This window comes from Elgaria multicarinata, chromosome 5, assembly GCF_023053635.1.
Source record: "Elgaria multicarinata webbii isolate HBS135686 ecotype San Diego chromosome 5, rElgMul1.1.pri, whole genome shotgun sequence".
NCBI lineage: Eukaryota > Metazoa > Chordata > Lepidosauria > Squamata > Anguidae > Elgaria > Elgaria multicarinata.
Window position 1 is genome coordinate 76,792,426 of NC_086175.1, and position 72,089 is coordinate 76,864,514.

Sequence of the window (72,089 nt, forward strand, 5' to 3'; positions counted from 1 at the left end):
CACAGTGTTCTCCACATAAATCAGACTGCCAGAAAGAAAGAAAGAAAGAAAGAAAGAAAGAAAGAAAGAAAGAAAGAAAGAAAGAAAGAAAGACTACTAGGTTATCTTCTACTTCTGCTGCTATCCTTTCACTAAAAGCCTGATCCGGAAAGTATCAGAGCCAGCAAACAAGAGCACAGTGTCACAATTGGAACCAAGTTATTATCAAACTTTTTATTTTCTCAGTATTTTAACACCTAATTTAACTTAAATTTAAACTTTGCTGTTTTAATCTCATATTTTAACCTATATTAATTTTTGCTGTGTGGTTTTTTATTCTGGTTGTGCTTTTTATATTGTATTTTGTATTTGTGTTTTAAATTTGTTGGTTGTTTTTATGCTCTTCATGGTTTAAATTTTTGTGAACCGCCCAGAGAGCTTCGGCTATAAATTACCGATGTAATTTTTATATTACATGTAAAAATGTAATAAATAAAATAAATTAAATTAAATAAATAAATAATCAGCGCCAGTGTGTCGTAGGACTCAGGAGATCTAGGTTCTAGACCCCACTTGGTCATGAAGCTCATTGGGTGACTTTGGGCCAGTCATTGAATCCGCCCAATCCACTTGGCAGGGTTGTTGTGAGGATAAAATGGAGAGCAGGACCGTGTAAGCCACTTGGGTTCCTTGCGAGAGGAAAAAAGATGGGATAGAAATATAATAATAATAATAATGATGATGTTGTATTTCTTGCATAGTGCAATTTTATGGTATCATATATAAATGTAACTCCATTCAAATAGGAGGGTGCAGTAATAAAGAAGGGCCATGGAGGGCCCGGGGCACAACTCTCTTATAGCAGCCATTCCACTGAGGGAGATGAGAGTCTGGAGTGAGGTTATTCCACCAGTGCTGAAGGCCCACCTCCACTAAGGTTCCTCCTCTCTCACCCGTTATATCCAGCAGCCATTTTGGAAGACTGTGCTGAGGCAGATGAGAGAGGCAAGCAGAGCCATTTCTGCCGGTGCTGCTTAAAGACTTTTGTCTGAGGAGTGGGATAAAAATACTAGGGATGTGCTCCGCTCCGATTAGGAGCGTAGAAGCAGTAGCGGATTGGCCTGCTCCGCCTTACCCAGAGGCGGAGTAGGAGCGGACCGCGGACCCCCTAGAAGCAAGGCGAAGAGAAGCGCCCATTTTTCGGAGCTCCGAGTTCAGGCGGAGCGCTCCGGTCGCCATCTTGAAAACATTTCGCCATAGGATTGCATTGCGGCAAATAATCGCGCATAACTACGTTGTTTTTGAAGCTATCATTCTGGAAATTCTTGTGCACAGAGAGTCGTGGATGGGGGTCATTTTGAGACCACTCTCAACTTTCTGCATTGTCTGGGTCGCGGGCTATATTTTTGTGAAAATCGGGTCAACCGCGCGGCTCAAACTGCGTTTTCGGCTTTTCGCCCATAGGATTGCATTGAGGGAAAGAATCGGGGATAACTGGGGGGGGGTTTAAGCTATCGTTCTGGAAATTCTTGTGCACAGAGAGTTGTGGATGGGGGTCATTTTGAGACCACTCTCAACTTTCTGCATCGTACGGGTCGCGGGCTATATTTTTGTGAAAATCGGGTCAACCGCGCGGCTCAAACTGCGTTTTCGGCTTTTCGCCCATAGGATTGCATTGAGGGAAAGAATCGGGGATAACTGGGGGGGGGGTTTAAGCTATCGTTCTGAAAATTCTTGTGGGATTCTGGGAAACTTCTCTTTCTTCATCTGAACGGGCTTTTCCCCGTGTTTTTTAACACAGTAGCCCCACCAAATGCACAAACACAACCTGAAATCATATACTAAGCCAAGAATAAGAGATAGAAACACAGCACTGCTCCCCACCCTAACCTTGGGGAACAACTGAATCGATGTGGTGCAAGGGGATGAGCTCCCCTAGGGCATCTCATCGTGGACGTGCCCCCACTCTCTCCTGCACTGGAAGGCCATTAGAGCCTTCCAAAGAGAGTAAAACGGTAGAGCAATGCCTATCATGAGTTGAAGTGAATGGTCACTTTTCAGTGGTGGAGCAATGCCTGTTCTGAGTCGAAGTGAGCGTTTTACTTCTTCTCAGAGCTGTTGGTGGCTGTCAGTGTCTTGAACTGGCAGCTACTTCCCCCTCCCCCGGGCACGTCCCCCTATTGCTGGTAAAAGACAGATATAGCCTTTTAAAAAAAGTTCTTCTTGTTGTTTATTGAGCAACACTGCTGCTTTTAATTCCACCCCTCCTTTGTTTATTGATTGATTTATTTCATTTTATATGCATTACTGGCTTATCCTTGGCTCACTTCCTTATGCCCCCAGAAATGCCAGCTGCATGCCTGCCTGCCTTCCCTCCCTCCTCCCCTGCCCACCTCGCAGGGATGTTGTGTGTGGGGTGCCCGATTTTCAAAAATTCGCCAAAAATCAGGGGATGATGGGATTGCTTTGAAACTTGGCATGCGTGTGTATATCCCCATGAGGTGTCATGGTGCCAAACATGAGGTTTCTAACTTGAACAGAAAAAAAGTTGTATAATTTTTTAGCTTTCAATGCAAGCCTATGGGGGGGGGGAAACGGAGCTCCGGGCGGAGCGGAGCGGAAGTGGGCGGAGCGGGGGCGGGGCGGAGCGGCCCGATCCGGAAAATGGCGGATCTGCAAGTGAAGCGGAGCGGGGGGTCTGTGCACACCCCTAAAAAATACTCTAAATAAATACATCTTCTTGAGGTTTTCTGACCATCATGATCATGATTTTTAAAATTATTTCAGTGGGTTTGCAATAGATACCTGTCATTGGATGATGAACTTTTGTATGATAAAAAAAGTTCTCAAATGTCTATTACTTATAAAAATGACAATAGTTCAGTTAATAGCATGAAACCTATCATGCAGGATCTACTTCATGGATTGTACAAATGTGCCATATTTGCAATCTGCAAATGCTAAAAGGTGCTAAAATTGACACGTTTACTCTTTCTACTCCAAATTTCAACAGGTATGTCAAATATTTCTTTCAACTTTGGTTAAAACGAAATATGTGCTTTATTCGGTTTTGTTAAGGAAGGCTATTCATCATCAGTGTGGTAAAGTTCTGAGCAAGAGTTTAAATGTTATTAAGATTTTCCTTCCCCATTAAGACCTGTGGGAGCATCAACTGGCAAAGGTACATGGTGTATGCTCAGTTTCATTATGAAGCTAAAATGCTGCCAGTACTCCAATGGTATCACTCTCATTATACTGTTGTTATTTTCAAACCACAGCCTTCCATTTTCCGTATAGTACTCCAATGTAGGCAGTCAGAATCCAGAATGTGGCTCTATGTGCAATGGTTAATTATGGGAATGGACCTCTCAGGAAATATGGGGAGGGGCATGCAATGGACAGATGGGGCAAGCAGAGCGATCAAGGCTTCACACTACTTTTCTGAAAGCAGAAATGCAGCAAAAGGGGCCTGATCCCTGGGCTTAATTTCTGTAGTCATTTTTGACACGTAAGCTTTTAGTTTACCAGTGATTGGTACCTACATGTTTGCTGTCTTAGCTGGTTTGGTTAGAAGAGAGTTCAGTAGGTTGGGCTTTCCCCCTCCCCACAAACTCTTTCTGGGCTGGAGGATGTGGCATGTGGGCTGCTTTCCCAAGCCTTGTATCTTCTATTAAGCCTCTTTGGAGATAGCCAACTTGCTGGAAGTGGTCCAAGTACTTCATGAATAGCTGGCCCCTTCCTCATTCCAGCCTAACCAGGAACAGGTGTGTGACTTGTTTGCCCTCCTCCTTTGGCTAGCACTGATAAAAGGATAGGGAAATCCTGTGCCTTTGAGACCAGAGATGTTCTGGACCTTGGTTGCTCTCCTGATGTGGGAGTGCATGAGGCATTCCCTGGAGACTATCATGTGGAAGTGAGTTTGGAATCTGTGGAGGTTGGATAGTTTAAAGGCTAAGGCTTGTTTTCTGTTTAAATGTATTTCTTCTAATTTGGATGGGAAGTGTGTGATTGAGATTTCTGACCAGGAGCTCAGGAAGAGGATTTTCTCTCCTTGGTGTGGCCTCACCATGGCATTTGACCTGGTCCTGGGTGGGGTGTTGTTGGTGTTGTTGCATAAAGGGATTAATCTCTAGCTCCATCACATGGTGAAGGAAAAGTGGATCAGGGCTTCCCACTGCTGCATGAGGATTCTGATCCCTGTTCTTCCTTTCCATCTGGTGGGAAAAGGAATCATGAGGATTGGGGCCTTTGTATTGCCTTTCTGAAGGCTGAAATGAAGTTTGAGGGACCTGATTCCTGCTGTTCCCTTCTGGGTGATTGGAAAAGGACACAAAGGTATTGGGCCCTCATGCTGACATTCTGTCATCAGAAAGAGGACACAGGTGTAGCATGAGGAAGGGCTGAGGCAGCAAGGGGGAAGCAAGTGAGTTGCTGCCTCCTCCAACTTCCCTCTCTAGGCATGTGTCTAGTATGCCATAATTGAAAGTGTGCCATTGGGGGAAAGTAATTGAAGAGGGAAGGTAAGCAGAAAGAGGAGAACACAGAGAAAATTTTTCTCTTGTTCATCATGTTCAAAATACAGAATAAGAAACACTCATGTCATGCAATCTTACTGTAGCATCACACAAGACTCACCTCTGTGTTGAGCCAACGTAAGGTAGTGAAGGGTGCTCTCTCCCCTCACAGTTCAACCCATCCTGCCAACTATGGATGTAAGCTACAAATTGGCATGTGTCGACTCACAGGAAGATTCCTCTAGCAATTCAGTGTGGAATTTGCTTTAAATCAACTCTGGAAATAGATGTCATATGGCCCAGACTGACTGACATAGACGTTGGCTGGTCAGTTCCTCTTTTGGGATGAGTCACTGTTGCTGAGGCTTGTGCTCCACAAAGCAATTTAGGCTTACACAAGTGCAGTGTGAATGTGAGACACATATGCACATATAACCCTAATGAGATAGCTTTCACCTACCTACATCATCTAAATACTGTATAAAGGCACCCCCTAGACTAATGTCCAGGGCTGATCTCCTAGGAGACAGTCCACAGTTGTGTGTTGCTCTGCCTTGCAATAAAGCCCTTTGAAACCGTCGTATCTCAGGACTCTTGACTAATCCAGTTCCCTGACAACAGTAAGGTTCCAATGCTTCATAAGTAGAGGACCAGGACAACAGGGGGCACCTTTGCTTGTCTGTGGCACTCCATTGTCCCTATCTGGATTTCGGCCTGGAAGTCCAAGGAAAAGTGTGGTTCATGAAGAATGTTATAAGCAAGCACGATTTGTGATATTGCATATCATCACTAATCATGAGTCACTGATCATGAGTCTGTTAAGGCCTTAGCTTCCAGTTTCCTGGTTTTATAGAGACTGAGCCAACATGAGATAGCCTTAAATCTGGTTTTCAACTTACAAATGTTTTGATCATTGAATTTTATTTATTTATATACAAATTACTATTTTTGTAGTAGCACCAAACATTTTTTAATTAAATAACTAGTAACTTTCTCTACTGGACTAAAACACACACATGCACATTAGGAATTAAATTAGCATCTGCATAGCATTCTAGCCACTGCAGGCAACTGTGTTAGGACAACAAACACTTGTTATTCTCTCTCCCCACTCCCTTTCAATTATATCTCCAGCAGGTGACACTTATAGCAATAATAAATGAGACCTAAGATCTAAAATAGAAATAATGAGTTAATAAAAATCCCCCAATCCCTCTTAAAATTACACACACATTCCTGAGCTAAAAATATCTTTACAAGTGCACAATTGTAGTTTCCTTGAAGGAAATAGCCTACTGCTCATTAAATTAGTCCACTGACCAGATTTATTACAGTCTAATCTTTTGACATTATATAAGGCCTAAATTAAGATTTAGTGAAACTGAATCTCAAGAAGAATGTGCAACAAATTCTGTTTCTCCTAACTCTAAAATACCGATTACTCTCATTCCAACCCACCAAAAGGAGACATTTGTTCTATATAAGTTATGAGATGATGACCTGGTTCCCATGATCAATCCACCATGGCTTATTTCTCCTCCCAATGTGTGCTGGTCACATGCAGGGGGATAATTACCCTTGGAAGCACAGCTTTCTATGTCATTTGAACCCAGCAAAGGTGGCTTGTTACTGTGGTAAACAAACCACACAAAACTCATGGCCTGTTGTATGGTTCTAGGTGTTTATTACCCATGGCAACAAGCTACCCTGGCTGAGTTCACATGACACAACCACACCACTGGAGGTAATTATGCTAATCTCCCCCCCAACATGCAGCCAGCACACACGGAGAGGGGAAATAGGCTACTATAGCTGATTTCCCCTCCATGAATGTGCAAACTCAGCCATTCAAAGTTAACTACCTTCAAATACTATTCATTTAATGGGAGAGTTACATTTAACTTTCGTACTAATATCAGTAGGGGTGAAAGTTTCTTATATCTGGCTGCAGACCAAGCAACGATAATTTGCACCTCACCTTTGGAATGGCATTTGGATGCTCAAAGCAGGTTACAGGTTCATATAAGGTTCATATATACAGGTGCAGATGAGGCAGTTCCATAAAAATACAAAAATTTCAAAAAGCCATTTGGCCCATAAAATACTGCTAGAATAGAAAAGACTTTCCCCTGTTAATCAGGAATGGGCTGGCTGCAGGCCTAATCCAGCCAGTGAAAATTGCCCACCCAGCCTCATCCAGATCAGAGATAAGAGCTGGGATTCCCCTCCGTGCCTCCCCCTCTTCCAATTGGCCAAAGGAACAGAAGCCAAGCTGGCTCTGTCCCTTCACTCCTTAGAAGGAGCAAAGGGGCAGGGCTGGCTTGACTTTGCCTACCCTACTTCCCACCCAATGGGAAGGTTCAGGGAAGGTGAAGTCACCACAGAGAATTTCAGTGAGCTCAAGCATCCCTGGTTCTCCTATTTCTATGGGTTTTAAGCTGCATATAAGTACATGTTTTATTTATTTATTTATTTATTTATTTATTTATTACATTTTTATACCGCCCAATAGCCGAAGCTCTCTGGGCGGTTCACAAAAATTAAAATCATCATAAAACAACCAACAAGTTAAAAATACAAATACAAAATACAATATAAAAAGCACAACCAGGATAAAACCACGCAGCAAAATTGATATAAGGTTAAAATACAGAGTTAAAACAGTATAATTTAAATTTAAGTTAAAATTAAGTGTTAAAATACTGAGTGAATAAAAAGGTCTTCAGCTGGCGACGAAAGGAGTACAGTGTAGGCGCCAGGCGGACCTCTCTGGGGAGCTCATTCCACAACCGGGGTGCCACAGCGGAGAAAGCCCTCCTCCTAGTAGCCACCTGCCTCACTTCCTTTGGCAGGGGCTCACGGAGAAGGGCCCCTGTAGATGATCTTAAGGTCCGGGTAGGTACATATGGGAGGAGGCGTTCCTTCAAATAACCTGGCCCCAAACCGTTTAGGGCTTTAAATGTCAATACCAGCACTTTGAATCGGGCCCGGACCTGGACTGGCAGCCAATGAAGTTGTAAAAGGACTGGCGTAATGTGATCTCGCCAGCCAGTCCCTGTTAGTAAACGGGCTGCCCTGTTTTGTACCAGCTGAAGCTTCCGGACCGTTTTCAAAGGCAGCCCCACGTATAACGCATTGCAGTAATCCAAACGAGAGGTTATCAGAGCATGGATAACTGTAGCTAGGCTATCACTGTCCAGATAAGGGCGCAGTTGGTATATCAGCCTAAGCTGATAAAAGGTGCTCTTTGCCACTGAGTTCACCTGTGCCTCAAGTGACAGTTCTGGATCGAAGAGCACCCCCAAACTACGGACCCGATCCTTTAGGGAGAGTGCAACCCCGTCCAGGACAGGGCAAACATCACCTCACCGGACAAATGAACCACCCGCTAACAGTACCTCCGTCTTGTCTGGATTGAGTCTCAGTTTGTTAGCCCTCATCCAGTCCATTACCGTGCCCAGGCACTGGTTCAGAACAGTCACTGCCTCACCTGGGTTTGATGAAAAGGAAAGGTAGAGCTGGGTGTCATCCGCATATTGATGACACCTCAGTCCACATCTCCGGATAACCTCCCCCAGCGGCTTCATGTATATGTTAAACAGCATAGGGGATAAAATAGAGCCCTGCGGAACCCCATGGCTTAGGAGCCACGGCACAGAGCAATAATCCCCCAGCACCACCTTCTGGAATCGGCCATCCAAGTAGGAGCGGAACCACTGCAACGCAGTACCTCCAACTCCCAGCTCAGACAACCTATCCAGAAGGATACCATGGTCGATGGTATCGAAGGCCGCTGAGAGGTCTAGGAGAACCAACAGGGTCGCACTCCCCCTGTCTCTCTCCCGACAGAGGTCATCCCACAGGGCGACCAAGGCAGTTTCTGTTCCAAAACCAGGCCTGAAACCCGATTGAAATGGATCTAGATAATCCGTTTCATTCAAGAGTGCCTGGAGTTGTCCTGCAACCACCCGCTCAAGCACCTTGCCCAGGAAAGGGATATTAGCCACCGGCCTGTAGTTGTTAACCTCTTCCGGGTCCAGATTAGGCTTCTTCAGGAGTGGTCTAATTACCGCCTCTTTTAAAGAGGCCGGCACCACTCCCTCTCTCAAGGAGGCATTTACAACCTCCTGGACCCAGCCGGCGATCCCCTCCTTATTTGATGTAATGAGCCACGAGGGGCAAGGGTCAAGCACACAGGTGGTCGACCGGACTTGGCCAAGCACCTTGTCCACATCCTCGGGCCTCAATAACTGAAACTCATCCAATAAAACTGAGCCGGACGGCGCTCTGAACGCCTCTACTAGTGGTGCTGCATTAAGTGTGGTGTCCAATTCATGACGAATCTGAGCGACTTTATCTTCAAAGTGCCGTGCAAACTCGTCACAGCGTGCTACCGAGGGTTCAACTATCTCACGCCCTGGCCCAGAGTGTAGCAGGCCACGAACCACTCGGAAAAGCTCCGCCGGACGACACCGAGAAGACGCAATGCTGGTGGAAAAGAACTGCCTCTTTGCCACCCTCACCGCCACAGAGTAGGCTCGATAGTGAGCTCTAGCCCGTGTTCGATCAGACCCAGCACGAGTTTTCCTCCACCTGCGTTCTAGCCGTCTCCCCTCTTGCTTCATCGCCCTCAGCTCAGATGTATACCAAGGAGCTGACCGGGCTCTGCTCAGAGGGAGAGGACGCTTGGGCGCGATCGTGTCAACCGCCCGAGTCATCTCTGCATTCCACAGAGCGACCTGGGCTTCGACAGGAGCACCGGCCATATCAGCAGGAAAATCCCCCAGAGCCCTCTGGAATCCATCGGAGTCCATTAGCCTCCGGGGGCGGACCATTTTAATAGGCCCCCCACCCTTGCAGAGGGGAAAGGCCGCCGAGAGTCTAAACCTCAGTAGGAAGTGATCCGACCATGACAAGGGGGTAGATGTTAGTTCCCCCACTTCCAGATCACCATCCTCCTGTCCAGTCGAGAAAACCAGATCAAGCGTGTGTCCCTTTGCATGTGTTGGGCCGATGACATGTTGAGACAGCCCCATGGTTGTCATGGCAGCCATGAAGTCCTGAGCCGCTCCGGATACAGCAGCCTCGGCATGGAAGTTGAGATCCCCCAGAACCACCATCCTGGGGGTCCTCAACACCAGGTCCGAGACAACCTCCGTCAGCTCAGGCAGGGAGACTGTTGGGCAGCGGGGTGGACGGTACACCAGCAGAATCCCTAATCTGTCTCGAGTACCCAACACACAGTACAAACACTCCAGACCAGCACTCGACTGAACAGGAAGCCTAGAGAGGGAGATTGTATTCCTATAGACCACGGCAACCCCCCCTCCCCGGCCCTTGAGTCTGTGCTGGTGCTGCACCGAGTACCCAGGAGGGCAGAGCTGGGTGAGAGCAACCCCACCCAGTTCACCCACCCAGGTCTCAGTGATGCATACCAGGTCAGCCCCCTCATCCACAATCAAATCATGGATGAGGGAGATTTTATTCTGGACTGACCTGGCGTTCAGCAGCAGCACCACCAGACCCGAGAGCAAGCTGATATGGCCACCAGGAACTATCCGGTTGGGGTAGGAACCAGAAGAGGGAATAGCTGTAAGGAATCTATCCCCTCTTCTCCTCATCTGGCCTGTTCCTCCCCTAGCACCATACCTCCCCCTACCCGTGACCACAGTTATGTGGGCATCCCCGTATCCCCCAGAGCTCCCCAGGCACATATTAAAAAGTAATTAAAATGTATTTTACAATTTGCTGCTGGTTGGCGATCTTGCAGGTACAGTAGAATGGTATCTCCTATGTGCGCCGCAAAGTGCGGCGCCAAGTGCGCACTCGGCGCCGCACTCTGCGCGTCGCCGAGGCGCAGCCTCTGGCAGGCTGCAGATGTACCTGTTAGGGAGAGGTGGAGCACTCAGTCAGCTGACGCCCAGCAGGTGAGGGGAGAGACTGCAGAGGGAAGCCCCAGCAGTCCCTGTTCTTCTTTCCCCCCCACCAGCCAAACACACCCCACCTTCCCAGCCTCTGGCAGGCTGCAGATGTACCTGTTAGGGAGAGGTGGAGCACTCAGTCAGCTGACGCCCAGCAGGTGAGGGGAGAGACTGCAGAGGGAAGCCCCAGCAGTCCCTGTTCTTCTTTCCCCCCCACCAGCCAAACACACCCCACCTTCCCAGCCTCTGGCAGGCTGCAGATGTACCTGTTAGGGAGAGGTGGAGCACTCAGTCAGCTGACGCCCAGCAGGTGAGGGGAGAGACTGCAGAGGGAAGCCCCAGCAGTCCCTGTTCTTCTTTCCCCCCCACCAGCCAAACACACCCCACCTTCCCAGCCTCTGGCAGGCTGCAGATGTACCTGTTAGGGAGAGGTGGAGCACTCAGTCAGCTGACGCCCAGCAGGTGAGGGGAGAGACTGCAGAGGGAAGCCCCAGCAGTCCCTGTTCTTCTTTCCCCCCCACCAGCCAAACACACCCCACCTTCCCAGCCTCTGGCAGGCTGCAGATGTACCTGTTAGGGAGAGGTGGAGCACTCAGTCAGCTGACGCCCAGCAGGTGAGGGGAGAGACTGCAGAGGGAAGCCCCAGCAGTCCCTGTTCTTCTTTCCCCCCCACCAGCCAAACACTACTTTTTGGGATAAAGTAGTTTAGAAAACATGTCCAAAATACATATTTATTCCATGTTTTTGTGCATTTAAAACACATATGTGCAGAGTAACTTGGAAATGGGATGGGACGGGTTTAGGAGTGAACATGAATGGGAAATACTTGGGTGTATTTTCCATACATGCAACGCAAACACTGCATGTCTTTTAATGCTTGATTCAATTCTCAATATTTAGTCTACAGGGTACTGCTGCTCCCTACCAGCACTGGCTTTTCCCATGCATGCAATCCTATGCTTGACATAATTACAGAATGAAAAACACGTTCCACTATTATTCACATCCTGCTATACCCTAGGAGATAAGCAGGAAGCAATAGCCTTCAACAAGGCTTAAAGGTAGCAGACTAGGCTAAAAAGAATAAGGCTCACTCTTTCTTTATGCCTTCTTTCCTTAGGGTTTGAGTTTGATGCTTAGATTGCGTTTTTAGGTATCTGAACCTCCTGTAGTGGTGCAACTATGAATTTGTACAGAAAAACAATAGGATTGTTTGCAGAAAATGGAATAAAATCTAAGAAACCCATGCCATAAGCTTTTGCAGACTAAAGTCCATTTCATCAGATGCAGATCATGTATTCCTGGCAGGTGTGTGTTTTCTGGTTGTAAAATTAAATTAATTATCGGGGAGTTCAACAGAAGAGTTTGGCTTTCTCTCTGAATTTGACTTAGGATGAAATCAGTTACCTGGGAAAAGCCCCAATGAACTCAGTGGGCATGTCTACACCATATCGTATCCCAGGGATCGTCCCGGGATCATCTCTGTGCATCCACATGACACACAGGGGATCCTGGGGGCAGGGAGGGATGATCCCTCCATTTCTCCTGGGATAACTGGGATGGCTTTTAGCCTGATTTTCCCTGCAGTCTTGGGATCATCCCAAGACCATGGGAGGTGTGGGCGGCCGTCCTGGTTTCATCCCAGCTCCTCATGAGAAAACATGAGGAGGCAGGAACTGGGCATGGGGCATGGAGCTCTTCAGGCTCTCTGTGTCCATTGCAGGTGGGCTGGGGGGGGGGGAGTCAGAGCAGGGCTTTTAAAAAAGAAACCCCTTATGTTTGCGTTGGAGTGCATGTGCACTTGTCATGTGTTTAAAAAAATGGTGGGCACAAAATCCCTCATTCCTCCCCAGATGTGGTGTGCATGTCTGTCAAAAGGGGAGAATCTTGTGAGCACAATATCACGAGATCCTCCCTCCTCCCTCCTGGAATGCCAGGAAGTGTGGACATGCCCAATGGCTGCAATCACTTGCCTGGGAATAAGTTCCAATGAACTCAAAAGGACTTATTTTTTAGTGTGTGTGTGCGCACGCGCAAGCACACACAGCATTGCACTGTTAATTACAGAATGGTGGCCATCACAAAGGGGTGTGTGTGATAGGCCTCCATGTGGTCCTTTTAACATTGGAGGGACGCTTCTGCACCTCGTATAGTTCCTTTAGTGTTCTGACTGAATCCCAGAGCAGATCAGCACCCCACTGACATCGGCGCCACCAGCCTCCACTGGTTCTTTGTTTTGTGTTCATCTTGGGTTTCCCCTTGCTTTACTGATCCGTGCCAGGATGTATTTAGAGCACTCCAAATCCCTGCCATAAGGGGGAAATATTAACTTCATAGGTGCTCCTTTCTGCTCCTGTGAAAAGAGTTTCTGAAAATCTGCTTGAGCAACTGGCTGTCAGCTTGAAAGAAAGCCTGGGTGGGGCTATATTTCCAGGAAACGAGGATGAAAACTGGATGGCAAAAGCCTGCTGCATCTGGAGGAGATGATCTGAATTCCAAATCTATTCATTATGGCTCATAAAGGAAGGATCAGAGCTGGGGTTTTGCTACTGGCAAGAAGAAGTCAAAGAAGAAAATGCTAATTGCAAACACATTGATGAACAGTTAACTACCACAGGGACGTAGTAAGGAGAAAAAGGGCTTTCATTTTTAACACATGTACGGTCTTCACCCAAATGACACTAAGTTTACAAACAAATAAGGATCTGCTGAGAAGCTGAGAGCAGATGGTTGTTACCCAATGCACGGAGCAAAGATTATGGCCTCCAGGTGGCAACACAGTTGCCACTGAAATCAAAAGGAGAGGGACACACAAACAACTTATGTCTGACTTATGCTACTCATCCTTTTAAAAAGAAAAAGAAAAGGAAAAGTTTGGGAAGGAAAGACAGCCTGCTCCAACTTGGTGCCCTTCAAAGGTGGACTGCAACTGCCATCACCCCCAGTTATCACTCCCACTCCCACCATCCCAAGCGACTCAAGCTGTAGTCCAACACATCTGAAGGCAGTTTCACGTCATATTGCCACACATGTCTGCAATCGGACAATGTAAAACGGCGACCCTGTTTTGTGCCTGTGCGCCATTCGGGACACCAGAACCAGAAGACCTTTGGGTTACCAAGACGAATTACACTACTTGTGAATGACAGTTTGATAGAAAATGGATGCAGAATGACAATATAAAGAAAGCTCACATGTCTCTTCAGCCCACAAAGCTGGCAATTCCCAAAGGGCTGGCTTTTGCTGGGCTCCAATCCACAGCAAATAGAGATCATTCCTGGAATCCAAGTTCTCCAGGTTTGCGTTCATGTTCCCCCTGGAGCAAAGCCAAATTGGTTAGGCCTTAGCTCCATCATTTATACTCATTCTGAGTATGTGCCCCAAAGCATCACAAGTAGGTAATGAATTACTTGTTCCAATGACTAAAATGGGGGTGGGGGAATCCTCATCTCTTCAGTAAGAGAGAACATTATCTTGGAATCCCACAGTTAAAATGTGGCTTTTTATCAAAGCCTTTGAAGGCTAAATTTGCCTAAAAGCTGCACATAGTTTTAATTGTTTTTAATTTTTCCACTGATTTTTGCTTGTTAATGGTTTAATACGTATTTAGCTATATACATTATTTATTGTTTTATACTGTTTGAATTGATTTTATCTGTACACTGCCCTGAGATCCCAGTGATATAGGGAGGGATACAAATGTTTTAATAATAAACAAACAGAGGAAATTGGGCATCTGCTTAATTTGAGGATTACACCCTTGTCAGCATCAGACAGCATGCAATTATTAGTATGTGCATTGGTACCTGCTTGTTTGATGCCCAACTCCCTGTATGAGAAGCCTGCAGAAGCCGGCCTGCTCTAAGAAACAGGAAAACAGTTCTTTATACAGACCTTTGTACGTTTAATAAACAGCATATAAGACAATTGTTTAAGTTTAACATCAGGCCTAACTCCTCATCATTTCTATCTCACTACATCCTCTATGGCCTAATCTACACCTGCCCTTTATCCCAGGATAGTATCAAGGTCGTCCCGATGGGGGCACATGATGTACAGATGATCCTGGGGTGATGCAGGGATGTCCACTCTGCTTTCCTGGGATATTGGTGACTGGATTTGTCATGACTTTTTTCCTGTCTTGGCACAATCCACGGGTGGTGTGGCCGCCCTCCCAAGGTCGTCGCTGTTCCTCATGAGTAGTGGAGCTCATTGAACAGACAAGCAGTTGTGGGGAGGGAGCCCATGGGTATCGGGGGTGAGGGGAGAGCATTTTTGCCATGTTTTGGATGGGTCTCAGCATCTTCCAGCACCAAGTGCGTTTGGTTTAAAAAATAAATCACCGCTTTGCACACAATTGCAACTCTGCTCTTGCGCAAGCATCCGGGGTAGTTAAAAAAACCCACTCACCCTAGGATGGCTCTCCTTTTATCTCGGGAAAACTCACTGATGTGTGGCCTGTGAGGGATGATCATGGGTGCAGAAAACTTCGTGATAACCCTTCCCCACTCCCCAAAGGGCTGCAGGTGTAGATTAGGCCTTGGTCTAAACAAAAGTTGCATTATATGCTGCATCTTGCTTTGAGATGGAAGAATTCTGTGGGCATATTTATTAGTGAGATAACAGAGTAAGAAATCCCTCTCATCTCATATCAGTCCTCCTGAAAACAGATAATAGCAGCAAGAGTTAGGGGTGGACAGATCAGTTTATCACCTGTGTCAGTTTCACATGTGTTCATTCATAAATCCATTCCATTGTGTTACTGCATTATTCTGTGGTGGGGATTTTAAGAATACATTTTTGGATTATTTTCTCACAAAATGCAGTTCTAAACAGAACTTTGGTATGTGCTTTGAGCTGGGAACTACATTGCAAAATTTGGAGAAGAGTAAAATCCAAAAGTTAACTATGCTCCAGTGTGCACATTACTCTGGGAGGCGTGGATCATGTCAGTTTGCCTCAAAATGCAGACTGAACAAGATCCCTGAGCATCCCTAGTGAGAAACCAAACTCACTATCTACTCAACAGCTGTACAAATAGGGGTTTTGGAGAAGGGAAAACTCCACAGTGCATCTTGACTCAGTCCTGGGGTTTGTCTATATGCCCAGGATACCCTGTTGTGGCTGTGCAGTGGCGCTGCATTGTTTAAAGGACACAGAAGCCAACTCACACTTTGGAGGAAAAGTGGAATAAAAACATAATAAATAAAAAGACATCACCATAGGCAGTGACAAATATTGTCACCATGTTGTGAGTATCCCTATCATGCCTTCTCCAGCAGCTGCCAGGAATATAAAGGCTGGGTTCACACAACATGCTAAGCCATGATGGCTTATTTTCTAGTGGAACTCATGATGGATTCAAGTGTCATCTGTGGGATGTTTCCGCTACCCATGATGGGTTAATCCGCCCAAATACCCCACTTGGAAAACCCACGCTGTTTGCATAATCTACAAAGCATAGTGGTTAGCAACCTATCACGGCTTAGTGTTATTAAAGATGTAAATAACCCTCTGCCTGCATAGGAGGGTTATAACCACAGTCATCACTATGATGTCACAAGTGGTAATATCTCCTTGGCAATTTCCATTTCCATTGGCCTGATGGATTAATATGAAACAAAATCATTTCATTATTTTAGGAATCAACTTGAAAGTCATGCACATCACCTGGCTTTGTTTAAGGTTAGATAGAATACCATATCCCAAAGACAGATTTGCAAAACTTTGTCCGGAAAGAATTAAATACAGAACATGGGATATCTCTTAAATTCATACTCCATATCCGGTCTCTATCAGATTCAAGAAAGCTTAGTGAAGCTAGCTACTCATATTTCTTAGGGGACACATTGATAAAGTCTAAGCTGGAGGAGAGCAATTAAAATATGCTCCTTTTTCAGTCTGATTAATGGATCATTGAGAGACAGCTGTGGCTATATTGTCACTGTAAGTCAAAGTTTTTTCTTAGTTTAAGAAGCTGAGGCTAAAACATATAATATCAGTACAATGATATCAGTAACACCATAAAGATGGATATCAAAATGATTTATCTGTCATTACATTGTCTCAAGCAGTCACAGTATTTCTCAGATTGAAATATTCCATATCACAATCCTTTAGGCTTCCAGCTTCTTTCTGCTGCTCCCAAAATGTAAGTTAGAATTTCCCTTCTGCAAAGTCACTTATTCTAGTGATCCCAAATAAACAATCCTCCAGAAATTATGAAAACAATCCCTAAAGCTAACTATTTCAAAGCACCGCCCCCACCCTGGAAGCATGCATTTCCCTTGGTAAGCTGTGTTTCCCTTTATGTTGGGGTTGAGTGGAGTTCCATGTCGCTTATAATTCCTACTGCTGGGCAAAAGATTTCCAGGCATGTTTTCCTTCCTTCTAATGCACTAGAATTGGTTCCCAGGCTGATTCAACTCATGCCTCAATCCAAATGGTGAGTCTAAGTCTTGCCGTAAGTCTATCTGTCTGTAGGTAGATTCTCCAAGTCCAGCAGGGGTAATCTACTCAAACTAGCTGCCTGAATACCCTGTTTTCTCTACCATCCCATTCACTCATGACAGGCATGGTCTTAAACTGAAACAATAAGATTCCTCAGGCTCTCCCCACCGCCCACAACTGTAACTCACAGGCTTCTTGTTTACTCTTATGGATGGAGCTTGCTTCTGAAGTACACCAATTATAGTGGCCATTAATGGGGCAAAGAAGTCAATACACGGTTTTTCCTCACCCATGATTCCAGACCATAGGTGATCTCCTTTTACCAGGCACACTTGCAGCTTTCCCATACACCCTGCATTCCAGTTTATCTCTCTCCAAGTTACTCACTTCCAGCATGACCTGTACTTTCTTCAGCTTTAGCTCCTGCACGTTCTTTTCCTGTCAATCCATGCATTCCATCCATTTTTTTTTCTCTCATTACCACTGCCATGAACCTGGACAGACAAAGCATCTTGCTTCTCCACTGGTAACATAGACAAAGCCCATCAGCTATTCATCCACCATGCAGATCTTTTCAGCCTCCATCCCCCATGGATGCTCTGAAGCTGGGTGTCTTGGTCAGTGTTGGTCCCTTTATAGTGGCTGACCAGCCAAGGCTCAGTTCTTTCTGTGAAGCATCCAGACTCTTTTTCATAGCTAGTAGAAGGCCCCCATTAAGTTTTTACATTTGCCACTGCAAGGCCTCCATTTTCTTCTGGTGTTCCTGGCTCAAGGAATCTCTTTCTACTGGTGGTGTTGCTGCTACGAACCCTCCATTTTTGCTTCTAGCTGTTGGCTTTGCTCATGCAATATCAAATTCATTTGGAGTCTTGCTACTGCTACTACCATTCTGGTTTAGTCATACCAGCTTATAGTTTATTGCCAAGGAAACATAATTGCATCAGTGTAATGGTCTCCCCACTTCCGCAAGTGGCAATCAATTCTAGAGGTTTCCTTTGGAGCAAAGAGCACTGGAGACATGCAAGTAGAAGGGAGGCAAGTAGCACACACACTTTTATCAAGCAAGAGATCATCCTATCTCTACTGTACACCTCCAGTTGCTGCCAGCTTTAAGGTAACTCAGGAGACCTCTCGACCTCTCTCAACTTTTAGTTTCCAGTGAGAAAGCATCATAAACAAGCACTCCCACTAACAGAAGAATAGCTGGCCAGCAGCTATAACAATGCAAAATAAAGGCAGCTCTACATGTGGACATTTCTCACTGGTATTGTACACAGAAGCATTTGTAGATTTGTTTCAGACTTGGCGTACTGCACCACACAGATCCATACAAACCTGCCATCCTAACAAACTAATGTTTCATTTAAACAAAGCTTTCCCACTGAGCTCTCTCAGGCAGTGGCCTCTCTCTCTCCTCAGGCCAGAAGTGGTGGGCATTGTCCTCAAGCACTTTTTGGTTCCACCCAAGAAGCGTAACCCACTCAGGCCAAATCCAGTCCATCTTTAAGATTGTTACACGAGTGTAAAGTCACTCTGATGCAAAATTCAAAGTCCCAGAACAATCCAAGCATAACAAATGATGGAGGAAGGCCCACAAATAAGAACGCGGTTCACCATATTCATTGTGCATATAACAAAGTAACTTAAATCCATTCTTGAAATACTAATTTGAATTTAAGTCTTGCACCAGACTGAAATATAATAATCAACAAATGTGTCATGAAAATGACTTAAGAGGATTTGAATGCTTCCTTGAGATTAATTCTCTTCCTGCTCCCCCAAGTTTCTGTTACAGAGTAAGAGCTTGCATAAAGCTAATCCAACCTTTGCCAACTGGAAAAAGAGATATATTGATAGTGTTAAGTCCATTTGAGCAGTTCCAACTCAGCACAGAGGATGATATTATGAAAGAAAAGCAGATAAGGTAAAATTAGTGGGACAGAACAGTCCACACAGTATACAGGGCACAACAGTCCAAGCAATTTTGCCTGATATGACATCCAAAATAGAAGTGGGACTAAAACATAGAACATACAGTTGTGAGGGACAGAAATAACCTCAGAAAGGAAGGATTAATATCAAATAATGTGTGAAGTTTTATAATATGTATTTGGGATTCTGTACGCATATACCTGTGTTTTGAGGTAAGTTGTTGGTGCCCTCCTAAAAATACCCTCTTTGTCAGAGTGCTGGGGGCAGGGGTGGCAGGTTGTTTCATATTGTTGCTATAGCACTATGGACTTCTTCCCTTAGGAAGGTCATTGTAGCTCCAGTCTGTACAAAAATGTTGCAAGCTCCAAGGTGAATATTTAAGTCACAACTTCGACCTGGATTGCATGATCTTTGTACACTAAACAAGCTATGGAGCTTGTTTAAGCCAGGGTGTATGCTGGGCAGGATTTGTCTAATCACCTGCCCAGCCACAATTTGTTGTGTTGTTCAAACCTAGGCGGCATGGCTTATTTGAGAGGGAAACAACCTCCAATAAGCCATGAACTGTTGCTTGGTTATTTGAGGGCTGTTTTCCCCTCAAACAAGCCATGCTGCCTAGGTTTAGATAACACAACAAGCCACAGCTGTGTGGGTGATTACACAAATTGCACCCAGCATACACCATGGCTTAAACAAGCCATGATGGCTTGTTTAGTTTACACTGGTCATTGAAACAGCCCATCGATTATAACTTTTATCCTGAATTGTGCGTTAACAGTTATGCAAAATTTAGAATACTGGTCCCAGTGACTTTCCCTATAAGGAGGCATACATGGTGCTGACACACTGTGCAGGATCTGAAACATCCAAGCCACTGCCGCACATTGAATATATTACAGTAGATGAGAGTCAAGGTTACTAAGGCACTAAAGACACTGATAAGTCCATTGTCTGATAGATAGATAGATAGATAGATAGATAGATAGATAGATAGATAGATAGACAGATGATAGACATTTAATAAAGTATAAAATCTTTAAGTGTGGTGGTGTGGATTAATTTTATGTATAAGCAACAGTATCATGATTTTGACTGTTCCTAATATTGCAATGCTGCAATGCAAGAAATTCTTGGCATTTTTTAAAGCTATAAATAGTAAACATTTGTAAGAAAGCAGGAAGATTAAAATCAAGAGTTCTACCATACTGAGAACATTTTGGGTTAATGTAAAGAGCAAGATATGGTACATAATCAACTATATCTTGATAATTTTATTCCACTTCAGAGATGTTTTCAATAACTCTATCATAATGAGTCATTGCTACAAGAAATAATAAATGAAAGTAATGACTCTTTAATTGTGGCTATCAGTATAGTCCACAAGTCATTCACTATGGAGCAACCCTTTGAGTAAACCTCAAAGGCTTGTGGAGACAGAATTCCAATTTGTTTTTATTCTTCAAAAAAAAAGTTTTTTAAACATCCTATCATTAATGCTTGAAATAATTCTACTTGTTTTTTTTTTTTTAAAAAAAACAACAACACATTTGTGTGATACTGTTTGAGCTCCTTCACGTCTGGATAGCATTTTGAATGACCTACTTTTAAAAACCTCATGATTTTTGTTTCTTCTGCACTATTAATTTCCTAAGACAATAATCTGCCTTAAAATTGTTCCTCTCTTGAGGCAAAGTGAAGTCACAGATATGTGGCTTAGTAGGACTGGCATTATTATGAAAAGCAAGTATTGTTGGTCAATGGTACAATAAGGTACATAAAAGACTGATAATGGCCAGTCCTTCATCCAACTTTTAATGACAAAACCAGGGTGACCAGGGCTGACACAAACTTTAGCACATTTTTCAATCCAATATGATACAGTTCTTGAACAAAGAGTATTGTTCAATATTCCATCTTTTTGACCTACTTCTCCAAATCTCCTATTACAGGAGCTAATAAAATTGGCCATACTATCAAAAGGGCTCATTCAATTGAACATCATTTAATACCATTGTGACTACAGTTGGTTCAAAATACTCAGGAGAATTCTGTTCCCAATTCTATTTTCTTGGAACCAGGAAATTAAGTTCCAGAAGACTATTTGGTTACATGGCTAAATTAATCAGGAACAGTGTAGATTTCCTTGAAAAACTTGCTTGTAGGACTTGTATGTTTTCTTCACATTTATATTTCCTGCCAGTAAAGGAGAACCGTTGCAGGATAATGTGTGCCCTGTGTTGGTGGTTCTGAATGTGTATTGGCAGAAGTGGGCAGGACTAGGCAGATGGGTATGGGGCACAGATTTTTTTTAATAACTCCTGAGCGATGCACACCAGCATAGACACGTAGCAACACAAGGGTGGACAGGTACTGTGTTGAAAATGTGCTGCTGTGCAGAGATATAGTTATTTTAAAACAAAAACACTCAGCGATGAAAGACGTCGATGCCCATGCCCCTGACAGCGGATTGGCTGTTCACTGAGCCAGGAGCTCGCACCGAACAGCAACAGCTTTGCGAAGGGGGGGCACACCAGCCATGGACTTTTGGATTGTAGCAAAAGAGCCCCCCAAAAGTGACAAATGAAGTCACCAATATTTCTGAATAACTGAGGGGTTGACCCAAGATCACAGCGGGATCAGCTGTGCATCATGTGTCCTGGTAGGGAAGACTTCGATATTATCCTGGAATAAACAGATGGTGTAGACACTGCCTATATGTTACAATAAACATACTTTTTTAAAAAAAGAAGAATAAGAAGCATGCTTTAAAATGGTCACTTCTACACATATGCATACTGTGGGAACCCAATCCAGTACATGTTCCTGGTTTGGACTGGGGTCCTGCATTGGTTTCCTATCAAAACTCACTCCTTTGCTATTCATCTCTGAAATTTCTGTTGACCTCAACAATCCTAAAATCCACAGCAATATCATGTTCATTAATGGAATCCATAGTGGGAAGGAAACGCTTTCCCCAGTGTGTTGTACTGTATTTTTCAGCAGCAGTAGTGCGTTATGGCAGAATGCTTCATGCCAACACTACTGCATTAAAGCACCATGACTAGTTTGGCAAATCTGTGATTCAGTAATATAATATTTACAATTGGAACATCCAACAAAATGTTGCTGTATATCCCGAACCTACCAGAGAAGTGCTCCTGTTCACAATTTCAGCCAGGCCATATAGTCCTGTTTGGGTCTTGTGTGGGGAAGGGAGAGTCAGGTGGGGAAAATAGGGAGATGTTGCCCTCTTTCTATTCCCCTGAGTCCTTCGTCTGCTGTGCTAAAAGGAACAGGTAGCAGGTGATATGAAAGATCTCCACCTAAGACCCGGGGGCACGACTATTAGTCAGAATAGAACAGACTTTCTCATCCTGGTGCCCTACAGATGTTTTGAACTACATCTCCTAGAATTCCTGATCATTAGCCATGATGACTGAGGCTTATGGGAGTTGAAATCCAAAACATCTGAAAGGCATCAGGTTGGGGAAGGCTGAAGTAGCAATACTTGGGCAGATGGACAAATAGTCTGACCTGTAACAAGGCAGATTCCTATATTCCTATAATCTCAAAGAAAGGTTAGGTTTGGGGCTGATAGCCTGGAACATAAACATTTTATATAGTGAATAAAGGAGCATTATATACAGTTGGGAGGGGGTTCTGGAAAGTGGGAAAGGGAAAATGCCCCTTTTCCTTTCCTTCCTTATGAAATATCCCTGTAGTGACTTCTGGTCTCTTACTATACATTGTTATGAGAAGCTAAGGAATCTTTTTTCTGTTAAGGCCACATTCCCTTGGGAGTGATCTGTTGATGGCTAGAAGTAGGAGGGGACAGTGATAAAACTGACTGAGCCCAACCCTTTTCTCTCTTTGCCAGTTATTTCTCTCTGTGTCTCTTTCTGCCCATGCTTTTTCTTTCTTTTTGTACCAATCCCCTTTCTTTCTATCCCCCTTCTCTCTCTCTGCCACCCCTTTCTCTTCCTCCCTGCCCAGAAAGAAGGGATAGACGTCTTTTTCCAGAGCTCTCAACTGACAGCGCTTTCCCTCCTTCCTTTATTTAACCAATTTAGGCTTTTTTGCTCCATCCCCCCATCCCTTCTTCTGGGCTCCTCCTATCTGCATGAAATTAGGCCAAGGACTCATGAAATTAAACTGAAGCCTGCATGCGGCACTTAGGTAAAAGCAAATATTGGCCGAAACGTGATCGTGTCAGAACGCAAAGAATGTACAAAGTTTCAAAATGGTGACATATTCAGTTTCCCATGTTGCTCCATCTATGTTGAACTACAGACTCCAGATTCCCCAAAGAAAAAGAAAGCATTTGAGTGAGACAGAGTTTCCACAGAGCTGTTAGACCACCCTTGATATAATATAGCTCTGACATTACAGTAGAGACTTGGTTTGACAATCCCAGTTTTCCATTAGTTTTGTAGGCCTTACAAGTAAAATACACTAAGCTCTCACAAGCTAAACTCTCCTTTCATTGCACATTACACACCAAGTTGAACAGTCAGCTTCTAGGCCTCCATGCCAGTATAAACACTAGTACACTTGGGAGGAATACTGATGACTCTCTTCGTTACTTTGCTCTGAAATGAGGCTACTATTTAACAAGCAGAGCTCTAGTCAGTTTTATGGGCTTCCTTTGGGAATCACAACGAAATAATTGGCTGCACTCACTGATTGCTTAAAAGGTGAGGCTACTATATTCAAATCACAACTTTTTTTTTTGAGGGGAGCCCATTTGGACAAGTATTTAAAAAGCAAATAATTCTCCAAATTTACTACTATGTTCCCTGTGTCTTCTCTTGGACTGGGAAGTATACACTATTTGAAAAAAGTATGCATTGTGCTCTCAGTATTATATATGCCAAGTTTATCAGGTATATCCATTGCCATTATTAAGCAAATGTCACAGACACAAGCCCTATTCAGATGTTCCCCCTCATGCATTCCCGTTCGCATCAAGTAGAATGGCCAAACAGGGCTACAAAGGACCTTCCCCTGCGTCCTGCTCACAGGACCATGGGGAAGCAGTTGTGGGCTGGGTGAGGAGAGACATGCCTTCCCACCATTGGTTGGCGCACGGTGGCATGATCGGCCTGGGTGGGACGGCACAGCCTTTATTAAGTGCCCGCGCTCGTCCCCAGGCCTCTTCACATTTGCGGCTCCCTCCCTCCCTGTATGCAGTATGGGCTTCTCTGGTCTCCTTTTGGGGGGGAGAGTAGGAATTTTTCCCCATAGTCAAATTGGCTGGGGCTATGGGTCTTTTTGCTTACTCCACACTGTAAGTCAGGGAGAGAGTGTCTTAGGTAATTTCATTAAATAGGTGAATTTAGTCTTATTTTCTTTTAAGCAGGTAGGGGTGTGTGCTTAGAAGAAAGGGACAGTGATCATTCAGTGGCATTGTGCAGGGTGACAGGTGATGCCTGAGGATTTCCGCTGAGGGTTCTGTGGCCCTGCTGGGGGGATAAGGATTACCTCTTAGGCCAGCCCATGTCACTCCTACCAGTGTTTTGAGGCCCAGGGCATGAGTGGCATGGGAAGGTCTACCCTCCCCAAAAGGGGTATGGCCTGGGAGTGGCAATCATTTGATGCCACCCTCCAGACAAAGAATGTTTCACCCTTATAATGCCTAGCTAGTTGCTGGCATAGGATAGGGCCCACCCAGACTCCCTTTGCAGTTCATTTAATAAAATGTGGCCCGAATTTGATACCATATACAGTTGTCTCATCTCTTTATTCCGTACGCTCACACCACAAAGACCAAATATTGGCCCTTATCAGACACAATGGTGATATCTGATGGCAATGCCCACAAACTGCTGGAATGCACACCACACCTGAGCCATTTTCTATTTCCTGGGGGAAGGGGATACGAATGTGTTATTTGTAGGATGTTTTCTTAACATCCAAGTAGGGGCACTTGTTTCAGGGTAGAATTAACCCACAAATTGCCACCAGACACCACAGTTATGTCTGAACAGGTCCATTCTGTATTCTGTTATTGAATAACTGCATGTGTAAATTTGGAAGAAGAGAGAGTTAGTTTTACAGAGATCCAGAAAGAACTCTCCAAGTTAGTCCTTCTTGGGGCGTTGCTAGACGTACCGGGTGTTCCGTCGTTGAGGAGCGGTGAAAGCGGCTTTTCCCGTTCAGCCGTGACGCCTCATCATCCACACCTGCCTTCGATTTATGGCGGAAGTTTGCGCCGGTTGTGCTGCTGCCGCCGCGAGCACGGTTGCGCAGCCACACCGGCCTGAATGCCGCGGCTTTTTTTTTCGCTCGCTGCACGGTTTGCGCACGTCCGAAAGACCGCAAACTTGCGCAGCCGTCAGCGATGCCGCCGCCGGCCCTGGCGGCGGCAGCGGCGGCAGTGCCAGTGCCAGCCGAAGTGCTGCTGGTGCTGTTGAGGGTCAACATTGATGCGCTCACTTCCTGATGGGGGTCGTGGCGGGTGTCATATGACCCGAGGTCAATCGTCTGCATGGCCACTCTGTGCCTACATCTCCCATCATGCCTCTGAGGTGTCGGCGGCGATGACCGCCTCTGTGCCCTGTGCCCCATCCCAAGGAGCCAACCCACATCTGGCCGTAGCCATGGCAGCAGCCCACAAACAGCTCTGCCCTCTGCCAGCCTGCAGCGTACAGCACCGCCATTATGCGGCCACGGTAGCTGCCCACCGCAAGGAGTCACCAGCCACTTTTGCGGTCCTCCGTTCCTGCGCAAACTGTCACTGGGGAAATAAAAAAAAAAAGCCGCTCCGCCGCGCTGCCCCAGCTGCCGGACTGCGCGCAAATGGCGGAGGCGGCTTGACCGAAGCCGCTGACCACTCCCCCTTAGCACGCCTTTTCCTGACCAGTGCCGACCGCAGTGACCTCACATCCTCCCACACGTACTCCGAATTACCGCGGGACAGCAGGAAAAGGCGCACTACAACTCACTTTTTTAAAGTCGGGAGAAAGAGGCTTCACCGCAGGATAACGGCGGATCCTCGTGAACGTCATCTGGAAGCCTCGACGTGGCTGCGGAAGGTAACGCGCGCTACAGCCTCGTCTAGTAACGCCCTCTATAGATGAACTTAAACAAAAATTACTTTCACAACTGGAAATGAATGATTATATACTATTAAAAGAAAAAAGAGGAAAGTCTCATCTTGACAGACAGATGCACTAAGGGTTGTAAGTCTTTGATCAATGTTATTTTATTTTTCCACTACTGAAAATGGGTTTGTTTGTTTTTCAGATGTTGTCCTTTAGTTTCCTTACAGTATTAAGGTTAAGACCCTCACTGGTGTAGTAGTAACAGTTAAAGCTCTTCTCCAAGAACAGAGGAATGATGTAATTAGGAGTCAGCAGCAATATTTTGCTGTTAGTTGAAATAAAATGCTCAGGAGAGCCAGACCTGTCAGTTAATCATATACTTTGTTTTAGGAAAATAGTAAATAGCTGCAAAGTTAGGGAGCAGAGAAGCTTCTGGAACCCTTCAAATGACGGTACACAATACTCTGTTCCAAATCATTCAGGGCCTCCTAAACCGACAGCAATCTTGTATCCCTGTCAGCAGTTACCTCAGGAAGACTCTCTGGGTTTCCTCAACTGGAACTTTCCGGGCATGTGCAACTGTTCCCCTCCCTTCTCTATGTCCTTAAGAACATTGCCCTTGTTTTGACATGAGCTACGTGTTTACATTCACTCATCTGCAGAAGGCAGAGTGTGTTCTTGGAGGGATGCAGGAGATGAGCAGCAAGTAGCAAGCCCTTTTTCGTTTGTAAAAGCTGGCCAGAAAAAGTTGCTCTCCTTTTGGACAGAGAATGAGAAGTTCTGGTCTTCCCTTTTGGAGGGCAGAGACCCAGAGGGCTCTACTTTGTGGGCAGGCATCACCAGCTGAGCACAATCCTGTGCATGTTTAGACAGAAACAAGTCCCACAACACCCAGGTTTCCCCCAGCCAGAATTGTAGGCCTTGTTTCTAGGGATGTGCTCCGCTCCGATTAGGAGCGTAGAAGCAGTAGCGGATTGGCCTGCTCCGCCTTACCCAGAGGCGGAGTAGGAGCGGACCGCGGACCCCCTAGAAGCAAGGCGAAGAGAAGCGGCCATTTTTCGGAGCTCCGAGTTCAGGCGGAGCGCTCCGGTCGCCATCTTGAAAACATTTCGCCATAGGATTGCATTGCGGCAAATAATCGCGCATAACTACGTTGTTTTTGAAGCTATCGTTCTGGAAATTCTTGTGCACAGAGAGTCGTGGATGGGGGTCATTTTGAGACCACTCTCACCTCTCTGCGTTGTCTGGGTCGCGTGCTATATTTTTTTGAAAATCGGGTCAACCGCACGGCTCAAACTGCGTTTTCGGCTTTTCGCCCATAGGATTGCATTGAGGGAAAGAATCGGGGATAACTGGGGGGGGTTTAAGCTATCGTTCTGGAAATTCTTGTGCACAGAGAGTCGTGGATGGGGGTCATTTTGAGACCACTCTCAACTTTCTGCATCGTACGGGTCGCGGGCTAGACGTTTTTAAAAAATCGGCGGGAAAAATACCTTTTTCAAAGGGCTGAGGGGCAGAGTCAGCTCCCGGTCATGATGATCCCAAAGTTGGAGGAGGGCATAGGCAAAACAGGTAACTTGGGATTCTGGGAAACTTCTCTTTCTTCATCTGAACGGGCTTTTCCCCGTGTTTTTTTAACACAGTAGCCCCACCAAATGCACAAACACAACCTGAAATCATATACTAAGCCAAGAATAAGAGATAGAAACACAGCACTGCTCCCCACCCTAACCTTGGTGAACAACTGAATCGATGTGGTGCAAGGGGATGAGCTCCCCTAGGGCATCTCATCGTGGACGTGCCCCCACTCTCTCCTGCACTGGAAGGCCATTAGAGCCTTCCAAAGAGAGTAAAACGGTGGAGCAATGCCTATCATGAGTTGAAGTGAATGGTCACTTTTCAGTGGTGGAGCAATGCCTGTTCTGAGTCGAAGTGAGCGTTTTACTTCTTCTCAGAGCTGTGGCTGTCAGTGTCTTGAACTGGCAGCTACTTCCCCCTCCCCCGGGCACGTCCCCCTATTGCTGGTAAAAGACAGATATAGCCTTTTTAAAAAAGTTCTTCTTGTTGTTTATTGAGCAACACTGCTGCTTTTAATTCCACCCCTCCTTTGTTTATTGATTGATTTATTCCATTTTATATGCATTACTGGCTTATCCTTGGCTCACTTCCTTATGCCCCTAGAAATGCCAGCTGCATGCCTGCCTGCCTTCCCTCCCTCCTCCCCTGCCCACCTCGCAGGGATGGTGTGTGTGGGGTGCCCGATTTTCAAAAATTCACCAAAAATCAGGGGATGATGGGATTGCTTTGAAACTTGGCATGCGTGTGTATATCCCCATGAGGTGTCATGGTGCCAAACATGAGGTTTCTAACTTGAACAGAAAAAAAGTTGTATAATTTTTTAGCTTTCAATGCAAGCCTATGGGGGGGGGAAACGGAGCTCCGGATCCGGATCCGGAGCTCCGGGTGGAGCGGAGCGGAAGTGGGCGGAGCGGGGGCGGGGCGGAGCGGCCCGATCCAGAAAATGGCGGATCTGCAAGTGAAGCGGAGCGGGGGGTCTGTGCACACCCCTACTTGTTTCTGTCTAAACTTGCACGGGATTGTACGTGAAAGAGATGAAATTCTGGTGTCAATTTCCCAGGTAGGTGCTGGGTCTATCTATTTCAAGACATTTATATCTCACAGTCTCAGTCTCAATAAAATAATCATCACCAATAAAGCAGCAGCTAATCCTCAATGCAAACAAAACAAAAGAACAATGAGCACCAATCATTGCAAACAAATATAAAGGAGGACTACATTACTACACACACAGCACATCTAAACAGTTTAGATTTTGGTAATAAAGTAAGTAAACAAAACAATGTTTAGCTGGTGTTTGAAGATAGATAGGGTTTGCACTTAAGTAGCAAGGGGTTGCATAACCTACACAAAATGATAAAAAAGGCCCTTTCCCTTAAGTCACCTCAAATTGTGATGGAACACAAACCAATCTGGGACCCAAATATCTGAAGGAGTGGCTCTTTGCATATAAACCTGCACCCCTGAATTCAGAGAAAGAGCCAAGGTCAAACACACATGCAGAATCAAAGTCCAGAAGCCAGATTAGACAGATATCCAAAGGTCAATAAGAGAGAGATCCAAACACAAGTCACAAGGCCAGGGGATCATGATCCCATGCACAATGAGCTGAAGAAAGAGCATTGCTTTCAGCAAAAACTAGATTGATAATGCAGGTTTATATTACCAGAGCCTCCTGAGCCCCACCCAAGGCTTAGCTTCAAAACATTACAAGCCTTTCTCCTGAGGAACTCCTCCTCTTGAGTTCTTCTTTGGAGTCATGTACTTCTTAAAGGAGCTTTTCTAGTTTGCATCTTAAGGTAACAATGCTCTCTAAAACTGGGTGGTCACACAACCTCTGTCTCTGAAGCAGCTCTCTCAGATATTTTGTTGTTTTTGTATGTTGAGAAACATGTTGAGAGATCATTTTATTTCAGATCAATTTTAGCAGGAACCCCAGATTTACTTCCTTACTTATTCAATACATGGAATGGATCACATAAACTCTCTCACTTTGGAGAGACTTTAGTTCTTTAAGATGGCTTTTGCCTGTCAATCTCTCTCTCCCTCCTCCTCCTTCTCTGGCTCCCTATTCTGGACTTACCCTCTTTTCCAGGAACAGATAGACTCCTCTTTCAATTCAGTCTGTTTCTAAATCATAGTTTGGGGTCTGATTGATTGTGACAATTAAATCCTTTAAATAGCACAGAGCTGGCTATTAAATGCAGTGGTCACACAATCTGTATTCCAAAAGTTCTAGATCTGATGATACTAATTGTTACAAAGCATTCCTTTTTCTTTCTTTCTTAGGAGTAATTCTGCACAAAATTGAGTCTGTCAGAACTCCTGAGTGGATTGTGACCTAATATATATTCAGTGATATGTAACAAAATAAACACATTCGTTGCAGCGTTTCAATGATAATTTTCCGTGGTGGCTCACATGTCTGAATGAGTTGGGCACTAAGCTATTATCTCTCTAGGCAGACCATTTATGTCTTGCTAGTATTGTGTTTTATGGCTGCTTTCAGTCCTTAATAGTATTTGATGATCCACCAAATCAACGAGAAGTGACTAGAGATAGTGTTAGTGCTGCCCGCTTTGCCACTTTGTGCTATGAGCCATGAAAAATGGTTAGAAATGCCAACGTAACATACCATTTTGTGCTTGGTAAAATATTGCATTTCCTCATTAAAAATTTCATGTGCCTCACTATGTTTTTAAGTAAACATTGGCTGCCTGGATTCAATATGATAAATATCCCAATTTTTAAAGAGAATTATTAGCAGCACATGATAAATACTATTTGAGGTATTTCTCATTGAGTTTCTACATCTTGATGTTTCTGTCTGGATGAGCAGATTGGTAAAATAAATCTTTTCTTTTGGTTTTCTGGCACAGTTTCACCGCGTACAAAATAAGAAGAACCAGAAGACAGGGATCCCTTCCAGTTGTCACTGAAACAGGAAAAAAATTCGTTTTGGTTTTGGTTTTGACTTTTTTTTTTTTTTTTAAGAGTTTAGTTTAGTTTATCCTCATTACAGAAGCACAATCCACCAAGAGATACAAAGTGATTCATTTCAAAGGGCTGTGCACAGTTTTCCACACATAATCCATTAAAGGGAATGGAGCATTCACAGCAGTCTCCATGGTTTGTTGCAATCATAGGTAGTCATCTAGCACACCACCACCACACAAGAATTGTATGAATGCTTAAGCTACCTGCCTCATTAGACCAAGGCCATAGCTAGACCTAAGGTTTATCCCTGGATTGTCCAGGGGTCAAACCTGTTCATCTAGGTGACACACAGGGGATTCAGTGCTCAGGCAGGGGCAAACCCTGGATGATCCCAGGATAAACCTTAGGTCTAGCTTTGGCCTAAGTTCCATCTGATGGGCCACCTCCTCCATTGGTGGACTTGTCTTGTGGTAGCAGAGGGCAGCAATAGCATCACTGTTCTGAACAATGCCAGGCAGTTGGGTATAGCCAGAATTTTAATTTCCCACAATGCACGTGTCATAGGTTTCTTTGGGATATTGTGGAATATTAAAAAGTTCGCTCGTCTATACTCCATAGCACCGTATGTGCGTATGTGCACATTAATAACTGCACTACAAAAAAAATTCAGGAGATAAAATTGCTGTTGCTGCTGCAGTGTGATGCTCTTTGCGCAGATTCAAATCTATGAAAATTTGGGTTATATTCAATGAGGAGCAATCCTATTGTTGTATAGATGGGGGCCTAGTATCTGCCCATTACTATTCAGAGTACCAAGTGGATTTTATTTATTTATTTTAAAAAATGGGTGCTGGGCAGGCAATGGTGGCCCTGTGTCCTCTCCTATAGAAGACAGACCACTATTTGAATGGCTACCCCAGGATTGTCCACTATTTTGTAGATGACCACTGTTTGAAGGACTGCCTATTCCACATCCAGTTTAAAGATAAAGAACTATCAGGATGAAGAGCTGGGCACACAGGTCACCATATCATAGTCTTCCAGATGATGGTGAGATGTACTGTAGATCTATTTAAATTAAAGTATCTGTAAATGAGCATATATACATATGAATTAGAAAATGCAAATTATATGCACAATTGTTTCCTCCTTTGTTCCTCTTTCTTTGGCAATTCATAAATGACCACCCTTTGGGCAGGCATTGACAGTGGTCCATGATGGCACTGATTCTGGCCATGTCTTCTCCTGTTAACTGCTGTGGATGTACCAACAAATGAATCAATGGTCTCACAATTGTAGCAAAAGGCAGAGAAACTCAGGATAAGAATATGTTTGATATATATTAAAATGTAGGTACATGTACAAGAACTGAACTTGCTGTGACAAGTGAAAGTACAAGGTCTCAAGATAACATAGGGCTATTCATGGCTAGAAAGTATAACCAGGTCAGGATTTGCACTACTGCTTTAAAATGGTTTATAACAGTAGTGACAACTGTTGGGGCCCAGGACACACTCCGTATACAGTTTTTAAACCATTTTCAAAGCGTCATATCCTGCTTGGTGTAGTTCTAGCCCAGGTGTGGTAACTTCCAGTACAATTAATTTTATGTTAATCTGTGTTCTTTCTAGTTTTCATAATCAATGTAACAAAGATAGAAAGAACACAGACATAGCAATGCTATAATCATAGAATCCCAAATAATTATATGTGCACCATTTAGCATTCCTGATTAGCTAGGAATGCTAAATGGTGCAATGTCTACTATACAATAAAGAGCACAGTTAAAAATATGTCATTTTAACAAATAATAATAATAATAATAATAATAACGTTAGTAAACATAAGTAATTTTTGCCTACCCTGCAAGTGTAATGGCAATTCAAAAATGTCTTTTAATTATAAAGGTTAACAATAGTAAATAAGTCCATGCAAGAATGAATTCACTTCATACTATCACTTTGGAACAAATGATAATAATAGTAACAATAGTAAGTTATGAGAACAACTCCAGAATTTACTGCTGTTTCTGCACTTCATCAGAAGATTGAAACTATTTTTATGTGTAATCAACATGTAGCCAGACTGAATTCCTCTAAAACACCACACCCAATTCTGGAGAAACAAGATAGGGGAGCAAAGATATCTCTCACAAGAGCCTAAAGCAGATATTATTAATAATAAATTTACTCATACATTAGATTGTTACCTGAGAACTTGGAAAGGAATTTTTGAGACAATTGATTGGAGTGCTTCAATTACCATTTGTCAGAAGCTATGTGAATTCCAAAGAAATAAATATTTCTGTTGTCATAAGATAACAAAACAACAAGGCAAACATTCAGAATACATGACTGATTACCTATTAACGGCCCTGCTTGCTAGGGATGTCGCAAGCACCTGAAATGGGGGTGGAGTCTGACAGATTCCACCCCATTCGGCCCCCTGGACTTGCCAAGCTGCAGGATGCTTGTGGACACACTTGCTGAGTGGCACGTAGTCTGGGAGCACCCCACAGCTGCCTACGCCTCAGTGTGAGCAGCCCTTTTTATGCAAGATGGCAGCTCTGTAATTTTAGTATTTTAATGTTGCACAAAGTGGTGGCCATAAAGAACAATTTCTGCAACATTAAAGGCATAAAGGGGACCCCTATGCCTCTAATGTTGAGGAAATGGCCCTGTGCAGCTGCCATTTTGTATAACATTAAAGATATGAACATTACAGACCCTTCACCTTATATAAAAAAATGCAGCTCGCATTGAGGAGCAGGAGGCTGCAGAGCACTCCCGGACTGCTCGCTGAACCTTCCAGGGCCTCATGTAGCCCAGTGAACAGGGGCATATGACAGTGGTAAATGCAGGTGAGTCCACCCATCCCTAGCTTAGTCACCTCCTAAGTAAGGTAAGCACAAGTAACCCAAATCCAATGCATGAGAATTTCTCCAAGATTTTCTTTTTCTTTGAATGTCTTTTCCTAAGCAATTTCTTTTCTATCAAATTAAATGAGAATGATCAAAATATGTGGGAGAAATTTTGGGCACAGTACTAGTGGCTCCTATTACAGATGGACCAGTGAATGAGCCAGGTTTTCCATTTGTGAACCCAAATCCATCTAAATGTAGGATGCAAGCCACCTGCTGGACACATGGATTGACCAAAGAGGTTCTAGTTCTCCCTGGCTGCCAGCCCACGTATATTGGGCTGAAATGGAGGTGCTGTTTTGTACAATCACTTCTTCCTTGTGATCCTTGCTGGGTTATGTATGAGCTCATTGACAGCCCCACCTGTTCCCATGGGTGATAACATGGGGGCTGCCTTCCCACCATCCAAACTGAGCCAATGTATTTGCTTTTCTCGTTGTACTATTCTGAGCTCAAGTTTTTAGCATCTTTTAAATCAATGCTGAATGTGTGCAGTTTCATCCATGCATCCATTTACCCATCAACAACTTTGTGAAATATCCAAAATATTTATTTATTTATTAAAAAGGAAGGAGACACTTTGACAGGACTGTGAAGTAGCCGGGGTTCTGTAAGGTCAGAAACAACGGCAGTGCCAGGTGACTCAACAATAAGTAATGGGAATATGGCATTTTACAATGTGAGATTATTTATACAAGCCTGCCCAGTTTGGAAATGCTATATACACTTCAGTTATGTATACATTTTATGATATGGTGCATTTGTAGTTGCTCACATAGGGGAAATTATCCCCACATAACCCTCTTTGGGGAAGTATTAGCAAATAGGCCAAATGAAAATAGGGTTAGGTTTTGTTTTACTAGAAAGTTTCTTCTTGGCTTCTCATTTTGTGAGTGCTTTCCCCATAAAAATGCATTTGTGCGTGTGGGATGGGAGTGTGTGGTGATATTTTCTTGCATATATTTTGAAGGAAAAAATGAATGTGTCAGTTTAATCCATAGTTAAAATTTCTTAACTTTGCTTGGCTTGAGCTACCTGCTCTCTTTGCACACCCATGTGGAATAAAGTGGCAAACAATAGGCGTTGGAGTAAATTAGGACCAGATCTACACCAAGCAGGATATGACACTTTGAAAATGGTTTGAAAACTGTATGTGGAGTGTGTCCTGGGCCCCAACAGTTGTCACTACTGTTATAAACCATTTTAAAGTTGTAGTGTTGATCCTGCATATGGTCCAGCATAGCTGGCTGGGGCATGCTGAGAGTTGTATGACTTTTTCCTGTCTAAGCTTGGATAGGATTGTGCCTTTACTGAATTATTAGGGATATATAATTCCTTACAAAGCCTTAAACGACTTTGGACCAGGATACCTGAGGGAGCACCTTCTCCCTTATCAACTTGGGCCATAGCTAGACTTAAGGTTTATCCTGGGATCATCCAGGGTTCAACCCTGCCTGAGCACTGGATCCCCTGTGTGTCACCTAGATGAACAGGTTTGACCCCTGGACGATCCAGGGATAAACCTTAAGTCTAGCTATGGCCTTGGCCAGTCAATGAGGTCATCTGAGGGCATGTTTCTGGTGGTTCCACGTGGACCTATGATCCGATTGGAGTCCATCAAAAGAAGAGACTTTGGTGTGGTGCCCCCCCTCCTATGAATCATAGAATAGTAGAGTTGGAAGGGGACTATAAGGCCATCGAGTCTAACCCCCTGCTTAATGCAAGATTCCCTGCCTTTGGTGATCAGACAGGTGGCAGCATTGTGTTGCTTCTGGCACCTCCAGAAAACGTTGTTGTTTCAGTAAGCTTTCCTTGAGTGACTGGATGTGTTTTTACCAGAATTCATCAGAATTCTGTTGGGCAGTGTGTGTTAAATAGTAATTTTAATATGGTGTTTTTATTCTTTGATTTTATCTGTTGCATCTTTTGAATGTTAAGCGGCATATTAATATTGTAAATAAATAAATAAAATAAGGAAAGAGAGGGGAAACATCAGCTAAAGCCAAAGCAGTGCTTGAAATATGGAGAGGAGGAAGGAAGGTAGAAGGACCCTTACTGAAACTCACAAATCCCACCTCCTGCCTGCTTTAGCTGTCACATTTCAAGAGGACATATTATATTTACTGCTTCATCTCCTTTGCAGCTAGAATGCTTAGCAGGGAAGTTGTCTATGTAAACTAGATGACAGTCTGCATTTCCTGCTTCTTTATCTAGAATTAGTAAAGGTTTGTCTCATGATGTATTGCTCTGTATGTCCAGTTCTGTGGGACTAATGCAGCCAGTTACTGAGACAAATGCAGGGATGGGACAAACCTATCATTTGGGGTTTCTCTCAGTTTCTCTTTTCAAATCTCAAGTTCATTTTGATCTATTTCAGCTGTGTGTGTGTGTGTGTGTGTGTGTGTGTGTGTGTGTGTGTTTTAAAGTTGGCATGCAACTACTTATGCATTTTGGGCTTATTTTTCCTAATACAAGCTCTTTTTTGCATGCAATTTGGCCAGATGTATGTGGTTTTGGCACGCATTTTCTCCAATACAATGCTTTAAAAATATTTTCAATAATATGTGCATTTTTGTGCATGCTTTCCTGTAACATACACATTTTTGCATACATTTTTTGGCTGGAGAATTGTTATTGCCAAATTTGGTGAACACTGAAGTTTAATTGTGTTTTGGTTCACACATTGGTTTGGAAAGTATAAATTAGGTAATGTGAACCATGCACATTTCCCCCATCCCTAGACATGCATACACTTTCAATTTCACATGGAATATTTGTTTGTACATGTAAAACAGAAAAGTACAAGAATGTATTATGTTACTATTATTATTTCTCTTTGGGAAGGTGACATTCCCAAGTTTCTCAGCGAGAAACCTCCAAAGGAATATGAAGTCAGACTTTTTGGCAAAAGAAGTAGAAATCTCATGGAAGTACAATATGGAAGTATACATCACCTACACGGATCACGTCATGGGAGAAAAGAAGTGGGTAAAGAGCATTTTAAACACTTGAGATCACAAAATGTTTCACCGTGTCGACCAAACTTGATCATTTTTGTTTGGGGGAGGGTGTTAGTACAGCCTTCCCTACCCTCCAGTTATGTAGGACTATACTCCCATCACTCCTAACCAACAACACATGCTTTGCAGTCCAACACATGCTACTACTGGTGTTCCTCAGGGTTCCAGATCATCCCCAATACTATTTAACATATATACGAAACCACTGGAAGAGATTGTCTAGGGGTTGATGCCATCAGTATACTCTCTCTCTCTTTCTCTTTTCCATCCGAATCCAAGGAAGCTGTTCTGGTTCTAAACCAGTGTCTGATGTCAGTAATGGACTGGCTGAGGGTGAACAAATTGAACTCAATCTAGACAAAACAGAGGCATTCTTGGTTAGTCAAAAGTAGATCAGGGAATAAGGATTCAACATATGCTGGATGGGGTTACACTTCTCTGAAGACTCAGGCTCACAGTTTGGGTGTACTCTTGGACTCAGCACTGAACCTGGATGCTCAAATTTCAGCAGTGGCCAGGAATGTATTTCCACAGCAGAGGCTACGTGCCAGCTGTGCCCCTTCCTAGAGATGTCTGATCTGGTCACAGTCATGCATGCATTAGGTACATCCAGTTTGGACTACTGTAATATGTGCTATTAGAAGCTGTCTTTGAAAACTGTTCAAAAACTTCAGCTAGTCCAGAATGCTGCAGCCAGACTGTTGACTGGGGTTGGTTACAGGGAGCATATGACTCCCTTGTTTCAACAGCTTCATTGGCTACTGGTCTGTTTCTGGGCAGAATAGAAAGTGTTAGTTATGACCTATAAAGCCCAATACAGCTAGGAACCAGGCTACCTGAAAGATCACCTAAAAGCCTGCCCACTTCTCAGATCTTCAGGAGATGCCGTCAGAGGCGTGTATTCTGGCAACATGAAACCAGGCCTTTTTGGTGGCCCCTTTCAGGCTGTGGAACTCCCACCCAAGGGAGACTAGGTTCGCTCTCTCTCTCTACAGTCCTTCTGCCAGCCAGCAAAGACCATTTTAATTCAAGCAGGCGTTTGGTGTGTAAGCGAGTCTGTTGAGTTGGATGTTATTTTTATTGTTTTATTTGTAATTGAGTGCCAGAAAGGCAGGGTGCAAGTCAAATAAATAAATACTGCTTTGAACATTTGGCTAAAATTTTGATGTATTTCTATATTCTGTATATTAATTGGAATGAACCAAATATTTGAATTTATTTGAATTCAGTGTTTATTTTGATTAACCTTGCATGTTTTAAGGTTCTATGTCAATAAATAAACAAAGGACCCAAACCTAATAAAGGTCAAGTCAAATTAAAGCACTTCACTGCCACGGCAACAGGCTCATGTTTGCTCAATATGTTGATGTAACAGAATTAAGAAACAATATAGATTTCTGGCCATTGGGCTTTCTTCCATTTATATCAGTGGCAAAGTTCCCAACCTTAATGTCTCTTTTATTTACTTCTCATCCAAAGTAAAGGTGTTAACAAGTTCTAGGCAAATAAAAAAATCTGATCTAAGTAGGGGAAGAAATGGGGCATAAACAGAAGCAATCAACAAACTCTATCCAGCCAAGATTTGATCAAACACAGTCTAGCTAATACATAATACAAGTTGTAAATTGCTTAACATGTGCTTTTTTACATTTCCTGCTTATCTGTGGACACATTTTAATCCAAGGGCTTCTTCTTTGCCAGATAAAATTAGTTGTTTGGGGCTATAAACATTTCCAAATTCACATTCATCTGGGGAAAAAAGAGAGAACTGGGCAAATCAGTAAGTCCCAGTTTGAATATTTAAAATGTGCCTCCATGACCATAGAGGCACAAAACAGTTAAAGAACACACGGTACAAGGAAGGCAATATACGGATTCTGGGCTCCATGAAGATTCCAGCGTACTTTTGTGCAGCCTACAGACCTTTGCTAAAATAAAATTGAGATTACAAAACCAGAATTAAATTGAATTCAAATGAACTGAAAATCTCATAACTCCGAAGTTTACCTAGGAGGCTTGAGGGCTCATCTTACTGTAAACATTTGGGGAAGGGGGGTTTCTAAAGCCCTTTAGATACTTCCTCTGGGCACAAATGTCAGTTGTTCAGAATGAAATAATCATGCTTTCCAAAGTTAAATGTCACTCCAAATACAGGTCACAGGTACAGATGTCTCATGTGGCCTCCATTCAAACATGTTTGTCTGTTCTTCTACTTCAAAACATTATGCACTAGGAGTAACAGTTTGCTATTGCATTTATATCAAATATACTGTGCATTATGGGCAGCAGAGTGCTATTGCACTCATATGCTGCCCGTGGTCTTCCCATAGGCATTATTTATATTTATTTATTTATTTATTTATTTATTTCATTTTTATACCACCCAATAACTGAAGCTCCCTGGGCAGTTTGGCCATCTGTTAGCCACTGTGGAAACAGAATGCTGGGCTAGATAGGCCTTTGGACTGATTCAGCCTGGCTCTTATGGTCTTATGCATGTGAATGAAACACATCTTATAACTGATCTACATTTTTCCACTACCATCTTCAGCAGAAGCCTTGCTGTCCATGCCACATCCTGCAAAATCCCATCTAACAACAACATGGCAACTGGCCTTTTCTGTAGCATCCTCCTCCCTCTGGAACAACCTCTGCTCTGCAACAGAACAGCCACCAATGATTATGTGCTTTTGATGATTATTAAAATCTTACTTGTTTACCCTGGTTTTCCCCCCAACCATTAACTTGTCTAAATGTTGTTGTAGTTTATAATGATGTATTGTTTTATAATTGGTTGTAACTGGCTTTGGGATTTTTAAAATGGGAAGTGGTATACAAATAAATTTTTTTTCAACAACAACAAAATCAGCACTGGCCTAAGGAATTTGGCTGCCTTAGGTGGAGCAGGAAATGGTACCTCTCTTCCCCTCCCCTCCCCCCATACAATGTGCAACTGGACATATTCATTTGGCACCTGAGGCAGAAAATCTCACAAGCATCTCTTCCCAATCATCATCATCATCATCATCATCATCATCATCATCATCACCACCACTAACTTTTCATGACACCCATATTAGCTGCCTGAGGCAGCCATCTCACTTTGCCTAATAGTAGTGCCACCTTGAATGTGGAATAGCCTTCTTGGGACTGTACCATTTGGGCTGCAACTGTGGCACTGCATAAGTGATATCGCCTACCCCACTGTATAAAAACCTCCCTGCACATTGAAAGCTCCTCCCACCATGGAGAAGGCTAGGCTGAGGTGTTAGGTTTTGTATGTGTTTCTCTAGCAGAGAGTCCATGTTAGGCAATGGCTGTTTGAATTGGCATATATAAGAATAATTTAACATCAGGGAATGACCAGATTTTTATTAACAGAGATGGCAAAATCCCTCAATGCCAAACAGTAAATATCAGTAAAATGTATTTTTACACACACACACATCAGATCTATACCAAGCAGGATATAGCATTTTGAAAGCGGTACGAAAGTGGTATATAAGAGGCAAGAGCCACAAGAAGCAGTATATAGCACTATGAAAGTAGTATGAAAGTGGCATATGGTATGTGTCATGGGCCCCAGCAGTTGACAGTGCACTTCAATAATGCTTTAAAGCAGTAGTGTGGCTCCTACCTTTTATATACTGCTTTCATAGTGCAATATCCTGCTTATTTTATTTATTTATTATATTTATTTGTTTCCCACCTTTTGCCCAATGCTTGTTGTAGATCTGGCCATAGTGTAATATATTAACAGATATGCAGACTGAAGAAGTGCAGGAACATGTTGTTTCTGCAGGGAAGAGATGGGGAACCTTTCTGTTACCACTGAAAGAAAAGACTGTTCCTTTCAGTTTTCTGAGGCACAGTGTCAGCCTGTCTCTCCACCAAAAGAATCATGTGTTAAAATGTGCTATGGAGACACTGGCCTTTTCTTCCTGTGGAAAAAAACCCTCCTGTTTTATGGTGGCCTGGAGGCTGAAGAGCAACCTACTGCCAGGCCTTCTAGTCTAATGTTTTCAGCAATCAGGCAGGCTCCAACTAAGAAGCAAAAGTGGTCAGGCTTCTGCTTTCCATCTGTTTACTCTGTAATTCAGAGCCTTCTTTCTCCCCTCTTCCATTTTCCTAATTTATTTCAATAAATAGAAACACTGTATTAGGCTTTTTAAGAAACCCCAAAAACCCAAAATGCTTTGGAGAAGTTTAAATCCTAGGGATTTGCAAACCAACACTTCATTTATCTCTGGAAGAAAGAGAATGTGATTTGTCTTTTATATACCTCTTCAAAAGTTATGTCCTGTCCCTTTTCAAATGTTACATCTCATCCCTCTTCAAACTCCTAGCTGGGACACTTTTGGAGATTGAGATGAAAAAATCCAGAGTCAAGTATGAGGAAAAGCTCTATCACATGTATTGTTGAGAATAGAATCAGGTTAATTGAGGTGATGGTGTTTGGCCAGAATTTGGTTTCAACTTCTCTTAGCCAGGTGATGTGTGTATATATGTTTTGGCTGAAAGCTCAGTCAGTTCCTTCTGTAGACGATAGCTAGCTTATAATTTTAAAAACCAGTGCTGAATCACATAGCAATCATTCACAGCATTGGCTTGGATAGATGGTTGTTGTATCTGTCATAAATTACGCTAACCAAATGCAAAGCCAGTTCAAAATTAGCAATTGTCAAAGGACCCTGTATAACTTAGAAAGGATGTTTATCATAGACATTATTCTTCCTTCTGTCTTTTAAAAAATGAAAATGTTTAGCAAATATAACTGAAAAGGAAGTGTCAGTTTTTAGCAGCCTGTTTGCATTGAGGCCTTGAGGCCTTCTCTGATTATCAATTCCCAGCTGAAATAAATAAAAAAAATATCCTGCACAGTTACATTTCTGGATTTCAATTTCCAAAAGGGAGTGAACAAATGCTTATATGCCTGCTTTTTTCTCACTTCCTATTGCATTTCCCATGTGAACTTCATTTGCCCCATATGTGGTAATCGGCAACAGCTGTCTGAATTAGCCCTACAGATAGAAAGCTGTTACAGCACATAGGGTGACCAGATGAGAATTAGGGATGGGATCTTGTACCTTTAGTAATTGTGAAGAAAGAGCAGCAGCATTGATCTCTGCATGACAACTGGCACTTGTCCTTTATTTACACAATTATGAAAGGTTCAGGAGTTCTCTCCTGAAGCTGGCCACTCTATGCATGCCAACAACAAAGGGTGATGTGATGCCAAGTCAGTGGGTGCATTTAACATGTCTATTTTTTGCCCTTAATAACACCTGGTAAGGAGCAAAGGAGATCACAAATGCAGCATGCCAGTGGAGTTTTCTCCTCTTGGGTAATTGATGCTTCTGAAGTCGAGGCTCAAGATGTAGTGATGGCCACCAGTTTGGATGGCTTTAAAAGGGGGTTGGATAAATTCCTGGAGGAGAAGACTATCAGTGGCTACTAGCCCTGATGGTTATGTGCTACCTGTAGTATCTGATACTTATGTGCTACCTCTAGTCAAAAAAGCTCAAGAAACAGCATTCACTTGCACTCAAAAAAAAGAAGGAAATACTATTGCTCTTGGAGATAAGGAAATTTTAAAAAGAACATAAAACAGCTTCTGAAGAAGGAGGTATTCCCTCTGAAACACGTAGAGCTTAATACATTTCCTTTTTTCCTGAGCACTGGAGTTTGCCTCCTCCTTCGTCTTTGGTTTATGGTGCCTTTCCCTCCACATTTCTGCCAGTAGCCTATATGCACCAATTGCTGGGGATCATGGGCGGGAGGGTGCTGTTGCACCATGTTCTGCTGTGTTGGTCCCTAGCCAACAGCTGCTTGGCCACTGTGTGAACAGAGTGTTGGACTATACAGACCCTCAGTCTGACCTAGCATGGCACTTCTTATGTGCCTATGGCGGTCATAGGCCAGCAATAGCTTGTTCTGTGAGTGGAAAGGCAAAATAGAGTCCTTGCTTTTCCCTTCCTGTGGGCTTTCCACTGCCACCAGGTAGAGATATTTATTCCTGTCTTAAACTCTCTGGATCTTAGGTATCTACTTTAGGTAGTGTGGTGTTGGCAGTTTTATATTGTGGGAGGGGTGTACCCACCCCAAAAGGGACTACAAAGTTTCCAATTACAATTTTTACTGAAGAAAATTGTCAATAGGAAAAATCCTATATGTCTGGTGGGGATGTGATGTACATGTCAATCCAAACCACAACAAATGACCAGGAATTGTGCATCCAGTTTATAAATTTGAAACATTTTTTTAATAAACAGGTTTTAAAATGCTTCTACATACAACACCAGCATCATAGGAAAAAGTTTTAAAATCTGAATGAATATACACACAGAGAGAAAACACATACAAAATACATTTGAGCAATAGGGTCATAAAACAACCAGTGATAAACAAATCCAGCTAACCTAACTACACTGTGTCCCTATTTTATTCAGGTTTCTTATCCAAGCAATATCTTACTGTCAGTGATCAAGGGTCTCTAAATCAGTTCTTAATTTCTAGAAATTCTGACTCTTCCTTTTCCATAGCATTCTGGCTGGCCTCCCTTCCCTTCCTGTTCCTGCTCCTCCTCCTTTCTATCTTTCTGCCTTTCTGTCTTTGGCTTATATCTTCTAAAATTATTTATTTCTCTCTCAACTCCAACCAATCAGGAGGGCAGTTTCTTGTTCATTTTTTCATACCTTAGCCTAATCTACATCGAACAGGATATTTCACTATGAAAGTGGTATATAAAAGGCAGGAGCTACACTACTGGTTTATAGCAGTATTGGGGCCCATTGACACATACCATATACCGCTTTCATACTGCTATATCCTGCTTGATGTGGCTCCTGCCTTTTATACATTGATTTCATACCGCTTCCTTTGCATCTGGTCACTTTAGTATAGCTCCTGCAGCTTTAACTGTTCTGATGAAGAGGGAATTTTGCCAGGTGCTGCATGCATACAAATGACACCTGCTGAAAGTCCCTTTTCTATGCAACTGCTAAAGTTACAGGCGCCCTGACCACCTTTTTGTATGGTCACCCTAATAGATGGGGAAATTCCACTAAATGTGAATTCTGTTATTAGGCCTCCGTGAAATCCTTTTACCTTAAAGTTTCCGTAGCTCTCTCAAAGTCTTGACGCAGCACCTCTAGAATTAATCATAATGATAATATTGTAAGTTTTTGTTGTTGCTATGCCTCTTCTATTCAAAGGGCCTGTTCCGATGACACTTCAGGCTCTATGATTAGCGAAACTGTGGTTCTCTGGGCTTGGCACTAACCACAAACCATTGTCACACAAAACATTGTAAGCCACAGTTAGAGCCGCTAAGCCTGCTGCAGATGGTCTGACTGTGGTTAGTGAGTGAGCAGGGTTTAGCAAAACACATTGCACAAGACACGTTAAACCCTGCTGCTTCACCAAAAGCCTTAACCAGCAGGGTTTAAGGTGTCTTCTGAACAGGCCCAATACCATTCTGCAGCCATGTGGCCAGCCCTTTCTTGCCTAACAGTGAACACCAAATGCTTTCATTTTTAGCTGAAAACCCATGTATTAGAATTTAGTATCTCTTAGGACAATTCCCCCTATTCTTTTTCTCCAAATAATTCTGTGGCATTATCCTTGGTTTGTCCAGAATCTAGTTTATATGATAGTATGCTTTGTAGTGATAATACAGTTGTAAAGTAATAAAAAAGAAGATTGTGCTTCTAAGCAAGTGTAATGTGCCTTTTATTTCCTACTGAACAGACTTGTCCAATCATTTCCAGGCTAATGTGGCAGGAAAGGTCCAGGCTGACATGAGCCCTAAGGTTATCTTCTTACAAATAAATAATTTCTGAGGTCACCAGGTGTAGGTCACTAGGGCAGGATCTACACTACTGCTTATAATGGTTTATAATGGTTTTGACAACTGTTCAGGCCCAGGACACATTACATATAACGTTTTCAAACCGTTTTTAAAGTGTTGCATCCTGCTTGGTGTAGATATGGTTCTCCGCTGGTGAAAATTAGGGAAGTTATAGTATTACAAAACAGTCTCAGATCCACGGAAAACAACCAAATTAGGAATAATTCTGACGTGGAGCTTTGATAGGCTGCTGTGTTGATGGAAAGCTTAGTGAAACATCAAATAGTAGGGATTAAGGTGACCATATGCCAAAACAACAACAACAAAAGACTGGGTCCATGTGCCTTTATGTATTTAATTTTTCATTTATTCATTTATTTATTTCTGTTCTATACCACCCAATAGCTGAAGCTCTCTGGGCAGTTCACAACATAAATTAATAATTGTATAGTAGCTGCAAACCACCCTAGGGTGGTATAAAGTGCTGGCAATTTGCACAATCAGGAACAATCACTAGGGCAGGATCTATACTACTGCTTATACTGGTTTTTAATGGTTATGACAACTGTTCAGACCCAAGACACATTACATACACAGTTTTCATACCATTTTAAAAGTGTTATATCCTGCTTGGTGTAGATCGGCCCTAGCTGACAGGAAGTTAGTGCTTGTTAGCACAACCCAGGAAAATTGCCAAAACTGTCACTTCTAGAATGGGATAAGTTTGCTGAGCTACCTTCTGCAAGCTCTGCTGACTTATCCCATTCCACAATCAGCAGTTTCAGCTAGTTTCTGATTGTGCTAGCCAGCACTAGCTTCCTGTTATGAACAGGAAGCTAGAGGTGAAGTTCATGATAAAAAGGTAGATATGTGTTAGCAGGCCTTTCTGTGCCATCCAGATAGTTCCTGTAAAGCTGCCAGAGACTTTTATATTGGCCTGGGCCATAGCTAGACCTAAGGTTTATCCCTGGATCGTCCAGGGGTCAAACCTGTTCACCTAGGTTCCACACAGGGGATCCAGTGCTCAGGCAGGGGCGAACCCTGGATGATCCCAGGATAAACCTTAGGTCTAGCTGTGGCCAAAGTATCCTATCAGTGTTAAATCTGGCTATTTGGAAATGAGACAGGCTTGAGAGTGTAGTGTACAAAGGGAGAAAGTGGAAGAGTTCAACAAAAGCAAACGTAGCAAAGTTGCTTTAAAAATGTAACACACGGTAATTTGTTTTGCAGGACTCCCTCTGATCTCATTGTCATTAAGAGATGAAGAGGCTTTCCCACACACCATCTCAAGTCAGCAAAAGATCACAGATCACAACTAGTGAGCTGTTTGCCAACATTCTTGAGGGGCTGGCATTAAACAAAAGGGACAAAAGCGATGCAAGAATTTAGACCGGGCAAGAAGTCAGACGGTATGATTCCCTTGCAAGCAATAGTGATAGCAAGATCAAAGTGTCAGGCATAGTTCAGCCGAAGAACAGACACAATTATGGGTTCAGATAGCTTCTTCCTGACACAGTATTATTCTCCACCCCATACAAGGTCCCAACAAAGGTTAGACCACTGTACTTCACACAGCACATAGTCAAACTATAGAATTCATTACCAAAAGATGTAGTAATGCCCATCAATTTGGATGGCTTCAAAAGAGGATTGGATAAATTCCTGGAGGAGAAGGCTATCAGTGGCTACTAGTCCTGATGGCTATATGCTACCTTCAGTATCAGAGGCAGTATGCCTATGTATACCTGTTGTTGGGTACATGGGGTGGGGGAGAGTGCTCTTGCACTCATGTTCTGCTTGTGGGTTTCCTCTTGACAGCTGGTCAGCCACTGTGTGAACAGAATGGTAGACTAAATGGACCCTTGCTATGATCCAACATAGCTCTTCTTATGTTCTTACTAATAAAACCAAGAACAAATGTAACATATCGCCTTATAGTTCATGTCTTTCAAATGAAATGGAATGCTACCTGTAAAGTCTATTTCATGCTTTATATGTACGGATGGACCAACGAGCAATGTTCAAGATTGCCAGGTTTTTTTCCAAACATCATCTTGCTGCTATTTGCTAGCTGGGCTGGCTGGGCTAGGAGAATGTATAGGAACAAATATTCCTATACTGCTGCCGCATTAAAATATTTCACGTGCGTATGTAAAGGTTTTTTTGGGAGGGGGTTAAGAGCAGAATGTGGTGGTGATAGTACTGTGGTAAGACTACGAGAGCCCTACAGAGTCACAACTTTCTTTTTCTCCTCCTGTGAAGCGGCATGCAATACATTGACTGTTCCCCAGTTTTCATCACTGGCAGATGTGTTCTTTAACCTCCATTAATTGTTAAGCTACAGAATGGGCAGTCTTCACTAGGCTGCGCAGAAACATAACTCTACAAAGTTCAGGTGATAGATTCACATGAAATCACTACAAGGAGTCTACTTCGAGCCAGGACTGGGTGAGTCTATCAATTTCAATTTCTCTAAAAATTTTGTTTTCCCAGTCTTATGTTCATTTTGACCTGAAGTTTGAAAATTAGTTTTTTTTTAGTTCTCATGGCATTTTTATGCATGTTTACATGTATTTCACCTAATATATGTATTGTTGTGTGCAATTTTGCCTATAATACACTTTTTCAAAGCAATTTTGTTTAATATAATGCATTTTAATATTATTTTCATGAATAAATATATGTCTGTGTGTATGTTTCCCTAACATACACATTTTAGATGCATTGTTTAACTGGAGAACTCTGTTGCAAAGTTCTGAGAGTGCAAATTTTCAAGTTTTGAAAATCTCAAGTTTTGGTACACTTGGTGGTTTGAAAGTGTGAAATTATGTGAAATCACATTAAACTGCGAAGTGAATGATTTGCAAGCCATCCCTACTTGGAGCTATCTGTGTGTTTAATGCAATTTGTATTAAAAATCATTGCACTGCCATGGATCATAATCAAAATGTAGTATTGAGATATAGTTACCAAACTAGGGATCAACAAATTGGTGGGAGATTCAGGACAGATAAAAAGAAGTACTTCTTCACACAGAGCATAGTTAAACTATGGAACTCACTACCACAAGATGTAGTGATAGCCTCCAATTTGGATGGCTTTAAAAGTGGGTTGAATAAATTCTTGGAATCATAGAATCATAGAATCATAGAATAGCAGAGTTGGAAGGGGCCTACAAGGCCATCGAGTCCAACCTCCTGCTCAATGCAGGAATCCAGGAGAAGGCTATCAATGGCTTCTAGTCCTGATGGCTATGTGCTGTTTCCAGTATCTGAGGAAGTAAGCCTATATATACCTGTTGTTGGGGAACTTGAATGGGAGGATGCTGTCACACCATGTCCAGCTTGTGGATACATGATCAACAGCTGGTTGGCCACTGTGTGAACAAAGTGCTGGACTAGATGGACCTTTGGTCTGATCAAGCATGGCTTTTCTTATCTTTTCTTTTCTTATCGTTTTCTAACTTTCATTTCATTTCATTGATTACATTTATATACCACCCAATAGTCAAAGCTATCTGGGTGGTTTACAAAGATAAAACCACCCATATTTCCTTCTCAACATTTACTACCAAAAATTCTCACCCATCCCTATGACTGATTCCTGTGCAACCGCTCCTTGGTTCACCACTCCTGGACTTTATTTTTCTCCTTTCAACGAACCGACCACTATAAAACATTCAAGCTAGTTTACAATCAGGGTAAAATACAAAAACATTATCTAACGATTTTAATTTACTTCAAAATATGCATTGGGCCTATATTCACTTTGGCGATGGTTTTGGTCTTATTTCTATGTTTCATTTTCATGCCGTTTAAAACAGCATGAATGTACTTTTTCCATTGCCATGGGGTGCCCACCCTCTGGGAATGTATTTGTTTCCATGGCCAAGGAAGTTATTTTAAGACTTTGGAAATTAAAATGCACCTCCCACCTTTCCTGAATGGGCATCTGAACTCACTTCCATAATATTAATGGAGAAAAACAGCATACTATAGAGGAGATAAATGGATGCTTCTCTTTGAAATGTAGCCTCCTCCTCACTTCAGAAAAGCCAATTTAACTCTCACAGAGCTTGTATCAATAGGAAATATTCAAAGTATTCACAGGGCCTCATTTTAAGAACCTTTTTGTAGCTGAATAACAATCAAAAGGGTTCTTAGGACAGTTCTTACAATCTGATTATTCACTTTAGAAAAACTGTGGCTCTCACATACTTATGACTGTTAATTTTAAACTGAACTGAGATATTAATAGAACTACCTTATATACATGATCTTATATATAGTTAGAGCTATCTCTCTGTAGGAGATCTGCACAAGAAATAAAGGCCTAATCTACACCAAACAGAATATTGCACTATGAAAGCAGTACATAAGAGGCAGGAGCCACACTACTGCTTTACAGCGGCATTGAAGTGCACTGACAACTGTTGGGGCCCATTGACACATACTATACCGCTTTCATACCACTTTCATAGTGCAATTTCCTGCTTGGTGTAGCTCAGGCCAAAGTATTTCAATTCAGTTTGCCCAAATGTCACGTTTAGGAGAATACAAGTTGAGCAAAACTATGTTGATTTCATAGCATGGTGAAGTAGTCATAGAATCTCTTTACTTTGTTTTTGGCTGGCAAATCAGCCCGAGTTAAGGCATTTGGCCAGCCAGCCAATCATTTCCCATGGTGGATAGCAGCAGGGTACCTCTCATCCCTCATTCTACTTCATATCTATAGTACATGTGAAGCAGAAACTCTGCAGAGAGATCTGTACATGTGAAGGTCCTATGTGATCCTTCCACACATTTTCTTGTGGAAATTAGGCCATCATATTGAAGGGATTCTACGGGGGGGGGGGGGGGCTGCATCACATATTATTTTAGGTGTGTGATGCAGCAGAATAGTGTACATCTACTCCACCATTTGAAAAAGGGTTGGCCAGCTAGGCAAGGGACTAACAGGGCAATCCTATACATGTCATTGATGTCAATGGAGCTAACTCCCATGACTTAAATTAGTCACCACTAACTTAGTTTGACCTATCTAATTAATGATTAATTTAAGTCCCATTTCTTTCAGTAGGTCTGTTCTATGGATTTTTTATTTTTATTATTTATTTATTTATTACATTTATATACCACCCCATAGCTGAAGCTCTCTGGGTGGTTTACAAAAGTTAAAGGATGACTAACATTGGATACAACCCAATATATGTGGGATGAAAACCAGTTCAAATGCAATCTATACGTGTTGGCTCTGAAGTAAGGCCAGATCTACACCAAACAGGATATAGCACTATGAAAGTGCTATGAAAGCAGTATATATGTCTCACTGAGTTTAGTAGGACTTACTCCCAGGTAGGTGACTGGAACCTCAACTCTGGGGGCAGTATCCAAGTCAGCATGAAAACTAATGTAAATTACATTGTGCTTGCATAAGGAAACACCAATAGTGTTAGCTGATGTGATGGGGTTTCCCAGAAAATTCATTTCAGCAGTTATTATTATTATTATTATTATTATTATTATTATTATTATTTATATAGCACCATCAATGTACATGGTGCTGTACAGAGTAAAACAGTAAATAGCAAGACCCTGCCGCATAGGCTTACATTCTAATAAAATCATAATAAAACAATAAGGAGGGGAAGAGAATGCAAACAGGCACAGGGTAGGGTAAACAGGCACTGGGTAGGGTAAAACTAACAGTATAAAGTCAGAACAAAATCAAGTTTTAAAAGCTTTAGGAAAAAGAAAAGTTTTTAGCTGAGCTTTAAAAGCTGCGGTTGAACTTGTAGTTCTCAAATGTTCTGGAAGAGCGTTCCAGGCATAAGGGGCAGCAGAAGAAATTGGACGAAGCCGAGCAAGCGAAGTAGAGACCCTTGGGCAGGCGAGAAACATGACATCAGAGGAGCGAAGAGCACGAGCGGGGCAATGGTGTGAGATGAGAGAGGAGAGATAGGATAGCTAATGTTATTGGTGATGCACCTAGAGGTCTCTTACTAGCACAATGTAATTTACTTTGGTGCTAGCGTCCAATTGGGATATTGACCAATGAGCAGAATGGTCTTCAGCTTTGTGACTGATTGCCCATGTATTTTGAGGCTAGCTTAAAAATGTTCTTTTGATTTCTTTTCTCATGCTAGGAAATGAATTGAGCAAATGTAAATTTTTACAAAAATCAACAGAAGACCCTAGAGACAGGAAACAATATGTTTATTTTTGTCTTCTTGGTTTGTTTTAGAAATAGAAACTTCCTTCCTGTCTTATGCTTTTGAAAGCATAGTCTTGGGCTGTCATGTTAAAAGGCAAAGTAGCATCTCGTTTACTTAAAGGCAAATGAAGAAATGCTCATGTTAAACACCATGTTCTATACAACTCAAGACACTTGCATCATGTTTTGACCTGTGTATGATCTTCAAGCAATAAAGCCATCTAATGCATGAGTAAGATATTTACTTTGGCAAAGAATTCCAAAGAAGCTTCAAATATTTTCGGAGAGTGTGATAAATTGATGCATGAATGTAGAGTTCTGGTATTTTACAAGTTCTGGATCTGTGCATGCATTTATGCACGTGTGATTTAGATGTACTTTATTTAATTAATTTTAGCTGAACTCTTTAAGGCTTACTTTTGAGTAGGCATGCATAGGACTGGACTTTTGTGGCATCTTATCTCATAATTGAAACCCATGTCATAACTCAAAGCCATGTATCAATAGTAATGTATTATAGTATAATTTAAACCAGACCATAACAAAACAAACATGCAACTCAAGAAGCAGGAGTAGGAGCAGCAGCAGCAGCATAGCTACTGAACAAACCCAGAAATCATAGATGTTCCTTGTTGATTAGGGTGACCACATGGAACGGGTGGCTCTTTCAGCTTTAACTGTTATGATGAAGTCAGAATTTCATCAGGTGCTGAATGCATACAAATGACACCTACTGAAATTCCCTTGTCTATACAACTGTTAAAGGTATAGGAGCCCTGTCGTCATTTTCATATGGTCACCCTATATGTTGATACATTGTTGCAGCCTTCAGAAAACTATTCCTAATGTGGATATCAAGGATATCAAATTATATGCGAGGAAGTGGTATTTCAATTTGGGTCTAAGCCACTTAGCACAATTTATTTGTTTGTTTGATTACAACATTTATGTACTGCTCCACATCTAAACAGAATCCAGAGAGGTGGACAATAAAAGATGACAGAAAACTACTACTAAACAACAACAACAACAACTTTAAAAACATAGTACCAATAAAAGGTGTGGATAGTCAATCAGGGAAATCAAAATGTCTTCTGCAGATGCTGGAAACAAAACAAGGTTGGTGCCTGCTTGGCATGCAGAGGCAGGGACTTCCACAGAGAGGAAAACACCACACTGAAGGCTTTACTACAGGTGTTTGTTATGCATGTGACACGTAAGGGTTTTTTTGTCTGTCTCTTCTGCCAAGACTCTCGTTCACGCACTGGTTATCTCTCGGTTGGACTACTGCAACCTTCTTCTCTCTGGCCTTCCTTCATCTCACACCAGTCCGCTGGTCTCTGTCCACCACTCTGCCGCTAAGATCATCTTCTTGGCCCGCCGCTCTGACCATGTCACTCCACTTCTGAAATCTCTTCATTGGCTTCCAATTCACTCCAGAATCCAATATAAACTTCTCCTGCTGACCTTCAAAGCTCTTCACGGTCTAGCTCCTGCCTATCTCTCCTCTCTCATCTCACACTATTGCCCCGCTCGTGCTCTCCGCTCCTCTGATGCCATGCTTCTCGCCTGCCCCAGGACCTCCACTTCCCTTACTCGGCTTCGTCCTTTTTCTTCTGCTGCCCCTTACGCCTGGAACGCTCTTCCAGAACACTTGAGAACTACAAACTCAATCACAGCTTTTAAAACTCAGCTAAAAACTTTTCTTTTCCCTATAGCTTTTAAATATTGAGTTTGTTCTGACTCTATACTGTTTAGCTTCACCCTACCCGGTGCCTGTTTACACTTCCCTGTGCCTGTTTGCATTCTCCTTCCCTCTTTATTGTTTACTACAACTTTATTAGATTGTAAGCCTATGCGGCAGGGTCTTGCTATTTACTGTGTTACCTGTACAGCACCATGTACATTGATGGTGCTATATAAATAAATAATAATAATAATAATAATAAAGTGTTTTTAACGTTTTCAACATTTCTGGGGCTTTTACATTGCTACTTTGATTAAATATTTTTGTTCACTTTGCATTTGATTAATGCAAGAATGTTCGTGAACTATATCATGCTGGCCAACATGAAATTAGCTCCCAAATAATATTATAGACTGAATGGTTCACAATGCCTAAAAGACATTTGTAATCTCTCTCTCTCTCTCTCTGTGTGTGTGTGTGTGTGTGTGTGTGTCTGTGTGTGTGTGGTTTCAGCTCTTGCTCAGCAAGTACAACTGGAACTCTCAAACACACTTAAGTTACTGGCATAGGTTAATGAGAATTATTCCAGTACATAACAATGTCTTCCTTTAATTTACCTCATTCTTCTTTCTTAAAGATTTTAAGAGATGGCAGCAATGAAGCTGAGCTTATTTTAACCACCAGGTGGCAACCTAGGATCACAGAAATATTCATCTCTTCATTTTTAATGAAGATTTGTAGATTCTTCTTCATAACATGCATTGTACAAATTGCACTTCCCTTTTCTAAGCATAAAAAGAGATGTTATTGCTAAACTTACACATCATTATTAGTTGCAATAGCTCTGCACTACACTAAAAGGAAAAGGTGTAGACAAGAGTAACCAAAATGAACAAGCTGCTGGGGCAGTTCCCCTATGAGGAAAGGTTACAATAAAGGGCTTTTTAGCTTAGAAAAAGGTAGTAAGGGGAAAATATGATAGAAGTATATAAAATTGTGTGGTTCTCATAATAGAACCCTGGCACTGAGAGAGGGGGAGATGGGATGAAAATGGCAGAGGGGAAAGTTTAAATCCCCCCTCCCAGAGCACATTGGTCCTGATCCAAATCAGGACCCTGCATTATACACTGGAGTAAATGATCCAATCTTGCTTTGCTCTACTATGCATGATTTGACAAACATTTAATTTGGGGCCTTGCTAGACCAGGGGTGAGCCCAGGCTGACACCCGGGCTCACCCCTGTCCGTCCAGATGATGCACAGGGGCTCCCGAGGCTAGGCAGGGGTCAATCCTGCCTGGCCCCAGGGTATTTGGGTACAGTTGTAGCCCAGTATTTCCTGCGGTCTCGGGCTGAGCCCAAGACTGTGAGCGTGTAGCCTATTCTGCCGCTTTTCCCGGCTACTGCAATTACATGCGAGTAGCCGGGAAAAGCAGCGGTCGGGGCGCAGTGCTCTGCAGGAGCACTACAGCCATCAGGGCAGGGCAGAGAGATCGGAGCCGGTGGCGGGGAAGAGTGGAGCTGGGGGCGGGAAGAGCGGTGCTGGGGAGAGATCAGAGCCAGGGAGATTGGGGGGGGAGGTCGGGGGCAGGGGGGAGCTGGGAGAACGCTTTTTTTAAAAAAAATACTTACCTAAGCACATGAGCGTTCTTGCACATCCGGCTCCTTTAAAACTTAAAAAAAATGGCAGACGTGACGGGGCTTTCTTGCAGCCCATCATGTCTGATGTGTGGATAGGAGCGACAGCCCATGCTACTTCCAGCGTGGGCTGGCCCCTCCTCTCCACCGGATTATCAGGTAGGTCTAGCAAAAGCCCTTGGTTGCTGCCCCCTAGACTGACATTCTCAAAGCTTCATACTGACCAGAGCTAATTACTGCTACATTAGTGAAAGATACCTCATTTGTCTTTTATAGTCACAGAATTGATACGTTTCCCTGGATGTATTCATATTGCTAGACATTATTTTGTAAACCACCATATATATCCTACATACTAATAGCAAACTTCACGTGTGGATCCTTCTTTAGCCAAAAAAGCACCATCCACACACAGGAAGGATGTCTCAACAGGCTTGGGGAAAGTCCAAGGTTTGCAGAAGTACAAAAAACCTTTAGGAAAACAAAACCCAAAAGGGAGAGAAAAACCACAAAGTTAATTAAGAACTGAACATGCTTTATTGGCACAGAATTCTGACTGACTGTTGCGGGCGCAGGGGTGGGAAGGGGGGATGGGATGGAGAACTTTGAAAAGGAGCGTGGCTGGCTGGAATCCTGAACATTTTGTTGCAGGTCCCACTTAACTTGGCTGAAGTATAACATGGGGAGAAGTTAATTTCCCTATCGACTCTTGACAATTTTCTGTTTAATTAAAAGAAAAGTGTGAAATCCTATGCATGTTCAGACAGAAAATAATTCCAACAATTCCCAGCATTCCCAGCCAGCCATGCTGGCCCAGGAATGTTGGGTGTTATAGGACTTTTTTCTGTCTAAACATGCAGAGGGTTGTGCCTTAAGAATGTCAGTTATCAGAAAGGCATATGTAAGCATGCAGCCAAAGATGCTGTGGAAGAATGTAGATTACTCAAAACATCTTGTCCTTTTCTTGTTGTCTTTGTAAGTACTCCTTGGTTTCTTACCTAAGCAAGTATAATGACCACTGAATCACTTATTCATCCCAATCTGAATCACTGTCAGCCTGAACTACATTGTGAACTAAGTTTCAGTTTGACTTGTGAAAACGAGCATACACGGCAGTAACATTCCACCTGCATTTGAATCACATTACGCCAGTCCTTTTACAAATTCATTGGCTGCCAGTCCAGGTTCGGGCCCGATTCAAAGTGCTGGTATTGACATTTAAAGCCCTAAACGGTTTGGGGCCAGGTTATTTGAAGGAACGCCTCCTCCCATATGTACCTGCTCGGACCTTAAGATCATCTACAGGGGCCCTTCTCCATGAGCCCCTGCCAAAGGAAGTGAGGCAGGTAGCTACTAGGAGGAGGGCTTTCTCCACTGTGGCACCCCGGTTGTGGAATGAGCTCCCCAGTAAAATTTAAATTTTACTGGTTTAACTCTGTATTTTAATCTTATATCAATTTTGCTGCGTGGTTTTTATCCTGGTTGTGCTTTTTATACTGTATTTTGTATTTGTGCTTTTAACCTGTTGGTTGTTTTATTATGGTTTTAATTTTTGTGAACCGCCCAGAGAGCTTTGGCTATTGGGCGGTATAAAAATGTAATAAATAAATAAATAAATAGATAGATAGATAAATCACATTAATTAACGTAACTATTTCCAACCATGAAATCCCTACCATGACTCAGAGAAGACTCGTGATTATTTCTAGGCTTTTGAAAGATTCTTTTTTTCATGTGAGCTACTGTAAAACTCTCCTGGATCAGTGTGGGTGTCCCAATCCACAGTGGGAAACAATATGGAACCTACACCGTATTGGTCTCTAATAGAATAATGTAAATCTGTATGGGTTTGAGGAGTGTGCTGTAGGGTTATGCTCCCTTATCTGAAGCAGAACAGGTTGAATAAAGTGGGGCAGAGCACTGCAAGGTATTACATAAGATCCAGCCCTGTCTCAAACTTTTGTTATGGGCCAACTTCATCCCCTTATTTATCATTCTTCCAAGACACCTTCTTCAGTGATGCTTCTGTGACTTCCACAGCCTTTGTTCATCAAACAAGCTAATGCATCTCTGAACTGTCCCTCCAACTGTGTTTCACCTGCAAAGCCCTTCTTGCTTGGAGAAGGCACTGAGTTTCATGTCTTCTTTTATCCAAGCTTGTATTCTCTGCTGTCCTTTGTCCTGAGATTGATAACTAAGTCTGAGGCCATATGTTTCACTTTCCATCTGATCTGTGGCAAGATAGCTTAATGCCAACGACAGCCATTGGCGATCAAAGAACCTTGGCAGGATCTACACTACTGCTTTAAAGCGCTTTATAACAGTTTTGACAACTGTTGGGGCCCAGGACAAACTCCATAAATAGTTGTCAAAACTGTTATAAAGCAATTTAAAGCAGTAGTGTAGATCCAGCCCTTGTCTCTTATCATGTTCTTAAGAACATTTCCTATCAATGGGAGGCAAGCTATGAAGTGTTTTGCAATCAGGGACAACTCCAGGTTTGGAGGGCCCCTGGGTAAATTGTGACCACTGTAGGGGCCCTCTTCTGACAGTGGGCCCTGCTGGCTTATTTAGCTGTGGTGGCAGTATTCTGAGTAATACTGTGCAGCCAGGTCTAGCCACCCTTTAAATTTCCCGCAGAATTAGGGACGTTCCAGAAGGAAAGGGGCCTTAGGGAAAAGGGAAAGGTCTGGGAAGAGGGGATGGCTGGGCCTGGGGAAGAGTCTGGAAGGCTGAGTGGGAAAGGCATCACTGCTGTCTTCCTCCACATGGTGTCAATCATAAGGAGAACAACACCTGAACACAGCTTGGGTCTCCTAAGGTGAAGGAAGATGAAGGCATGCTAGAACTGAGGGCCTACGTGTTTAATTTAGCTTATGTTGAAGGGATCTCTACAAGTTTTGGTAGGAAATGAAAAATAACTGTGCCAAAAACAACACAAAACATTTTTGCAGAATAGATTCCCCTCAAGAAAATTGCACAGATTTAGTCATATATTAGCTTTGAGGGCCAAGCAGGTGGAGAAGTGAGTTATAAACATAAATAAATAAATAAATCCTAAAGGGAGGAGGAGGAGGAGGAGGAGGAGGAAAAGGAAAAAAAAAGGAAGTGTAAAGAATATTTTTTTTAAAAAAAAAACTTTGTCTGAATGACTCATATTGCTCCTAAGGATAAAAATATAATTGACACAGAGAGGAAGTCGTCTACTGTGGATAACAAGAAAAGTCTGATGCTCCTTTTCCATGATATATTTCTCAAATGGAAATTCCCACAATTTCAACGGAAGGCTAATACTGCATTCACAGCCTCAGTCTCAATTTCATTTCCTTTATTTTTCTATATTGGGAGTAAAAGGAATATCCCTTCTGAGGAGTGCATGTTCCTATATTTCTGTTGCTATGTAACAGGTGCTTATAACAGACAAGACTTCTCCAACCTGGTGCCCTCCAGATGATTTGAACTTTAGCTCCCAGCAGCCCCTAGCCAACATGGCGAATAGCCAGGAATGTTGGGAGAAATCATCCAAAACACCTGGAGGGCACCAGGTTGGGGAGGCTGTAATACTCTGCTTTGAGCCAAAATTCAACAATAAACAGCAAAGAGGGTGTGTTTCACAGGAACCCTTTCCAGGTCTTTCCAAGTACATCCAATAATAATAATAATAATAATAATAATAATAATAATAATAATAATGCATAGAAGGGATGGAGGTCTACTACAAGCATTGATTCAACATTGGAATGAAATCCCAGTGCATGCAACTGTATGGCAACAGGGAGCTTCAGCTATTGGGCAGTAGAAAAATTCAATAAATAAATAGGGCTAAAACCATGAAATGCTTTTGCAGCTGTACACATGGGGACTCCATTATGCCATCCTATGAATGTACATAGGAACCTGCTGATGTGTTTCCATCCACATGCACTTAATTTTATGACATTTTATACTGCCTATCAGCCAAAGTTCTCTGGGCAGTGCACAATTAAAAACCATAAAATACAAGTATAAATTTAAAACATTAAAAGTTTAAAAGGCAAAATAAAATCAGCTACATTAAAGACCAGGGAAAGCCTGTGTAAAAAGTTATGTCTTCAGGAGACGTTTAAAAGATATTATGTTTTCTGCCTCCCGAACAAGGGAGGGTCCTCCAGAGGGTGGGTGCCACCACAGAGAAGGCCCGCCAACAAGGTTCTTCATGGAAGCATTCCAGAAATGCCTAACAAGGGTTTCTTAGTCTATAGATAACTCTGTACCCTCAAGTTCCTTCAGTCCCTGTAAACCTCAACTTTATCTCGGTTCCAGACAGTACCTGTATCTTCCATTTTGGAAACATAGAAAGATACTTCTAGCTGAGTATCATCAATTTCAGCCTTCTCCAACCTGATGACCACCAGATATTTTGGACTACAACTCCCATTATTCCAGACCATTGACCATGCTGGCTGGGGCTGATGGGAGTTGAAGTCTAACATAGCTCAAGGGCACCAGATTGGGGAAGGCTGGTTTCACACTGACTGGCAGTGGTTGACTGGCACTCCCCCCCCCCTCACATATTCACATTTGTGTGTGCACTTTCCCCTAAAACACACATTGTTGCATACATATTTTTTGGTTCAGAGAACTGCATCACAAAACCAAGAGAAATGCAAATGCAAAAGACACTTGCATTCTGGCTTGTTTATTAATTCGGGAAGTGCAAAACTTTGGTTTGCTTGAAGTTCAAGTTTGGTTTGTTAATTCCACTCTGCTTGTAATCCAGCAGTGTGCCCCTCTTGTGGAAGGAAGGGAGTTACTTTTGAAAATACCCCCTCCTCCTAGAACCCTCCATATTGTCTTGTAGGATCCGTTAGCCATCCAGAGCAGATTTTGTGTGTGTGTACAAGGGACTGCAGTGGGGAAGACTATAAGGCACCTTCACTACTGGGAGCATCCCATGAGCATAAACCTGCTCACGGGACACTCCTGATGGTGGAAAGAAACTCAGGATCCAAACCAATGGTTTCATCGACTTACGTGGGAATGGGAAACAAGCAGCAGGAGCAGAAAATACCAGTAAATAGAGCAGGGTACACTTAATCCACACAGAAAAAGCCACATTGACACCAATGGCTAGTTTTGCAATGATATTACAACAGACAGGCAAAGAAAACAAAATACAGAGTAAGGAACCTTAATCATTATGACACAGGTTATTGCCAAACTTCCAAATATACATATCAGGGAAAACAAACTTTCAGAGATTTATGATCCTTTTCCCCTTCTATGTCGTAATCAGTCTTATTAAACTGAAAAACCATGTGCTGCATGTCTCTGGAAAGATCTGTTTTTACTGTCTCCTCTGTCACTTTCATACAAAATCTAAACAATGCAAACACTGGCAGGTTTCCCTGTATAATAAAAACAAAAAAACAGTTTTAGGAATTAGACTAGAGGTTGAAACTACTTGTTGTAATTTTGTTGTGAATTTTGCTTGCAATCAATTCCTTGGGGAAAGTGGAGGGAAACATTGCAACAACATTGTTGGTATTTCATGGAATATATTTAGTAACGTAACACTTGGCAAATTGTTATTCAAGACAAAAGATACGTTGGAGATATCAATGGATACATGGAACGGGCTTGGCTCAGTTACATTTAGTTGCCTATTAGCCATATGGGATACACAAGCTGAGCTGGCTCAAGACATTTTGCTGCCCGAAGCAAAGTACAAAATGGCACCTCTCCAATTCCATTTACAACCCTTTTCCCATTTACAACCCTTTTTTCAAGACTGAATAACGATGGGACAACTTCCTCTGCCACACCTGAAGGCAGTAAGCTAGTTTAGGATGTGTGAGGAAAGCCACACGGCACACATTTCTCTCCCCCAACATCTTGCTGCTGCCTCCCAGCATTTGCCACCAGAGGCAGCCACCTCACTTTGCCTAATGGTGGAGCCAGCCCTGAGCACAAGCATCTAACCATCTCCATCCCAAAATGGTTATAATAAAAAACAAAATGACAGTGTGGGGGATGCTGTTGGTTGCTTGGAAGCCTGCCTTTAAATGGGTTCCTGCTTGTGAGTTCCTGGTCGATAGCAGGTTGGCCACTGTGTGAACAGAATGCTGGATTGGATGGACGCTTGGTCTGATACAGAATGGCTCTTTTCTTGTTCCTACAATATGTTCTTATGTTTGTCTAGTTTCCGAGCTGCAGGTACATTTTTGTGAGTCACTGCCTGCAGACAGATACAGTGTAATCCAGACACACATTTACCATCTTAAGGACTATTTGTGGTCATTGGGGTCCAGGGGGGCAAATAGCAGCCAGGAAGTTGATTTTCAAAGGGAAACTAGTACTGGAAGAAAAACGTAAGACGTTCCTCCCCATACATCATATTCCTTTTCCAGGTCAGGGCCCCAACAAGGCTGTTCCTTTTTGAAAAACAAGCAGACAGAACTAGGTTTGTTTGTTTTTGTTTTGTTTTTGGAGGTGTGTCCTTAATTTAATGTGTAGTTTGGCCCTTTCCCACTCTTCTACCCTAGCTCATATTAGATTTCACCTCCAGTCCTTTGCTCTGCATCATCTGCCAGGACGGTCTTTTGAACATACCTTCTCAGGGTGTGTTGCAACTATTTTTCTCTTTTGTACAATAGTTCTGCACGTCCCAATGCAATTATAGTATTATTATAGTCCATGATTCTAGTCAGGGGAATGGACATGGGAAGGCGTTCGGATGACTGTTTCCATTTTAATTATATATCCTAGAAATTAATAGCCAATGACTACCAAGCATAAGCATCCTGCACGGGTTCACTTACTCATCTTGGGGAAAAGACAATTACAATAAAACCTCTTGTTCTTAATAATAGGTATCTCCATTTAGTAACTAAATAGAATATGATTCAACATGGAAAGAAGGTGAGATTTTTTCCAGTTCCAAAGGTGTGGTGTAAGTAGGATTTGTAAAGTGAAATTGTTCACACCGTTTCACATTTCATGTTCTGGCCTTCTTGTATAAGTATAATATTGCTGGGAAATATTCACAGATTATATATATATATATATATATATATATATATATATATTCAAAACTCTTAACTGACTTTAGCTGCCATAAATTTGATTTCACTGGATCTGAGTTTTAACTGACACATTGAGCATCATCAGATGGGGGAAATCACATTTTCCTACCATTGCTTCTCCTCCCCCACTCCTGTCCCATGATATATCCTCTTTCTATCGGGAGAAGAAAGAGGAAGTAAACAAAGACCACGTGGCCCATTCAGGGGCCATTTGCAAACAGCCAGAAATAGCAGAACATTCAATTTTAAAAAACAGTCTGATAAAAAGGGGTCTATTTTGTGATGGAAAACAGGCTAGAAGAAGTGGGAGGTGCACAGGACCTAAAGGACACACAAACATCCATAAGTGGGCAGTAGCAAGCATGTGATAAAACACTCGTCTGATGGCGCTCATGGTGTGGCAGGTGTGTTGTTATGGCAAATGAGGAACAGAGAGCTAATGAGCATTATATTTTTATTCATATAGTACTTCCAAGATTTCCTTTTCATTCCAGGTATAATAGGAAAAGCTTAACTTTGCAATAATATACATTTAAACAAAACTATGTTAGTCCTTATTCAGAGCAAATGTTTATTATTTGGTTGGATTTGCAACAACAGCATCTTGTTCTGGAAGTCTGGGCTGAGCAAATCAAAGTTGAGAGGAGAAACAAGCATGTGAGCCAGCTGGCTACATTCAGGTGTCTCCAGGATGTGACCCAGGCAAGCTAAGCTTCATGAAAATTGAAAATGGACACCAACAGGAAGGCACACTTCTTACTTGGCTGCCCACACTGAATGTATGGGAACACGTGGCCCAATTTAGAAATATACAAAACCTGAAGCAGTTGACACCTCTCCTAGTAACTACCCATATTTCTTGAAGGAGGCCAGCCTAACACCTGAGCACCATGAAACATTAAGTGTAACATTTTCTTCAGGATTAAGAAGATACTTTCTGTTCTGATGGGCATACATATACACAATGTAATAGCAATTCCACATTTGTTGATTTTATGTCTTGATCACTCTCTTCATTCACTTATTTCAAGGAAATGCAGAATTACAAGTATTATATTTCTTCTTTTTCTATGTGTTTCCTCTATAGCCTTTCCCAGAATGCCTAGTTTTGATGTCATATGTTACTGTAATAGAGTTGAAAATTAACTCCTAATTCAGTTCAGTTTTTAGAAAGCTAACAATGTAACCCTAATATTTCTTCCCTTAGCTTGAAAGTAAACTGCATGAAAGGAGTGAGAACCAAAATACTCAGGCTGTTTCCCAAATGGGGTGAACATGGTTCCTGCAAAATCTGACTCCGTCATGCTTTGGAAAATAGTCCAATTCTTTTCAGACCAATTCAACAGCCTTCTGCTTTGAACTTGAGTTAAGATTTGGAAATCGGGGGTTTCATGTCTCCTATTGATTATCATAGGGAATAAAAATGGATATAACTTTTTTCTGTTCATTAGAACTTTTTGTAAATTTTGGAGGTAGGGGAGGTTCTGTAATTTTCACAAATGTTTGAGTAATTTGACATAACAATGAAATTTGTGCAAATTATGCAATTCCAGCCTGTAACTTGCTCTTCCAGAACACTTGAGAACTACAAACTCAATCACTGCTTTTAAAACTCAGCTAAAAACTTTTCTTTTCCCTATAGCCTTCAAATATTGAGTTTGTTCTGACTCTATACTGTTACCTTCTCCCTACCCGGTGCCTGTTTACACTTCCCTGTGCCTGTTTGCATTCTCCTTCCCTCTTTATTGTTTACTACAACTTATTAGATTGTAAGCCTATGCGGCAGGGTCTTGCTATTTACTGTGTTATCTGTACAGCACCATGTACATTGATGGTGCTATATAAATAAATAAATAATAATAATAATAATAATAATAATAATAATAATAATAATTTGCTTAAATTCAGCCATGATTTGAGGAATAGCCTGCAGCTCTATACAAAGTGAATTATCCATGTTGTAGAACTCCACCAAGCCAGAAAAGAGGTGGATTTCCCAGCGACAGACATCCCTACAAAATTCCTAACAACATCTATTAGTAAAGAAAACAAATAGGCCAATTGCAAACATACAATATAATTGAAACAAGCCACAGATAATGCCAAATCAATAGTTCATTCACCACCATGTGCTTGTTCAAACTGATGCAACATAAAAAGATATATAAAAAAATCAAATGGTCAATGTTTTCACATAATAAGTATGAATTCACAGGTTGATCAAGTTATATGTGTATGTTTGGTATAGCTGTTCGATTAAGTGCATAAGCCATTCATATGTTATGAAAGAAAATAACTGAGTCATGTGCATGTCAACAAAATCATGGGTGAATGCCATTAATGCAAATTAAAATACTTAGCAAAACAATCAAGGTTTGCTCCTATACACCAGTTCTTACTGATTTGTTCACCAAGGACTTCTATAAATTAGTTCTGGGGAGTTCATTCTGGGAAAGGACTCCCCACATGCTATGATACCCCTCCTCCCAAAAATCCTCCCATGCCTATAATTAATTTAAGAAAAAGAAAAGATGTAGCTTCTTTGGTCAGGATAAGTATGTCCCTTGAGTAAAGTCTGTTCATATGTTCAGACATTTGGCTGTATGATTGCAGACATGTCCTGTTCTCTCTCTCTCTCTCTCTCTCTCTCTCTCTCTCTCTCTCTTTCTCCCACCCCCTCTTTCAAGCTGGCTATGCTGCCAGAAATTAATTTTGCACCTGTACATGTGGTTTCAGTGTAACTAGGATAGGTTTCCACAATAAATTCTTAAATCAGGTTGGATTGGCCAGAAATATTGCCTTCCCTAACATATTCAAATAATGAGTTTGTAGATCTTTGTGACTACAGCTGGAGCTGGCCAAAGATCAGCAACCGTGAATACTTCATTATATTATGATCCATCTGATTTTTTACCATGCTCTCAGAAATGCTTAACTCATACCATTTGAATTCCAAAAAAGAGCTATGCCCTCAAGCTTTTGTGAATTGTTGTAAGTAAACATAAGGCCCTGGGTACTAATCTCAGTTCATGGTGGTTCCCAGATCAGATCATTTCCTCTCACTTTCCTGTCTTGGACCCAGAGTGCCATGAATGGTTGACTGAAATCATCCAGGGAGAGAATGTATGGATTATAGAATGTGGGTAACAGAAGGCTCAGCTACAGAGTATATTAATGATGCAGTTAGCAGCTACATCTTTCCTTCTTTTTTATTTACAGTTCCAAGGGTGGTGGAGGGGGAAAGAAGTCCTGCTTTTATTGAGCCATCCCCATGGGGAGGTGAACAGTAATACTTCCCTCCCCAGCTACAATTTATCATTCTGTAGCCACCCCCAAGCTGGCTTCTTGGCATGGCTACAGAGCTTAAAAAACACCTTCCATTGAGGCTAATAGGGACTGTTTTCCCCCCTATGCTGTGTTATTTTCTCAAGTTGTGGTAGGAGATAGAAGTATTACTTTGCCTGAACCCATGTGGGAGATTCCAATAAATATGAAACTCTCCAAACTGTAAAAAGGAAGAGGGAAGATGCCATTGCTATCTTCATCTTTAATGATATGTGCCCACCCAGTGCCTCAATCCATCTCGGTAGTCAGCATGGTATTGTGGCCACTGGCCAGAGTACTGAAACTATGACAGTGGGGTTCAAAAGACCCATAATCCTTTGGGCAAGTCATTGTTAGGCAAACAGAGCAGTCCCAGTCCTTTTGGACTTCCCCAATTGGTCAAACACAAACTGCAGGGTTGGGAATAGAAGGGTTGCCTGTTGGCAGCGTTCCCTAACCTGGTGCCCTCCAGATGTTTTGGACTACAACTCCCAGCATTCCTGAGCATTGGCCATGCTGGCTGAGCTGATGGAAGTTGAAGTCTAAAACATCTGGAGGGCATGAGGTGGGGGAAGGCTGATCTAATGGAGATGCAGGGGAATTGATCAGTGGGGCACTGAAAGGCAGTTGTGGCAGGTGCTTGGCAACACAGCTTGTCATAGTGATTGCTATGTTGTCACTTCTACAATATGTTGTTTCACACGGGGCTGTGGCTCAGTGGTAGAGTATCTGCTTTGCATGCAGAAGGTCTCAGGTTTGATCCTCAGCATCTCCAAATAGGTCTGGAGAAATTCCTGCCCGAAACCTTGGTGAACCACTGTCACTTAATGTTGACAGTACTGGGCTAGATGGACCAATGGTCTGACTAAGGCAGCTTCCTATGTTTGTTTATTTATTTATTACATTTCTATACTGCCAAATAGCTGAAGCTTTCTGGGCGGTCCACAAAAATTAAAACCACAAGCACAGCATAAAGACTTTAGAAAATAGAAAACTTAAAACTACACTATGTTTCTATAGTCACTATATTCACTATTAAGGTTGCCAATCATTATGCTAACAATTCTTAAAGAAGAACATGTTTTCTGAAGCTTGAGGACTTCTCATATTGGAAACTCATATTTTAACCAAGTAAGGAATAGTTGTGATGGCCTCTTTAAACATAAATCTTTATATAGGCACAGTCCAACTCAACCTAGGCCCTTGTAAGCCATTTTGGTTTAGGCTACAATCTTATATCTACTGAGGGAGCTTCCAGATGGACAGCTCCAAGTGCTACCAATCAAAAGACATTATACACTTCCATCCTTAATGGATTTTCTGTGGCAAGAAAAATAGGGAAGAAGCGGGAGGGGGCACAGGAAGATGACAAATGGAAAACATTATTATCTGCCCCCACCCCCAAAAAAAGATTCCAAGATTGTGGCAAGGCAATTGCACAATGAAAACCATGACTGGAATCACTCCTGCGTAGGTATTGGCCTCAGTGGGACTTCCTTCTTCTAAGTAGACTTATATAGCATTACACTGCTAAGTACATGTTTAACTGTTCCACACTAAAAAAAGATCAGTGTGATATATAATTGCTTAACTTTGGCTGAATGGTTCCCATAAAGTGGAAGCGTAGCTCTTTACATTGACAAAGATTAGTTTGTGAAATAGTAGTTCATTACTCATCTTAGTTTCAGTTACTGTACTGCCAAACAAACCTCAGCTTCCTTTCACTGCTTGTATGAACAATTCCTCAGTGATGTAATGCTTTCAATTGGAGTCTCAAATAATGAAGAATTATTTGCCTGAAGCAAACTAATTGCAGCCATTACCATACATGAGGCACGCGGCTTTCTCTGCTACGCAGCTACTGTAATAATAACAGTATCTGTGTATTGGCTACCATTAAATTGTAACAGTATGTACCACTTCCATCAACATGTGAGTATTTTCACCGCACACTTTGATTGGTCACATAACTGAATTCAAGTTCAGAGTTTTAGGTGAGAAAAGATTTGATTACAATTAATGGTTTTCTTCCAAACTTATGATCAGGGAGTTTGGGAATTAATGAGTCATGCATTTTAGTGTTTGGATTAACGAGTTATATAAATGCTTCTGCTGCGGTTCAGCATTCAGGAATTCTATCTAACCATTGTCTCCTTTTGGAAGAGAAGATTGCTCATGCATTTTCACAGGAGTGTCATAGGTTTTACTCACTATCTGAGCACATGCATGTTCCATACTGTAGCCTTTGAATTAACTCAGTCAGTGGTAGTTAATGGGGCCAGAAAATTAGATTTATGATTTTATCACTCCCGTGCTTTTATTAGACATCCAGGTTTTGATTCATATACCTCATTTCCTGTAGCATAACACTGAATTTTATTGAAAGTCTTATGGCATCTATTTTCAAACTGATCATTGATTTGTGCACCATTCATCCTAGACATTATGTGTGAAATAGAATTAACTAAGGAAAGCACTCCTCAACCCTGGAATTTTTGCAGGAATTCATAGCAGGGATGGATACATCTGTCAGCTTTGCTTTCTCCCTCATTTGATTTGTTCTTTTAAATCTCAAAATCTTTCTGTGCTGAATATCAAGGGATGGACACATTTTAGTATTTTTTCTCAAAACTGAAATGAAATGAAGTCCTAACCAATGGAGGCTAGTGGCTCTGATGTCAGCAAAGAACCTTGGGAAGCTCCTTTAGAGTTCTGACTGGTTCTGTTCTGAAACCTGGAAAGAATTCACCCCCCCCCCCCACTGATATCAGAGCTACCAGCCTCAACTGGTTCTCACCCATCCCCAATTTATAGAATCAGAAGCCCCCTTCCCATATTACTCATGGGAAGAATCATGTTAAAAGAGCAGAGGAGTCACACCTTTAGCTCTGTCCTATGGAGTTTTCTGGCCCCATTCTTGCCGCTGAGGCGTTTGTGTGGATGTCCGAAGTGAGGAGGCCTCTATACATGGAAGGTTTTCTGGGTCTTAGAAATCTGGTCCTGTTTTATGTAGGCTTTCTCACCTCAAACAACCATGCTAACATGTGGGTGGGGCTGGAATAATCTGTGACAAGTCTGTGTGTGATGGTAGAGCCCCATCCAGAACAGTTTTCCTTCTCATGAAAATAACACAAGGGAGGGAATTATAGAAGGATATGATTCTATGACTTCCTGTGGAAATAGGGTAAAGTGCCTTCTCCATTTTATCTTCACAGGAATTACCCCATTTTCTAGATATTCATAGCATCATATGAATTAAGCTATATGAATCTGTCACTGTTTTGCATAACACCAAACACAGTGAATTCATTAAAAACAAACAACCCACCACCACCAAAACAGGTGTAGGAAAAGCCTAGATGTGCCATCCAATCAACTAACTGAGGGTGGAATCCTATGGCCCCCATAGATTATCTCAAGGGCCATAAGATACTGGGGATTCCCCTCCCCGCAAGGTTGGAGACAGCAGTCTAACTTTGGAAGGGAGAATCAGAGGTCTGATCCTTCCCCTGCCCCATTGCAGTGGCCACAGAAAATTGAGATTGGAGAAGGGGGAAAGGAGGAGTTCCAGTGGGCCGGGAAAGGAGGACATCGAAGAGGCCAGGAAATGAATGTCTTGCAGCCTCCCCCCTCCCCCTCCAAAGGGCTAAGAAGTCCATCAGTGAAATATGAAGGGTGGGAGGATGGGGAGGCAAAGGTAGCCTCTGCTGCTTCTCCCACCATGCATTGGATGATTACAGTAACATCTGAGTTTGGGGGCTTCCAACAATCAGGGTGAAATCATAGGATATATGGCTTCAATACCTGCCACCCACGTTACTGATGCTAGATGTTAAAAATAATGTCTCACAGTTGGTGGAGCCTGCTTGCAGTTATCACTTCCTACTAGTGTTATCACTGTACACTGGTCAAAGTCACATTGAGGGGAATGTGGATCTTCATGGTTGCAAAACTGAAACCTGGACCAGATCTACACCAAGCAGGATATAACACTTTGAAAACGGATTGAAAACAGTGTATGGAATGTATCCTGGCCCTAAACAGTTGTTACTACTGTTATAAACCATTATAAAGCAGTAGTGTAGATCCTGCCCTGTTCACAAATAAAAGCAGTATAGAATGTAATGCTAGAAAATATGAATGGTGTATTTTTAATTTCTTTTTTATGCTATGTTTTAATTAAGCTTTCATTGTTAGCCACCTCAAGCACCACTGCTTTGGAGGAGAGCTGGGGTAGAAATTAATTAATTAATTAAATACTTTGTTATATTTCTTTCAAGACATTTTCAGTGTTGCTTAATCATTGCTCAAAGGAAGGTATTGGAAAATGTTATCCTCTCTCTGTCTATCTACTGTATTATCGATCATGGTTGGTATGGATGCCACTTTACAGTGCACAAGACAAATCCCTATCTAGGCTTACAATCTAACTGTAAATCTAAAATTCTACACAGGACAGACAGTAGAGGAAAGTGGAAGTAGGTGAAAAAAGGAAAACAATATGCAGTTGTTTCAGTAAAGTACCCCATCCTTACCATAATTTACCTAGAGTGGTGATAACAGCAGCATATGGTACAGAGTAACATAGAGGGGGGGGGAAATCACCAGATTTTCTATTGGGGGATGATCATGGAGAGCCTTCTTCAAACAAAGAAGCCTCTTGCAAATCTGTAATGAAAGCCTAAACTAAATGATTAGAGCTACAGCACTCAGGTCAGAGTCTGGCCCAGAGAAAGTTGAGTCAAACATGAAAGTTGAGTCAACGAGATACAACATTTTATAAAATGTTAGTTTGTTACAGCAAACACAATAATGATTAACACATTTAGGGTGCGCTCCTGTGCATGTTTAGATAGAAAAATCGTCCATGCTGCCTGGTGAATGATGGGAGTTGTAGGACTTTCTTCTGCATGAACATGCTGAAGATTTCATCCTTTTTCTGGCATAAGCTTTTGTGGACACTGTCAGATGACAGAAGTGTCCATGGACGCTTATACCATAATATATTTGTTAGTTTTTAGGGTGCCACAAAACAGTTTGCTGTTTTAAGAGTGTGCTGTTTTAAGATTATTATTATTTTAATTCTGTGGCCAGTTACCACAGTCAAATATGTCAGTGAGTCAGAGATACAACAGTAACCCAAGTAACAGCCCAAACAACAGATTATGAAAAGAGAACATCTAAAGTCGATCATAAGACACTGGGTGGGGGAAGTGATGGGTTTATGAACAGCATGATTTTTGTTTATTTTTGCCAAGAAATATATCTTTGAACAGTGAATTAATATGATTAAACATGAACAGCATTTTTCCATAGTAATATAATAATAATAATAATAATAATAATAATAATAATAATAATAATAATAGGTGCCATGCTGGATCAGACCAAGGGTCCATCTAGTCCAGCACTCTGTTCATAGAGTGGCCAACCAGCTGTAGACTGGAGACCAATAAAGTAGGACATGGTCAACAGCACCCTCCCACACATGTTCTCCAGCAACTTAAACTCTTTGTGCTGCTTTTGTGTTATTTATGATAGTATATAGGACTTAAAACACACTGTAGCTTCTAGTTTGTCTCCTTTAAGCCTGTTGTGCCTAAAATATCCTCAGTTAATATAACTATATGGGTATTATGATGCAATGTCTCACTGAAATGTGGTAGCTTTAAATTTAGCAGGAATGATTAGCTTATTTCCCCACAGTACTTCTTTCTTGGGATTGATCCATGATGCAAGAAAGCCTTGTAACTCTCCTAAACAAGGGGAAATTGTGAGATTGCATCGCTCAAAGGACAGAATAAAACATTATATGGGAACAATAGGATCCCACACATACCATGAGGGCAGGCCTTTCAAAGCTTTGTTTAAAAAATACCAGTTCCAGGGAAATTTTCACAGGACACATTACTTAATAGACCACCATGTGTTGTCTGAACCTTGAATATTTATTCAGGCCCTACACATGTGTTTGTAATGTAACTATAAGTGGTTGATCCACCTTCTCACAAACTCCCTTTCATCCAATACTTCCCCATGCCCCAAACCCCTTCTCCTTTCCCTTTAAGTCCTATTCATCTGACTGGGGTGACTGGTAGCACTCTGGGGGCAGCAAGCAGCTGGGAGAAGAAGGGAGGAGAGAGGTTGCTCCCACCCTTCTCTGGTACCTGGCAAGCTGTACACGAGTGCACCAGGAAGACACAAGGCACAGGTGACTCCTGGAAAAGGTAGATTTCCTCAGGGCTATTGAGATTGCAATAGCCCTTGGGGAAACTAGTTCTGCAATTCAGTGGAGGCTGTTGGCTCCAATTTTGGTGGGGCAGTGAATCCATCCTGGGTTTCAATCAGAAGCAGCCAGAACTCTAAAGGAGTCATCCAAACCATACCCCCAAAGTCAGTCCAGCACTCCCTTTAGAGTTCTGGCTGGTCCTGACTGAAACCAGGGATGGATTCACTGCCCCATCGACATCGGAGCCACCAGCCCCCACTGCAGCCATGCTTCCTTCATCTTTTGGCTGCTGCTACAAGAAGCCACATTAGAGAGAGAAGTGGAGTTGAAAGGAAAGGGAGAGGAGATTTGGGAGATTGGGGCTGGCTGGGATTTTATTATGAAATGGAGAAGAATTAAGGGTGCCTAATATTCTCGTCTACATTGAGATGAGCATGACACGACCTGAAACTTGCACTGGAGATCTGCATGCATGAGCTGTGCCAGCATCTCTAACTGTAACAGGTTTCTTAAGCTGGGTTATATGCAGTTTAGGAGCAGCAGCAGCGACAGAATCTCTCTGCGCATTGAAGAAAGAGAAGAAGAGCCTGTAGCCTGTGCTGCCTTTGAGGGGACCATGCACAGTTAATTCGCTCTGCCTGAATACAACACACACTGTTAAAGCTCATGTGGAGAATTTATTTCCTTCAGAAGGTCAGGCAATTATAGGTCATTGTGCCATTTAATTTCCTTCATCTAAGCCCAGGATGCTGCCAAAGGGGGCCTGTGTACAGCTCCTGCACAGCTGCAGTGCCTAACTGCGTCCTTCCTCCTGAGAGGAAGGCATGACATCATCACCCATCTGTGTGTCTTCCTTCCTGGCACAGCCATTGTCTAGAGCCCTCAGCACTTCCTTCTAGGATGAGGTGGCAATTGGCTGTGTCTTGCCAAGAAACGCCCGGGCTCACAATGAAGGATGGCAAGTGCACGATCCTGCCATTCCCCCCTGGCCTCATGAGTTTGACACTGGAGCTTCTCCTTCTCTGCTGCCCTTTCAAATATCAGCATAGCTGTCCATCTGTGGCAATGGTAGACAAGCTGACACCATCCAGATGTGTTGGACTACAGCTCCCATAAGCCTCAACTAGCATGGCCAGTGGTTGGGGTGAAGGGAGTTGTAGTCCAAGAGACTGTGCCCTCTTTGGTATCTGGCCTACATGTGGTCACACGGCCCAGGTGGCACTGTACTGTAACATGTGTTCAGAGGAGGGCAACAAAGTTGATCAGGGGTCTGGAAACAAAGCCCTATGAGGAGAGACTGAAAGAACTGGGCATGTTTAGCCTAGAGAAGAGAAGATTGAGGGGGGACATGAAGCTTAATTACAATATGTGGGTATCTTTGGCCCTGCTCCTTTTTGCCTGTGGATCCAGCCATCACTGAAATGCAACCCACCCACCCCCATCCCACAAGAGCACCTCCAAAATTGAATTTGACCATCTGCTGAAATAAACATGCCTTTATTTGCAGAGGTGGCAAGAAAAATAGTGGAGGCAGAATTCTACCCAATTGCTCAGGAAGAAGCACATCTGCTCCTTCCTCCCAGTGTTCTGGGCAATGAATGCAAAGGCACTGGGACAACAGATAAGCATGGCTCACTTCTTTTTTATTAAATTAAATTTTATTCTATTTATTTATTTTTATATTTATTTACAATATTTATATACCGCTCCCCTTTAAAAATTTCAGAGCAGTGTACAAGTTAAAATAAAATAAAAACAGAATAAAAACACATTAAAATAGATTTTTAAAAGTA